Source organism: Spinacia oleracea, chromosome 1, assembly GCF_020520425.1.
Source record: "Spinacia oleracea cultivar Varoflay chromosome 1, BTI_SOV_V1, whole genome shotgun sequence".
NCBI classification, from domain to species: domain Eukaryota; kingdom Viridiplantae; phylum Streptophyta; class Magnoliopsida; order Caryophyllales; family Amaranthaceae; genus Spinacia; species Spinacia oleracea.
In genome coordinates, this window is record NC_079487.1 from 52,572,545 (window position 1) to 52,644,633 (window position 72,089).

General features: G+C 39.8%; 1 protein-coding gene across 1 annotated transcript; it reads right to left on the reverse strand.

The window, feature by feature from the left end:
- Positions 1–33,158: 33,158 nt before the first annotated feature.
- Positions 33,159–38,062, reverse strand: LOC110776649 (AUGMIN subunit 4). The gene is made up of 13 exons (XM_021981200.2): positions 37,741–38,062; positions 37,595–37,642; positions 37,383–37,496; positions 36,789–37,115; positions 36,580–36,679; positions 35,509–35,554; positions 35,108–35,201; positions 34,906–34,977; positions 34,739–34,797; positions 34,071–34,139; positions 33,940–33,991; positions 33,532–33,609; positions 33,159–33,454 (listed from the first exon to the last, which is right to left on the reverse strand). Exons 1-13 carry the CDS (start codon positions 37,867–37,869, stop codon positions 33,377–33,379), a joined length of 1,266 nt encoding a protein of 421 aa, XP_021836892.1. The 5' UTR covers positions 37,870–38,062; the 3' UTR covers positions 33,159–33,376.
- Between the last annotated feature and the right edge of the window lie 34,027 nt (positions 38,063–72,089).

Here is a 72,089-nt window from a genome sequence, read left to right on the forward strand (position 1 = left end):
CACTAGGTAAAGGGCTTTATTGTGAGCACCCCCCTCTTTGGGTAAGTCTTTATCAGTGAAAACTATGGCCTTTTCTACGGCGTCTCTCGTGACATGGCTAACCAATGAGTCAGGTGTGATATCTGTAGGTACTGAGATGAGGTCAAGTGAGCGAATAAGCTTTTCGCGATGTTCCTTTGAAGTACACATAAGATCCCAGATGGTAATCTCAGCCTTGGTTCTTTTTAGTTGTTTCAGGAGAGGATTTTCAATGACTTCCGCGACGGTGGCGTGCCGTTCATTCTCAAGAGTTTGCCTAACCGGGACGTTGTCCATGGGAGGTGGGTGAATGTCCGGTTGGTATATTCTTCCGGATTGAGTGAGGTTGTCGACCTCGGGCTTCTGAGGGGTAGTGTCAATGAGAGCATACCCGGGCCAAGTTTCAGTGAAGAAGTCCTGGCCCGAGACTTGAGATAGGTAAATATCTTCAGCATCATCATTCCACACACCGCACACTTTCCTCTCGATTCGATCCATAGGGACCACAGCGAGTGGTGCACCTTGAGGTGTAATATACACCGTGGGGTCGAAATTCTCTGGTTGGTCGAGAGAGATGTGACAAGAGCCGAGTGGGCTCTTGTTGTTGTTGGATTTTCCAACGTTAGGGAGATGTATTACTTCATCCTCTATCATGTCCTGGATCGAATGTTTTAGAGTCCAGCAGTTTTCAGTGTCATGCCCATTTCCTTGATGGAATTTGCAGTAAGTACCTTCGACCCAATATTTGTTTTTGACAGGAGGGTCACGGGTGGGGCCTATAGGTCTCAACTTTCCTTGATTGGTTAGTCTTTCAAAGGCTTGTACAAAAGTTGACCTGAGTGGGGCAAACTTTCGGTCTCGGACCCATCTTACAGGGTTTCTTCGGGCGGGAGCCTCTTCTACAGCATGGACTTCTTGGGCTTGGGATGTGTTACCCCGATTATAGGTGTTGGTCTTATATGTGGGTTTGCTCTGTATGGTTTTGGTGAGGTCGTCCTCGATCTTTATTCCCACATCATAAACTCTTTTGAAAGTGTCGAGTCCCAGGTACCTAAGGTGTTGTCTGTAAGCCGGGTCCAGGTTGTCAATGAATTTTTGGACCAATTCTGTTTCGGGAGGCCTATTGATTAGCCTGGGCCGCCTGGTCCCTCCATCTAGCAAAGTAGGTTGTGAAACCCTCATTTTTCTTTTGGAAGAGAACTTCCAGCTCGCGCATGGTGACTTGGAAATCCATGTTCGACGAGTATTGCTTGATGAAGACATTGTCAAAGTCTTCCCAAGTGGGGAAGAGCTTAGGGTCCTGGTGATAGTACCATTTGAGCGGCACAGGTTCCAAGGACAAGGGAAAGGCAGGTAAGTACATTGACTTATCCACGCCTTTCAAGTTCATGGTACTCACAAAGCTCAGTAGATGATCACGGGGGTTGTCCGTGGCCTTGAACTTTGGTAAGTCAGATGAACTGAACTTTTCTGGTAATTTTCCAGGAAAAGGTTCGGGATCGAGGGAGAAGTATTTGCTCCCCATGGTTTGCTGTAGGACCATTTTTTCAATCCTCTTCTCGTTTTCGAGGTCATTTTTGGCTTGCGCAGCCGCTAAAGCTTCATTTTCCATTTTCAGTTGGCCCATAAGTTGGGTCATTTGGACCATCTGGTCTCGCAAATCTTCGATGGACATGTTTGAAGGTGCGAATCGAGGTTGGGGAAGCGGAGATCCTTGAAATGAGGGACGACGGACGGAGCTTGGGGCTACTAAACTTGGTGTTGGTGATGTATCTTCGAGACGCACTAACCGTTGATTCCCTGATCGGCACCACGTGGCAGGACCAGTCCTAGGCATAAGATAAGCTAAAGTTTAGGTTCCCAAAGTTTCAAGCATTACTTAGTCTAGACTTCGACTCTCTAAGTTGGTTTTTCACTTTTTCTTTTGTCGGTACACTTTTTGGGTTTTTTTTTTGATTTTGGTCATTCTTTGGATTTTCGAAACACTTGCCCGTGTGACATTCATAGTTGTTAGCATGTTCGGTTTTGGTGCCGAGCATTGCCGTCGTAGGAGGCCTAACAACGACACAAAGAGTTATTAATTTTTCACGAGTCGCCTTTTTTTGAAACCGAGTGCTTTTCTTACGCCCTCGTAGCAATTCTTTTGATGAACATTTTTTTTTGTGCTACGTATTTTCCTTTCGCTCGGGCACCGAGGCTGCTGCGCCTGACCAGAAGGCCAAGCAGCAACTTCAGCGCCCAGCTAGGGGCGTGAGAAATTCTGGCGCCCAGCCAGGGGCGTTGAAAATGCGTCCCTGACTGGTTCTCGTTTTTCTGTCTTATGTTTATGCGACTTCGATTTGCGTGCTTGCCTAATAACGTCCTTTACGCGTAGCAGCGTTTGTGGGATTCGTTACAGGCCATCCCGAGTGTCGCTTATTTCGTGAAGATCATTCGGGTTTGCGGAACACGTGTTTCGGTATAACTCTTTGGCAAATTAGTCTATGAATGTTTGGGCAATTTTTAAGGTCGTTGTTTTTCTAGGATAGTTTGTCACACACAATCACATATTTCGCTACACATAACTACATTACAAACATGGATTTGAAAATTAAATATGCCACGTAGTTTATGATAGGCTTCTATGGGTAGTTTATTTGCGCCTGGCTTGGTACCGCTTCTATCGTAGATCCAACACATGCCCCGGTCGAGGTAGTGTCTTCAACAGACGAATTTCGCTCAAGAGGCCAACCCGCAAGTGCAAGCCAAGGGGGCATGCAGGCGAGAGGGACCTAATGGGCGAGCGATTAGGTTCGGGATAGGTGTATTACCTGCACAAGTACCGAGTGGGAAACATGCGCGGCGTATGCACCCCCCTATTGGCGAAAAAAGGTATCCTTAGTCCCAACTCCTGAGGGAGCCGAGATTCGTTATGATGTTCTGTCCGTTCACATTAATATGCTGATTTTCAGGTCGTCCCAACTTGATGGGGAAATAAACGCGGGGTAGGATCGTTTCACCCTTCGGCTATTTTGATTACCTACAAGCACGAATATTTCCTTCACTATCCCCAGTGGAGTCGCCACTGTGAGGGGGTCGAAAAAGCGCGAGTCTAATGCGTGACTTGTCCCTCGTGGGTGTGACGATTCTTTTTATTCAATCAAGTGTAATTGGATTTCCTGCGAGTATACACCCAATTGACTAGTAATATAGGAGTCGCCATTCAGTTTTTAACGACAATGAGAAAAACTGACAAAACCCGGTTATCGTGACATAAAGGGAGTGCAATTATGTTTGACCACGACGGCCGTAGGTTCCCTTGTGATCCCTGGTGTGGGGATCTCTCAATATACACCCGCAAGGTAGAGATTGAGGGTTCGGGGGACTGTAACTACCGAGAGGAGTACTTCGTTCGTCGATAACTCCAGAGGCAAGATATCCTTACTAGCTCAGCATGAATAATTGAAGGGATATGCGTTAACTATTAAACTAATCTGAGTTGATTTTAGCAATATGCAACATATAATACTAATTCGATTGTGATTATATGATTTAAATAGCATTAAGGGACCTAGCATGATAATCCGATTTCCCAAAAATATCATATTTGTTAGGCGTGATAGAACAATCAGATTAGGTTAGTTTAACAGTTCATAAAAAGGGCGAGGAAAGCAGTTAAATCATCGAAAAGGGACACATTACGACGCACCCTTGAGAGGCGCGTCACGGTTCTCAGAAAACTAACCACTTTGACTTTGCTATTTCTCCTTTTTATTTAACGAATCTCAATATGGGACAGGATACGTTCTGTTCAATTTATGGATCGATTGCGACAGAACGCGTGAACAGTTTCGCAGCGAGAGGCTTAGGCTAAGGGTTGGAGTCAATACTCAGAATATAATTGTGTGTTGTTGTGTGTCCTTTCACGTCGAATTTAGGGGCCTATTTATAGGGAAGAGTTCGTGGAAAGATAGAATTGCAGAGTTCTAATCCACAAAGAATTAGGAAAAAGCACGTACCCAGGTATTTTCAGCGCCCAGGCCTGGGCGCCGAAGATTTCGGCGCCCAGAGCCAGGCGTTGAAAATAGGGTCTGGGCTGTTTTCTTTAGTCAGATTCGGATTCCTGAAATCCGTAGAGTTTGAGATTAATTTGAGTCTTTTAGCGCGTATCAATTTTATGACGGAATTCGTCTGGGCCCGTTACGAACTCTAGGCTCGTTAGGATTTTAATTAATACGTAACTCTTATTTCCGAATCCTATTAGGAATAGGATTCTCGCGGTTTTCTATCTCATTTAGGATTTATGTTGGAGTGCAACACCTAATTCTGACAGGTTTCTATCCTTTATGATTTGCCACTTTTAGAAGCTACCTTTTACGGCAATTACTATTTTTAGCAGGTTTCCATAAATAGCAGGTTTCGGGTGAAATGAAATGGGGAATCGAGATTCGTTTATTTTATAGGAGACGCGTTGTCAAGTGGAGTTTTTATGCTTTCATCATTGAACCTTTCCCTTGCGGGAACGGGGACAAAAGTAGGTGTCTACACAGGCCATCCCGAGCGTCGCTTATTTTTGAGGCGATTGTTCGGGTTTGCGGAACACGTATTTCGGTATAACTCTTTGGCAAATTAGTCTATGGATGTTTGGGCAATTTTTAAGGTCGTTGGTTTTCTAGGATAGTTTGTCACACACAATCACATATTTCGCTACACATAACTAACATTCTTCATGAGGCGATAATAACATGTCATGTAGTTTATGATAGGCTTCTATGGGTAGTTATTTGCGCCTGGCTTGGTACCGCTTCTATCGTAGATCCAACACATGCCCCGGTCGAGGTAGTGTCTTCAACAGACGAATTTCGCTCAAGAGGCCAACCCGCAAGTTCAAGCCAAGGGGGCATGCAGGCGAGAGGGACCTAATGAGCGAGCGATTGGGTTCGGGATAGGTGTACTACCTGCACAAGTACCGAGTGGGCAACTTGCGCGGTGTATGCACCCCCCTATTAGCGAAAAAAGGTATCCTTAGTCCCAACTCCCGAGGGAGCCGAGATTCATTATGCTGTTCTGCCCGTTCACATTAATATGCTGATTTTCAGGTCGTCCCAACTTGATTGGGAAATAAACGCGGGGTAGGATCGTTTCACCCTTCGGCTATTTTGATTACCTACAAGCACGAGTATTTCCTTCACTATCCCCAGTGGAGTCGCCACTGTGCGGGGGTGGAAAAAGCACGAGGCTAATGCGTGACCTCGTCCCTCGTGGGTGTGACGATTATTTTTATTCAATCAAGTGTAATTGGATTTCCTGTGAGTTTACACCCAATTGACTAATAATATAGGAGTCGCCATTCAGTTTTTAACGACAATGAGAAAAACTGACAAAACCCGGTTATCGTGACATAAAGGGAGTGCAATTATGTTTGACCACGACGGTCGTAGGTTCCCTTGTGATCCCTGGTGTGGGGATCTCTCAACATACACCCGCAAGGTAGAGATTGAGGGTTCGGGGGACTGTAACTACCGAGAGGAGTACTTCGCTCGTCAATAACTCCAGAGGCAGGATATCCTTACTAGCTCAGCATAAATAATTGAAGGGACATGCGTTAACTATTAAACTAATCTGAGTTGATTTTAGCAATATGCAACATATAATACTAGATCGATCGCGGTTATCTGATTTAAATAGCATTAAGGGACCTAGCATGATAATCCAATTTCCCAAAAATATTATATTTGTTAGGCTTGGTAGAACAATCAGATTTAGTTAGTTTAACAGTTCATAAAAAGGGCGAGGAAAGCAATTAAATCATCGAAAAGGGACACATTACGACGCACCCTTGAGAGGTGCGTCACGGTTCTCAGAAAACTAACCACTTTGACTTTGCTATTTCTCCTTTTTATTTAACGAATCTCAAATTATGGGACAGGATACGTTCTGTTCGATTTATGGATCGATTGCGACAGAACGCGTGAACAATTTCGCAGCGAGAGGCTTAGGCTGAGGGTTGGATTCAATACTCAGAATATGAATTGTGTGTTGTGTTCCTTTCACGTCGAATTTGGGGCTGTATTTATAGGGAAGAGTTTGTGGAAAGATAGAATTGCAGAGTTCTAATCCACAAAGAATTAGGTAAAAACACGTACCCAGGTATTTTCAGCGCCCAGGCCTGGGCGCCGAAGATTTCGGCGCCCAGAGCCAGGCGTTGAAAATAGGGTCTGGGCTGTTTTTCTTAGTCAGATTCGGATTCCTGAAATCCGTAGTGTTTGAGACTTAATCGAGTCTTTTAGTGCGTATCAATTTCATGACGGAATGCGTCTGGGCCCGTTACGAACTCTAGGCTCGTTAGGATTTTAATTAATACGTAACTCTTATTTCCGAATCATATTAGGAATAGGATTCTCGCAGTTTTCTATCTCATTTAGGATTTATGTTGGAGTGCAACACCTAATTCTGACAGGTTTCTATCTTTTATGACTTGCCACTTTTAGAAGCTACCCTTTACGACAGTTACTATTTTAGCAGGTTTCTATAAATAGCAGGTTTCGGGTGAAATGAAAAGGGGAATTGAGATTCGTTATTTTATAGGAGATGCGTTGTCAAGTGGAGATTTACGCTTTCATCATCGAACCTTTCCCTTTCGGGAATGGGGACAAAAGTAGGTGTCTACAGATGCATGATTTTTCTACTAACTTTCTATGTGGGTCATTCATTGATAAATGAATGGATGAATGAATGGTATATTGTAAATGTACTGTTTTGCAGGTTATGGAAAGCTACTAGTATGACCCAAATAGGATAGTAAATATGGTCTGCGTACCATTAATTTGAATGTAAAATTGGTCTTATGCACCAAAGTTTTTACGGTTTTCTCATGAAATGCCCCTGAGGTTTGCAATAATGCACCAAATACCCCTGCGCGTTTCAAAATTCATAGAATACCCCTATTTTTTCAAACTGGTTCACCAAATACCCCTATTATGACTTTCCGTTAGTCCTCCGTTAAGTCATGTTTATAATTCACCAAATACACATATTTATAAACTTTTTGCATAATATACACCTATTTATAAAGTTTTTTGTACCAAATACCCAAACAACTTATACCATTAATAATTGAATTTGAAGCCCAAAATTGAAGAACACATGTGAAAATTGAAGAACAAAACCCATAATATTGAAGAAGAGAATATTAAATTTTGAGAGTTTAATTCCTAAAATCGAAAATCTAAACTACAAATTCGAATTCTAGTGTCTATATATAATCTCTCTCTAATAATCTCTCTCTAATCTGCCTAAATTCTGCTGTTTTTACAACGTAGATCCCAAATCATATGGAAAAATTGACAATATTGGAAATCATATCCGCGGAAATCATATTCGCCGCCAACCTTCAACCTTCAATGAATTGTTTTACATTTACAACATAGATCCAAAATCATATTGTCAACCTCTGTACCAACAGTTTCATGTTGGATTGTGCGAGGTCCCATAATAGCATCCACAGCCTTGTGCGCTACGACACTTCCAGTTCCAAAAGCAACACCTTGAGCTATAGTGGCTTGTAAAGCATGAATTGGAGACATCCCCATCTAACTCACCAAATGGAGAAATAAATTGAAATAAATTGGTGTCCCTAAATTGAAATGGAAAATGAGTAAAAACAATTGAAATCATCAATTGGAAAATAATCGCCCACAAATTGGACTGAGATTGGAGATACAACAAAGGAGAACACATAGGAGAACATACGAGAAGGTAGATTGGAGAAACTCGCGTTTATCGCCCTCCTCCGACTCACCGCATTATCCATCTTTAAAATTCCAAACCTCAAACAAATCAAATTGGGTGAAAAATTGAAAATTGCAAACCCAAACTTTTGTCCGGTTCCGCCACCGTCGCGAACGCCTGACATGCCGCGGTGAGATCCACTCTCATTGGCGACCAACATGGGCTGACCGGAGGCGATATCATGTCGGATAGGTCGCCGCTTGAACTGAGATTGGAGAAACAAGAAGGGCGAAACCAAAGAAGAGGGTTTAAGGTTGAATTCAGATTGGAATACGGATACGAATTCGCGTTGGGTTAGGCTAATCAATGGGCAAGAAATATTTTTTTGTTTTGTGAAGAGATAGGAGAGAGAAGATAGGAGAGAGAAGAAGAAGATGAACAGAGACAAGATGTCAAAGATGGGTCGAGCAACATAGAGGAGAGGAGAGAGAATAAGAAGAAGAAAGGAATTTTTTTATTTTTTTTAAAAAAAAAGTTAAATGTAGAATATTGGGTGAGTAAGGGCATAAAGGTAAAATAACGTTAACGGAATACTAACGGCCGTTAAGTCAAGGGGTATTTGGTGCACTCTAAGTTCAAATAGGGGTATACTATGTATTTTGAAACACGCAGGGGTATTTGGTGAATTTCGTGAAACCTCAGGGGCATTTCATGAAAAAACCGAAGTTTTTATTTAAATATGGTCTGCGTACCATCAAATAGTTGTAATTATTTTTAATTATAGAATATCTTATTTGAAGAAAATGACGCCTCCCATGGTGAAATTCAAGACGGAGTTTCCAATCCATTTTAAAGACGGAGTTTGAAGTTGAAGCTTCAAGATGAAGTCGGGCCATACTAGATCACATTTATATCTTATGTATGTTTTAAGTTATTTATTGCTTTAAATATGTCTTAATAATGCATGAGATTATGCCTTGATTACGTTGCAAGATTAAGGATTTTTGTTCACTTAACATCTAACCAACATAGTAAGAGCCTTAAGTTCCAAACTTTAAAAATTGAGTTAAAATGTGCCATTCCAAAATAACGCTTACTTGGATAACCTTTACATCAATCTAAGTAATAGTTTTCCGCCATAGCGAGGTGTTACTTGTTGATTCTAAAGGGGTAGGGTACACATATAATTGTGAGTACATGTTAGTTTTGGTGAAACTCAACGATATAAGTAAGAAGTCCTTTTATGTCGTGGCAAATGGGATAGGTTTACCTAATAATTAAGTTCTTAGACGTACCTATCAACCAAGAGTAGTTTCTAGACTATTAGCAAAGGATTTGCTTACCAAAATATTTTAGAATTGAGTCAGAATTTATAATGTGCTTAATTCTTCAATGATTTAAGGATCTTGGAATCATTTTATTCACACCTGTCGGAACACAAAAACCTGAATAAAATGCTTAATAAATATTGAATTATGCATGTATGCTCGAATTTAAGTTTATTAAGAAAAAATATGAATGGTTATTTATTTGTTTATTCTTTTCAATTGTAGTTTTAATTGTGGCAAACAACAATTCATTCAACATCCGATCAATTCTCGAAAAGGAGAAGTTGAGCGGGAAAAACTTTCTTGACTGGCAAAGGAATTTGCAAAGAGTTCTTATGCAGGAAGAAAAGGAGTATGTCCTGGAAGAGGCGATGCCCCAAAGCCGCAGGCGAAAGGGGTCATCAGGCAGCCCTCAATTGTTGGATTGATGCCAACAAGGATGTAAAATGTCTAATGCTTGCAACAATGAGTACAGATCTACAGAAAACGTTCATCAACTCAAATGCTTTCACAATCATCAGTGAGTTAAAGAACATGTTCCAAGATCTAGCTCAAGTCGAAAGATTCGAGACTCATAGGCAAATTACTGACACCAAGCTCAAGAAAGGCGAGCCCGTAAGTCCACATGTTCTCAAGATGATTGGATTAATTGAGAATATGAGTCGGCTGGATTAGCAGCTCTCACAAGAAATGGTTGTAAACACCATCCTCCAATCTCTTCATAGCGGGTATGATCAGTTCAAGCTGAACTACAACATGAATAGTCTGGAAAAAATGCTCACTAAGCTTCACGGTATGCTGAAGACCGCTGAAAAGACGCTCAAAAGTGATAAGCAAGATGTGCTTATGGTGCGTGGGGGCAAGTTCAAGAAATCCGGCAAGAAGAAGAATGCTAATAAAGGTGGCAAGAAGGCCAGCCCAACTAAGCAAACTGGTGGCACCAAGTCTGAAAAGAAGAAGGTGAGCCAACCCACTTCTGAGTCTGAATGCTTCTACTGTAAGAATAAGGGGCATTAGAAGAGATATTGCTTGAAGCTAAAGGAAGATCAGAAGAACGGAACTGTCGTTCCATCTTCAGGAATTTTCGTTATAGACTGTATACTTGCAAATTAAACTTCTTGGGTATTAGATATAGGTTGTGGCTCACACTTATGTTCCAATTCACAGGGACTAAGAAGAAGTAGAAGATTAAGCAAGGGTGAAGTCGACCTACGAGTGGGAAATAGAGCAAGCATTGCTACATTAGCTGTAGGAACTTATTATTTGTCTTTGCCCTCTAGGATAGTTTTGGAACTGGAAGAGTGTTTCCATGTTCCAAGTCTTACTAAAAACATCATTTCTATTTCTTTCTTAGATGTTAAGGGATTTAGCCTTTTAATAAAATACCATAGTTGCTCGTTTTATTTTAAAGAGATGTTTTATGGATCTGCTAAATTAGTCAATGGACTTTATGTCCTAGATCACGACAAACAAGTTTATAACATAAATACCAAAAAGGCCAAAAAGAATGATTCAGATCTCACCTATCTGTGGCATTGTCGATTAGGCCATATTAACTTGAAACACATAGAAAAACTTCAAAAGGAAGGAATTCTAGAACCATTTGACTTGGAGGATTATGGTAAATGCGAATCATGCTTACTTGGAAAAATGACAAAGCAACCTTTCTCTAAAGTTGGAGAAAGAGCAACTGATCTATTGGGTTTAATCCATACAGGTGTATGTGGACCAATGAGTTCAAATGCTAGAGGTGGTTTCAGCTACTTTATCACTTTCACTGATGACTTTAGTAGATATGGCTATGTCTACCTAATAAAGCATAAGTCTGAATCCTTTGACAAATTCAAGGAATTTCAGAGTGAAGTAGAGATTCAATTAGGCAAGAAGATTAAGGCACTGCGGTCCGATAGAGGCAGTGAATATCTGAGCTATGAATTTGATGACCATCTGAAAGAATGTGGAATCTTGTCAGAATTGACTCCTCCCAGTACACCTCAATGGAACGGTGTATCAGAATGGAGGAACAGGACCTTGCTAGACATATATGGTTCAATCAATGATGGGTCAGGCCGAAATTCCAATAGAATTTTGGGGACATGCACTAAACACAGCTGCACTCACACTAAACAGAGCTCCTTCTAAAGCTGTCGAAAAGACTCCATATGAGTTACGGTTTGGAAAGCCTCCAAATGTGTAACGCCCCGACTTCTAAACACCATTAATTAGGTTAATTATCTTTAATTAGCAGCGGAAACCTTAATTTAGTCGGAGCGTCACATGCCGTATCTCCCTCGTGGGAAATACAAGGCGACATAACCTTTTTAAATTACTAATTAAACTTTAATAATAAATACTTCTAGCATTGATTAAACATTAATATTAAAATCTAACTCAATACTTGAAATTAAATTTAGAGTTTAGTTAATACATCCATTATTACTAGTGAGACATAGTTATCTTTACTTAAACATCGATCGTGAATTTGATGGTTGAATCCTCACTCTAAGGCTTCCCATGATCTTCTTTGTACCTAAAATAAAAGCAACATCGTGAGCCGAGGCCCAGTAACATACTACCCTAACAACGTAAATTCATTTCAATTCATTTTATTCACTTTGCAATCAGAGAGAATAGAATATAGTAAGTCACTTTCATAAAATCATTATAATAAAACATCATTTATAACTTGAAACTTTAATAGTTCCCATTGTCTTTCATAAAATCTTCATTTTACTTGGTAACTGACAAGTTAGCCTTGCGGGACGTCTCCCACCTTGCGATAGTCCTCAAGGAGCACTCTCCCTTGTTGGACATACGCCCGTACCTAAATAGTTTTTTTTTTCTTTTTTTTAGCTTGCGGTAACCCTCAAGGAGCACTCTCCCTTGTTGGGTGTCCCGCGGTACGGCGGTACGTGCACGACCTAGAAATAGTAACCCCACTAACTGCCAGAACCTGTTACACTTTTATTTATCATGTTTCGTATATTATTCATAACTCATAAACATCATTCTTATAAAATCATTCATAAACACATTTAAATATCATCATTCATAAAACACACTTTATAAATACATTTCATGTCCCACAATCCAATAAAAACATATCATTATAAACATATTTCATAATCTCATAAAACACATTTCATAAAGGGATTGCGGGTGTTAGCAATAGATGTTACCTCAACAATTGATTATACTTGCCGTTTGATGGACCGTTCTTCCCGAGCACCAAGCACTATTTGTACATTTTATACTTGTAATTTGAACGCATATTTTATTAATTAGTAATGATAGAAAATAGTATTCTATCTAATTATAAAACATTTTCTAGCTACTTGAAAATAGTTATGCACTTATGCGTATGAAACCAATTAAAGAGAAAACAAAAATTTTTAAATATTCTTACCCAAATTACTTTATGTAGGATAGTGGAGTTGACTTTTAAAAGTTGGGAATAAATGACCAATTTTTGGTCCTTCACTAAGGGAGCACGCAGCAGGGAAGCACGAAGAAGAAAGAGCGAATGACAAGAGGAGACGGTCAGGGGTTTCGTGAGTCAAATTTTATTTTAGAAAGTATTATGGAAAATATTTTCCATAATACTTTCTAAAATAAAATTTGACGGTTTTAAGCTAATAATAATAATTTAGTATTAATAAAATATGTTATGAAAATGTAGGGTGTTACATCCTTACCCCCTTAGAAAAAGTTTCGTCCTCGACACTTGAAAATAAAACGAGTAACCAAATAATAGTTGAAAATTGTAATTGTATGTTTAAAACCAATATCTCACAATTCTTTTTATTTCCGACAATGTCCAGCCTACATTCCGCCGTCATTTTTTATGAGTTCGCTACTACTCAATTCCTATAATTGAGGAGTAGAGAATACAAAAGGGGCAAAATAGTACATTGAACCTTAATCGTCATTAAGGTCAACTACATTTCGCCGTCGTCTTTTGCATCTCCACTTTATCTCACCAACTAGGATCAAGGAGCAAAGAACTTGAAAAGGGGCAAACTTGTTGGCATTGGACCAGGCTCCCACTTTACTTTGTGAAATCTTGTTTGAAAATATTTTCCACCAAAAATAGTAATTTTTTTTTAATACAAAATTATAATTCTGAAGATATATATATAATGAAAATAAATATTTATCTAACAATTATACTAGCCAAGTAATCTGTAAAAAAAATCATTTATTATAACAATCTCGTACTCTGAGCTCAGGAGAACTTCCATCGAAAACGGCTTCCTTGTATAACAATTAGATCATCAATAAAATCATATCAACATAAACATAATCCACAAAGCATATCATAAAGACATAATTCATAAATTGAAAATTTCACATTCAACATAAGCATAACATTCATATCATAATCATTTGATCTAACACACGAGCGTGGTTGATTCATAACACGTTTACATAAAATTTCGCGATTCGTACATTATATCATTCTTAGGCGACTAATTGGAGATATTGCGTTTTCGTTTGTTCTTGAGCTTCTTTGCTGTAGTAATCTTGTCGTTGACTTTCTTTATTCGATTCGTTTTGATTTTGATCTCCGATCTTTTCTTCTACGTTGAATAACTTCGTTGACTACGTTCGTTGCAGGGGTTTGAGTCAATCACGTGACAGAAAATACATCGTTGGACATACGACTTCGTTACTTATCCTTAATATTTTAAGTCAGTAAATTTCGTATTTCGGAGATAATGCTAAGCCATCAAGCGTGCCTAGCTCCTAGAGAACTTAGTTCAGACTACCTGGTTCCATAGTCATGTCATTTTTTTCGACTTTATATTCTCAATCCCATTGCATTTCTCAATCATTCATAATTCTCTTCGATTCCATAACATTCATTGATATCATCAACCTAATAGACAAACTAATTCTCAATAACTTAATTTGGTAAGTTCCTCAAAACTTTATATGCAAACCCACTTTCATATTTTCACCATAAATCATGCTCGATTTCGCATAATATTCTTGCATAACCTTTAAAATTTCTAGCTTAGCTTCCTTAACAGAGGCATATCAATCATCATTTAGATAGTAGACTTTTGTACTTATAACCACCAAAATATTCATCATGAATAACACAGGAAGATAACCCTAAAATCAATTTCATTCTTAACTTGAACACTTTAAACCTAAAATAACCTTTACTTAATTAATGATCCACCACTCGTGAAATACAACCTTATGCTCGTTTGGTACTTAAACATTTATACTATCCTTAAAGATTTCATAACCATAAAAGTTCATATCCACAAATTTTTTGAGTTTGCATCGTGTTTAACTTCTTCCAAGAAAATAGTAATGCTTAAACTTTGCGTAGTCTGTCCAGGGTAGGAAACTCGATAAACATGAAATCAAGGGAAGTTCGGTTCCAGAGTGAGAGAGATAAATTAAAATAATATCAGCATTGGCGTCATCTTCGTCTTTCATCATGTAAGCTCTTACGTATGTTGGTGGTCGTGATGGATTATGATTAACCTTAGCATCGTTGCTCCGTCCGTTATCGGTCGAGGTTGCTCCTCCTGTATTCGTCAAAGGTAGTTTAGGACAGTCTCTGGCGAAATGATCTTTCCTCCACATCGATAACACTTATTCGTTTCTGCACGACACTTGCTTCCTATTCGTCGGGCATTGCAAAGTTTTGAATAGTTGATCTATGTGGTTGATCCATTTTTCAAGTTCCATCGAATCGGGCTTGTCGTCATAGATTGGTGGATTCGAGGGTGAATTTTTTTTTTTTCCGTATGGTGAAGCATTTTCGTTCGCTTTAGTGTCTTTCGTTTGCCGAGAATCCTTGACTAATTCATCGTACTTGTCGTTCCTAATCGTTCCATCATCTCTTGTGGTCTTCTATAGGTTGGTCGTCATAAATATCATCATGGAAAACATTATTGTGGACGACGTCATCGTGAATGTTGCGCTTGTGAGCTTCGTTCGTGGCATCGTTTAGTAACCTCGATAGTCGATATTTCGCATAACATATTTAATCAAGAAAACATAAATAACAAAAGAATTAAATCCCTTTTATCCCGTGTGTTCCTACGCTCTCACTCATTTCATTTTAACTTGACTTGATTTTAACATATTCTTTTTAACTTATTCCTTAAAATTTCTGCTTAAAGCCTAATGAGATTTATTTCGTGCAAAACCCGTAAGGTTTAGCACTTATGGTCGCAGAACCTTGGCTCTTATACCAAACTGTAACGCCCCGACTTCTAAACACCATTAATTAGGTTAATTATCTTTAATTAGCAGCGGAAACCCTAATTTAGTCGGAGCGTCACATGCCGTATCTCCCTCGTGCGAAATACAAGGCGACATAACCTTTTTAAATTACTAATTAAACTTTAATAATAAATACTTCTAGCATTGATTAAACATTAATATTAAAATCTAACTCAATACTTGAAATTAAACTTAGAGTTTAGTTAATACATCCATTATTACTAGTGAGACATAGTTATCTTTACTTAAACATCGATCGTGAATTTGATGGTTGCATCCTCACTCTAAGGCATCCCATGATCTTCTTTGTACCTAAAACAAAAGCAACATCGTGAGCCGAGGCCCAGTAACATACTACCCTAACAACGTAAATTCATTTCAATTCATTTTATTCACTTTGCAATCAAAGAGAATAGAACATAGTAAGTCACTTTCATAAAATCATTATAATAAAACATCATTTATAACTTGAAACTTTAATAGTTCCCATTATCTTTCATAAAATCTTCATTTTACTTGGTAACTGACAAGTTAGCCTTGCGGGACGTCTCCAACCTTGCGATAGTCCTCAAGGAGCACTCTCCCTTGTTGGACATACGCCCGTACCTAAATAGTTTCTTTTTTTTTTTAGCTTGCGGTAACCCTCAAGGAGCACTCTCCCTTGTTGGGTGTCCTGCGGTACGGCGGTACGTGCACGACCTAGAAATAGTAACCCCACTAACTGCCAGAACCTGTTACACTTTTATTTATCATGTTTCGTATATTATTCATAACTCATAAACATCATTCTTATAAAATCATTCATAAACACATTTAAATATCATCATTCATAAAACACACTACACTTTATAAATACATTTCATATCCCACAATCCAATAAAAACATATCATTATAAACATATTTCATAATCTCATAAAACACACTTCATAAAGGGATTGCGGGTGTTAGCAATAGATGTTACCTCAACAATTGATTATACTTGTCGTTTGATGGACCGTTCTTCCCGAGCACCAAGCACTATTTGTACATTTTATACTTGTAATTTGAACGCATATTTTATTAATTAGTAACGATAGAAAATAGTATTCTATCTAATTATAAAACATTTTCTAGCTACTTGAAAATAGTTATGCACTTATGCGTATGAAACCAATTAAAGAGAAAACAAAATTATTTAAATATTCTTACCCAAATTGCTTTATGTAGGATAGTGGAGTTGACTTTTAAAAGTTGGAAATAAATGACCAATTTTTGGTCCTTCACTAAGGGAGCACGCAGCAAGGAAGCACGAAGAAGAAGGAGCGAATGACAAGAGGAGACGGTCAGGGGTTTCGTGAGGCGGCACAAGGGTGGCTTCCAGGGTGGTTGAACTAACTTTCGGAGCTTCTAGGCGGCAGTGGTGGCGGTGGTATGCACCAATGAGGAGAGAGAGAGAGAGAGAGAGAGAGAGAGAGAGAGAGAGAGAGAGAGAGAGAGAGAGAGAGAGAGAGAGAGAGAGGGGTAATGCATCGTGAGTTCGGATTTCGGTTTCGACAACGAGATGCTACAATTCAAGGTTGATGTTGGAGGTGAGTGGTCTTACATGGTGGTAGTGAGTGAAAGGAGGTCATTTTAAGGTGGTAGCAGTAGGCGGCAGAGGCGGTGGAGCCGCGGTGTTTTGCGGTGGTGCGTGCAAAAACAGGGGATGTTTTGGAGGATTTTCATAGCTAATTTCATGTGTATTCTTTGTTGTGAGTTCTTGCTTGCTATGGAGAGTTATGACAGAATACCTGGGTACTTATAGGAGATGGAAAAGAGAACAAAACGTAAGCAGTGAGCTCACCTCTAATGGTTTTCTAAAACAATCAAATTTAATACCATGGGAGCTTTAGAGAGGAAAAAATAAAACCAGGAACTTTGAACTTGCTGAGTAAGGTTGAGAGGGTGAGTAAGCTAATTTGGGAGTGACATTTGGGAGAGAGTTTTCGTGGCTCATGGAGCTGCTTCCACGGCAGAGAATTGAAGAAGAAGAAGTGGACTTTGGCTTTCTTTGGTTGACTTAGGGGCAAAATCATAATTTCATTAACTTGGACAATTTCTGATTTTGGGTATAAGTAATTGGGCTAATTGGGCTTAAACTTTGAACTTGACATACTACGTTACTACTATAGTCCCAATATTAGTTTTTGAAATCATAAATCGATCAAAAAATATATATATTTTTTTCCATAAAATAGTAAAATTATTCTACATATAATACTTTCTAAAATAAAATTTGATGGTTTTAAGCTAATAATAATAATTTAGTATTAATAAAATATGTTATGAAAATGTAGGGTGTTACAAAATGTGTCTTTTCTTAAGATTTGAGGTTGTGAAGTATACGTCAAACGATTAATTTCAGATAAACTTCAATCAAAATCTAACAAATGTATCCTTGTGGGCTACCCAAAGGAAACAAAGGGGTATTACTTCTACAATACATCTGAGAACAAGGTTTTTGTTGCTCGAGATGATATCTTTTTGGAAAGAGATCACATTTCCAAAATGACAAGTGGGAGAAAAGTAGACCTCGAAGAAATTTGAGTCGAACAACAAACTCTGGAGAATGCTCAAGATGACATTCAGGTTGAAACTTAGAGATCTTTAGAAGTATCTGGTGAGAATCAAGAACCAACTAGAAATGTAACCCCGCGTAGATCGCATAGATACAGGTCTCAACCAGAAAGATACATAGGTATTTTGACGATTGAGAGCCATTAAATTATATTGCTGGAAAGCGATGAACCTACGACTTACAAACAAGCTATGATTAGCCCTAGCTCCAAGCAGTGGCAAGAAGTCATACAATCTGAATTGGACTCCATGTCTAAAACCCAAGTTACGAATTTGGTCGATTTGCCAGATGGCTACCAAGCCATAGGAAGCAAATGGGTTTTCAAACTGAAAAAGGACAAGGATGGGAAACTATAAGTTTTCATAGCTAGATTGGTTGCAAAAGGATATAGGCAAGTCCACGGTGTGGATTATGATGAAACCTTTTCACCAGTTGCAATGCTAAAGTCTATTCGGATAATGTTAGCAATCGCTTCATATTACGAGTACGAAATATGGTAGATGGATGTCAAAACCGCTTTCTTATACGACATTTTAACAGAAACTGTGTTTATGACACAACCTGAGGGTTTAGAGGATCCAAAGAATGCTAAAACGGTATGCAAGCTTAAGAAATCCATTTATGGATTGAAGCAAGCATCAAGGAGCTGGAATATATGTTTTGATGAAGCAGTCAGTGACTTTGGCTTCGTCAAGAACGCACACGAATCTTGTGTATACAAGAAAGTCAGTGGGAGCAAAACTGCTTTTCTAGTAGTATATGTCGTCGACATATTACTTATCGGAAATGCCATTCCTATGTTGAACTCTGTCAAGATTTGGATTGGGAAATATTTTTCGATGAAGGATCTAGGAGAAGCACAGTACATACTGGGCATCAAGATCTACAGGAATATATGTAAAAGGATGATTTGACTTAGTCAAAGCACTTATATCAATAAGGTGCTTGAAAGGTTCAACATGGCTGACTCCAAGCGAGGCTACCTACCCATGTCTCATGGAATGAATCTAAGCAAGACTCAGTGCCCAAAAACACTGGATGAGCGTAGACGAATGAGTGGGATTCCATATGCATCATTGATTAGTTCAATAATGTATTCTATGATATGTACACGCCCGGATGTTGCGTACGCACTCAGTGCTACGAGCATATACCAGTCAGACCCAGAAGAGGCACATTGGACTGCTGCCAAGAATATTCTGAAGTACCTGAAAAGGCACAAAGATGATTTCCTGGTATATGGTGGAGATGATGAATTAATTGTTAAAGGCTATACGGACGCAGGTTTCCACACAGACAAAGATGATTTCAGTTCACAGTCTGGGTTTGTCTTCTACCTCAACGGAGGTGCAGTAAGCTGGAAAAGTGCTAAACAGAGCACCACTGCGGATTCTACAACTGAAGCGGAGCACATTGCTGCACATGAAGCAGCAAAGGAAGTTATTTGGCTAAGGAAGTTCATAGGTGAACTTGGTTTAGTCCCCTCCATTAAAGGACCAATAGCTCTATATTGTGACAATAATGGAGCTATTGCACAGGCAAAGGAGCCTAGACACCACCAGAGAGTCAAGCATGTGCTTCGTACATTTCACCTTCTATGAGAGTTCGTGGAAAGAAAAGAAGTCGAGATAAGCAAGATTAGAACTGAGGACAACATCTCAGATCCATTAACTAAACCTCTGCTGCAAGCGAAGCACAACTCGCACACTGCAGCTATGGGAATCAAGCATGTTGGAGAATGGCTTTGATATCCTTAATAAATGTTTTAAAGTTTTAGAGTTTAATAATTTGTAAAACATTTTGGTTAACCATTCATATAAATGAATAGAAATTTATTTTTCCATTTAATTTTGTGGTTTATTAAATGATGAGTCCTTTCAATTTGACAATATATTCAAGATAGACTGTCAGGACAAGTCCTGTGACTAAGAAATGTCTATCAAGTGAACTTGAATGTCAAAAGTTGAAAATGGTCCCTGGTCGGAAGTTTTCTATAAAGGTGGAGGCATAGAAAACGCTAGACGACTAGAATGAAAGATGACTAGTAGTTCTGTTTCTTGAACTATGTGGACATGGCAATGTCGCAATCATTTGCATAGATACTTACTTGAAAAGATTAGTATCGGACAGACCTATGAAACTTTATTGTAAGAGATGAAAATCTGTCATAAGTAAATTTCATTACATCATTAGACAATAATCCTCAATACCTGGGTGATTTGAGATTATTTGTTTGAGAACTGGTTACTTTGCGTTGTCAAGCGTCGCACTGTAAAAGGAGACTATAACGGCAACGCTCAGGTAATCAACTATAAAACGAAGTCTAACCTCAAGATCACAAGATTGGGATTGTCCTCCCATAAATCGGGATGAGATGCCGAAAGTTGTATAAGGCCACTCGGAGAGCTGGAAACTGAAAAATGCATGGTCGTGCTCAGATGAATCATAGGCTATGGTTATCTTTTTATTTGATCAGTTGAACTCTGAAACCGAGAAATACCTCTAGACATAATAAGGATGACTACTCTTACCTTATGTTCACGAGCAGGCATCAAGCGACAAAGGAATTAGGAAATGCACACTTGTCCCTAAGGACAAGTGGGAGACTGAAGGAAATAATGCCATTGGTCCAAGTATGCATTTAATGCTAAGTCTAATAAATGCGGTTCAGTGTTAATTAACAAGTTAATAATTCAGTGAGATCAAGTGAAATGAATGCCTAGCTAGAGGCCTCTTCAGTTCAAGTGGAATTAATAATATAAATCCACAACTTACTCTTGACTGAACCCGTAGGGTCACACAAATAGTACGTGAACGGATAAAATATTTAAGTGGATATATTATTCATTAAGTACTCCATTTATGAACATTCGGAAACGACGAATCTCGGTTCCAGTGGGAGCTGAAATCGTCAAAAGGCAAAATAAAGAATACTCCGGAAATGATGATATTGCCGGAAACAAAAATATGGTTCATGAAGGAAATATAACTATTATCCAAGTCGTAGATGTTACCGCAAACGGAAACATGGTTCGTGTCGAAAAATATTATAGGAAATAGAAATATTTGCCGGAATCGAAAATATTGCCGGAAATGGAAATATTACCGGAATCGGAAATATTGTCGGAAAAGGAAGTTATTTCCGGAATCGGAAATATTAACGGAAACGTAAATATTTGTTCGAAACGGAAATGGATTCCGGAATCGGAAAACGAATCGGGAGCTCGGCGAGCGACAAACCGGTAAGCGAGCCGACCCATCACTCAACAAGCAAGCGAGCAAAGGCAGCAGCGCCAATGGGCCGCGCAAAGTAAGAGAGCAAGGAAGCAGCCATGGGCCTCACCGAGCAAGCGAGCAAGGCAGCAGCCATGGGCCGCGCCAAGCAAGCGGGCAAGGCAGGAGCTCATGGGCTGCGCCCAGCCAACAAGCAATACACTGCAGGCCCGCCGAGGCAAGGCTACAGCGCGCTGGGCCTTCAGCCAGCTGCGTCTGTGGCTGGGCCGAGGCAGCACGCACACCAACGTGGCCCGTTGTGGCTGCGTTGGGTTGTTTCGTCTTGGGCTCCAAGAAAGGTCTGATTGCTTATAATTCCCAAGTAACCTTGGATTAAGTATTCCTAGTCCTACTAGAATTGGTTTAATTAAGAGTTTAATTAATGTTTTAATTCTAATTGAATAAGAATTTCAATCCTAGTAGGGTTGGTAATTCTATTCCTAGTAAGACTCGGATTCCTTATTTCCTACCCTATAAATATGAGGCTAGGCCCTAATAATTATATACATCAATTGAATTGAAAATCATATTATTTATTCCCATTGTGTTCAAGGGAGAACATAATACAAGCCTAACCCCGAATACATAAAACCTTAAGTAAAATCCTAGTTGGTTGAACCTAAGGCGGATCCGAACGTGTTGTGGACTTTCTACGAAGGGGCAACGTTTGTGGCTCTAAAGACTTGTTCTTGTTCGGTTCGGATCAGCTAGGGAAGGCACGCATCACATTGTATGTCACCTAAATTATGCTAATTGACTATGTGGCAATTAATTTGAATTTCGGATTTATGGTTTTTCCGCATGAATTATATTATTGTATTATTCATAACCTAACAAGAGCTTTTTCGGTTCGTTCTCTTATGCGTTGCTCCTCAGCAATAGCAACTACATCGCCTCGTCGACCTCGGTTCCGTCGTTGTCCTGGTTGAAGCATTTCTGGGGTTTTAATGTTCTTCCATGGTTCAAGATGTTCTTCTGGAAGTTGTTGCGTAATTCTTTGCCTCTGGCTTCTTCCTTTTGTCAATGGAGTATGCCCGTTGACCCTATGTGTTCCTTTTGTCATCAGGATCTGGAAGTGAGCTCTCACCTGTTCCGGGATTGTCCTCTCCTTCTTAATGTCTGGACCTGGGGTACGCTTCGCATTTTTTATCCTTCAGCCTCTTCGGAGTCCTTTAGTAATTGGTGTCACGGGTTTCTCAGTAATCTCTCTCATGTTCCTCTGGGTCTTTTTTATCATTTCTTCTATATGTTATGGACTATTTTGACTCTCTGTAACCATGCCCGTTTCCGGGATGTAGTTTGGGATCTGGGTGCGTTCCCTACATCGGCGGTAAGGTATTCATCATCGTCGTTTGAGGTCTTCTTTGGCTCCCATTCCCATTTTGGAAGATTTTTCTTTGTTATTTATTGCTTGTCCTTCTAATTGGTACATTTTTCTTGTATGTGACGGTGCTTAGTCTACTTCTACGAACGAGGCAGGGATTGGTTGGATTCTTTAAAACCCATCCACGTTACTGCATGTATGTGGGAGGCGGGGCGCAAGCTTGTGTGTTGGGCTCTGCCCTCGAGGCTGAACTTACTGCTTGTTATGGGTGTCTGGATGGCGGTCCGTTGTGGCTATTTCCGTATTCTGTTGTATATTGACTCCACTTCGGTGGTTAGTTTGCTGACTAGGTCTCACACAGGTCCAATTCATGTTCTCAGGTTAGTTCAACAACTTCAAGATATCCCCCATGCCTTGTGTTGGGTTTTTGTTCGCAAGTTTTCTCGTTCGTCTGTTCAGCATGCAGGCTCATGTTTTGGCCACTTCAGCTCGTCGTCGCCATTTTCTGTGCCATCAATATTAGTTTCTTTTAGTTGTTTAGTTGTTTTATTTTTGAGTGTTTAGTTTGTTTGGTTAGTCCTCTTGTCAACAAAATAAAAGATTTTGGCCCTGTTTGGTAACTAGAGTTTAGAGTTTAGTTTTTTTTTTTTGGCAGATAAAAATACTTTTTTTCCAAAATAGGAGTTACAACTAGCCAACAGGACAACAAAGAAACAAGCTAAGAAAAACTCCCTCAACCAATAAGAGGAGGAAGAAACAAAGCTAGCTAAGAAGCTAAGATCTTATTACATCAAGATTCCTACAAGCAGTATTAAAGAAAATTCCATTCACTAAAGAATTAACTGGATCAATCCTATTAGTAAAGATCTTTAAATTCCTCTGCAGCCAGATGTTGTAAAAAGTTTCAGTGAAAAAATCATGTTGTAGGTATGAGCTTCTACTTCTTGCGACTGCAATTCTGAGCTGCCCTTCCAATCTCTTTTGTAAATGTGCCAATCCTGCTAGTCTGCCCTACTCTCTGTAGGACAGAACCCCAGATTTCACTAGAGCACTTACAACTCAAGAACAAGTGGTCAACTGTTTCAGGAGCTTGTTAACAGATACTACAATTACCATCAATAGCAATGTTCCATTTCATAATTCTATCTTTAGTGGCCAACCTATTGTGTATAGCTAGCCACAGAATAAACACACTTTTAGGGTTGGCCTTATTGTTGCAGATCAGTCTCTTCCAATCAACATTCTCATGTCACCTCTCAGGTGTTTGTACATATTTCTGATGCTAAACTTGCCATTATGCACAAACCATTGGTTCCCCCCAGCAGCAGTAAACATATCTCTACCACTCCAAATTTTCCTGAGGAACCAGGTTAGTCCAGAAGGAACTTCCATAGTCCAGAAATTTCTATTCTTCACATAATACATGTGGATCCACTTGATCCATAATCTGTCATGTTTCATGGAAAGGGCCAAACAATGCTTCAGTACAGCATCCTTGTTTCAGATGTTAAGTCTTTCAAATTCCATCCCCCACACCTTTTAGGGAGGGACATATACTCCCAAGAGATAGGAGCTTTCTTGGATCCAACATCACCATCAGTCCACAAGAAGGTTCTACAGATGCCATTTCCCTCGTCACTTTTTTTGGCATAACAAAGATTTGGCACCAATAAAGTTGCATACCAAACAGGACTGATCTCACTAGTTGAAGCTTCCCTGCATAAGAAAGCATCTTAGCAGACCATGATCTCACCCTAATAATAGTTTTATCAATTAAAGGCCTGCAATCAGTGTACTTCAGTTTCCTAGTGGCGAGGGGCACCCCTGGATATTTAAAGGGAAAAGAACCCTTGCTAATACCTAGATCACTTCTAATACTATGTTCCTCAGTATCTGAAACTCCTGTTATGTAAAAATTTCTCTTCTCTAATTTACCAGCTAAACCAGATGCTGAAGAAAACTTTGCAAAAGCACCAAAAATGGTCTTGACTGAATGGTGATCAGCCCTAGCAAACAACAACAAATCATCAGCAAACATCATATGGGTGATTTTCATCTTTTTACATCTAGGGTGGAAGTTAAACCCAGGTTTACTAGTTTCATTTTGTAAGCATCTGGGTAAGTATTCCATTCCTAATACAAAAAGGAAAGGGGACATGGGATCCCCTTGCCTTTGCCCTTTCTTTGTTGGGATTGGTTTAGTGGGGTAACCATTAAGAAGAATGGAGTAGGAAACAATATGGAGGCATTCCATAATCCAACCAACAAACCTACTGGGGAAGCCCAATTCATGAAGCATAGTTTTAAGGAAAGGCCATTCAATAGAATTGTAGGCTTTCCTTAAATCAATCTTGATCATGCACCTTGGAGAGATATGTTTTCCTACTGTACCCTTTTATCAGCTTAGAAGCCAAAAGTATGTTATCAGCAATGGATCTACCAGGTATGAAGTGAGCCTGTGAGTCATTAATGATATTACCCATGACTGGTTGCATCCTAGTAGTGAGCATCTTTGCAATAAGCTTATACACAAGAGTGCAACAGGCAATGGGTCTGAAGTCAGTGATTCTTGAGGCATTCAGAACTTTAATAACCAAAGTCACCACAGTGTTATTTATGTTAGGTTATGAATAATACAATAATATAATTCATGCGGAAAAACCATAAATCCAGAATTAAAATTAATTGCCACATAATCAATTAGCATAATTTAGGTTACATACAATGTGATGCGTGCCTTCCCTAGCTACTCCCGAACCGAACAAGAACAAGTCTTTAGAGCCCCAAATGTTGCCCCTCCGTAGAAAGTCCACAACACGTTCAGATCCACCTTAGGTTCAACCAACTAGGATTTTACTTAAGGTTTTATGCATTCGAGCTAGGCTATTTTATGTTCTCCCTTGAACACAAAGTAAGTATAGAATATGATTTTCAATCTTTATGTGTCTATAATTATGAGGGCCTAGCCTCATATTTATAGGGTAGGAAATAAGGAGTTTGAGTCTTACTAGAAAAGGAATTACCAACCCTACTAGGATTGAAATACTTATCCAATTAGAATTGTAATATTAATTAAACTCTTAATCAAACCAATTCTAGTAGGACTAGAAATACTTAATCCCAACGTTACTTGGCAACTAAGTAATCGGACTTTTCTTGGAGCCCAAGACGAAGCAACCAACGCACCCACGATGGGCCATGCTGGTGTGCGTGCCTGCCTAGGCCCAGCCGCAGCCGCAGCTGGCCAAAGGCCCAACGCGCTGCAGCCTTGCCTTGGCGGGCTTGCTTGCTTGGCGGGCTGCATTGTTGCCATTGCCTTGCTTGCTTGGCGGGCTGCTATGCTGCTGCCGCCTTGCTTGCTTGGCGCGGCCCACTGTGCTTCCAGGCCCATCGGCTGGGTGCTGGTGATGGGCTTCGTGCTCAGCTATGCGCTCGGCCTTTGCTTGTCGAGCGATGGGCCGGCTCGCTTGCCGGCTTGTCGCTCGTCGAGCTTCCAATTCGTTTTCCGATTCCGGAATCCATTTCTTTTTCGAACAATTATTTACGTTTTCGTTAATATTTCCGATTCCGGAAATAATTTCCTTTTCCGGCAATGTTTCCGATTCCGGTAATAATTCCGTTTCCTGCAATATTTCAGATTCCGGCAATATTTCTATTTCCGATAATATTTTCCGATACGATCCATGTTTCCGTATCCGACAACATCTACGACTTGGATAATATTTATATTTCCGTCATGAACCATATTTCCGTTTCCGGCAATATCTTCATTTCCGGAATATTTTCTTTACTTTTGCCTTTTGGCGATTTCAGCTCCCACTGGAACTGAGATCCGTCATTTCTGAATGATCATAAATGGAGTAATTAATGAATAACATATTCACTTAAATACTTGATCCGTACACGTACTATTTGTGTGACCCTACGGGTTCAGTCAAGAGTAAGTTGTGGATTAATAACATTAATTCCACTTGAGTTGAAGCAGCCTCTAGCTAGGCATTCAGTTCACTTGATCTCACTGAATTATTAACTTGTTAATTAATACTGAACCGCATTTATTAGACTTAGAATTAAATGCATACTTGGACCAAGGGCATTATTTCCTTCATTTTACGTGTCTCAATAATTTCCTAGATGTAAAGAACTCCATAACTACTTGTTGAACATATGTCTTGATTATAGGCCATGATTTTTTAAAGAAACAACTATTCATCCCATCTATTCCAGGGGCTTTAGAGATATCAATATTATTAAGAGCATTCTAAATCTCCTGTGTAGTAACAGGTTGAATCAAACTCTGAGCTTCATCATTAGTAACGGTAGGACCAGTTCTTACTATAGAGAGATCAACCCCCTGTAAGTTAGGGGCAGCAGAGCCCACTAAGGCTAGATAGAATTGCCTGATATCATTGGCAATAGAAGCAGCAGTAGTCAACCTGTTACCAGCAGTGTCTACTAACATGTCAATGTTGTTTCTACTGTACCTTTCTTTCATAGCAGTGAAGAAGAACTTTGTGTTGGAGTCTCCAAGTTTCAACTAGTGAATCCTGGCTTTCTGCTTGTAAGCACTCTCTTGGATTTCCATAAACTTCCTCAAAGAACCCATATAACTTCTTTTTCTTTGTGTTGCAGACTGATATCAGTAGCTCTACTAACCAATTGCTCCCGAACCCCCTCTAATTCAATTCTGAGATGATCTATTCTTTCATCTAACTTTGCAAATTATTTGTTGTGAAGTTTCTTCAACTCAATCTTGACTTGTTTGAGTTTCCCTCAAATTTTATGCATGTCATACCCTTGCACTATGGTATCCCACCCCTCCTTAATTACTCTTTCAAAACCTTTGTGATCTGCCATATGGTTAAAAAAACTTGAAGGGTCTACCTCCCTATCTAACCTCAATGTCACATCTAATTACCATAGGTGAGTTATCTGAAAGGCATGGAGTCATGTATTCTACACAGGCAGAAGTATAAAGAGAATTCCATTTGGAGTTGCCTAAGCACCTGTCAATTCTAGATTCAATTCTCCTGTCACCCTCCCCCTTGTTACTCCATGAGAAGTAAGATCATGAGCCACTGGATTTAAGCTCTATAAGATCAGTGAAGTCTAGCAGATGTTCAAAATCTTTGGTTTCTCCTACAATAATACTGTTACCATTGATTCTATCTCCAGCGCACAGGACTTCATTGAAATCCCCAATCACACACCAAGATTCAGTCATAGAGTTTGCAAGATTCTCCAGAAAACTCCACATTGGCCTCCTGTTCTCAACTATGTGTAAGCCATACACCACAATGAGATAAGTTGTAAAATTTCCTTTTTTAGCTTGGACAAAAAAATGAATCAGATACTTAGTAGTATTAATTAACTGAATACTATTGTCATGGTGATGCCACCCCAGCCATATTCTCCCCCTAGAGTTAGTGTAGTTGTTAACCCAATACCATTGAGTGCCAAATTTCTTCATTACTTTACTACTATTTTGTTGTTTCACTTTAGTTTCCAGTAAGCCTCACCTCCGTCACCTTAGAGGGATCATTTAACCCCCTCATGTTCCAGCTACAGATATTCATTTGGCATTGTTAAGAGGCTCATTTCCCTCCCCATCTTCTACATGTCTCCCATCTCCATTTGTCTCCTGGTTGGTCACTTGAGCAAGCCCTGTAGGTTGCTGTAAAACAATGGCTACAGAGGTAGTTAGTGGTCTAGAAGTCTTCCTTCGAGTGACCACTCTCCATCCATTTATCCCTGCCCCCTCCTCAGTTTGCTGTTGGACAGTAGGTTCCTTAGACACCTGATGATTCACTTGAGTTGGAGGTTGTTGAACTTGTTTAGGGACTCATTTCTTCACATTCTTATTTGCTGTTGGTTGGAATCTGGTAGTGGCTACCTGAGTACTCTTCGCACAATCATGTCCCACTACCTTGCACTTCTTACAGAAGGGAGGTAGCCAATCAAACACTATCTTCTGCTTCACAACTGTGCCACTGGGATCTTGGATCATCACTGAAGTAAGTATCTTTTTTGTTACATCAACCTCAACTAGGATCCTAACAAAGGACACCCTTAGTTGCTTTGAAGTGCATTCATCAGCACAAACAGGGACCCCTATCAGGCTTCCGATTCTGCTTAAAGAGTCAGCACCCCAGCAATTCGAGGGTAGGTTGGGTAGCTTAACCCATAAGGGAACTATGCGCATGATTTCTTTGTGAAAATTGAAATCAGCTGCCCATGATTTTACAACCATAGGCCTTCCATTGAAGGAGTGAGGACCAGCAGCCAAGATGCAATTTTTATCATCTTTTGAAGTAAACTTGATAATGAAAAACCCTTTATCATGAAGGTATACCTGAGGTTTTGCAACTTGATGCCACTCTCTATCAATAAATCGCATAACATCACCGCATAACATCACCGCATAACATCACCTATTGAAGGAAGGTCACCCACAACATACATAACAATGTCATTTTCCCAAACAACAGACACTTTAAGAATTTCTAGTTTATCAAGCTGAGCAATAACTTTACCATCATTCACCATAGGAGCAATAAAGGCAAGAGAGCTACCTTTTGCAGTGAGATGATTACCTCGAACAACATTAGCCCACGAATTCCCTCCTTGTACCTCCGTGTTTGATTTTCCATGTTCTGAGTTTCCTACGTTCACTCTGGATTGCTCTATTTCCTTCCTCGTCAATGAAAGAGATGCACCAACAGGGGAGGAAGGTGACCGCGACATCTCATTGATGCCCCTCATAATAGTGCGAACTCTCTCCTGGGTAGTACCCCAGAGCCCCCCAACTCAATTGTATTTTTGATGAGAGACACCATTGAAGGTGTTTGTGGTAAAACCTAGTTGTTCCCACGAGTAAGTGGCTGAATCAGAGCACTATGATATTGCCCCATAACCTCCAATAGTTCCGGCCACGATGGCCCAGCACTCAGATGTGGGGGTGCAGGTGTTGCCGCAGCCAGTGAAAGCGGTTCATTATCGACGTAGCGGGGTTACTGATTTCTCTTTTGGTGTTGGTTCATCGGTCGTGTGGGTTGGTCAGAATGTCGAGGAGGAGAACCTCCATGAGATCCTCCATGATCGGGTTGTTGCGTCTTCTTCTTTCTAGCCATGGTGCAAAGTTGGCCCAGGTTAGGAGCAGACCATAACGTGCGCTCAAATCGCCATTTCTAGAGAGAATTTCCTCTACACAAAAAAAAAATTCATAGTTTAGAGTTTAGTTGTTTACTGCTTACACTATTAGTTAGCTGATTATACCTTTTTGTTTAGCAGATTTGACTGCAGATTTGACTAGCGGTTCATATAAACGTGCTTGGTAACACTTATCTGATTGTTAAAAGATGATAATTGTTATATTGTGTAAAATGACATTTGGAGACATTTATTTTTGTAACATTACTTTTTTTTCCCTTACTGGTTAGGATATAAATGGCGAGTTTCTGATTTGCAAATATAACTTTTGAGAAGTTTTACAAATTTATGTGGTAATAGATTATTGAATAACTACATAAAAATGGCAGCCATTACAACTTATCGAACCTCAACCCTTTATTATAGTTGACTAATCTCATTCATTCATTTAATTAACTACATATACAAATAAATAATTAAGTTTACAATGAAAACCCGAATTTAAATCTCTCCACTTCATCCATAATCATCTGCTACTCTCTCTCCCTTTTATCCCATTAACTTTCCTTAATTTGGAAAAGTGCCGGCAAAAATATGTTTCAAGATTTTCCAAGAAGGTTTTAAATTGACTACTATGTTTCCAGGAATGTTTTTGGAATGGATACTATGTTTTTATTTTTCCTGCTTTAATTTTACTTAAAGATTTTGCATAATTTCCAGAATTGTTTGAAGAACTCAACATGTTCTCCCCTAATCCAGAGAACACTTGATTCATAATTTTAGAAATTACTAGCAGACCTAACTAGTGAGATTTAGGCTTTTAGGGGAGAGAAAAAGATATGAAGTGCCAGAATTGAAAGATGCGCATTGTGGGATTATACCGGGGAATTTTTATTTTATTCTTATGTAAAACTATTTTTTTTTTGGTAACTATCTTTTAATATTGTTTAAATCAACTAAATTGATGGATAGGATCGGTCTTATATTTTGTATGGTTGAGATTCAATCAATTATATTAGCTACCATTTTAATGTAGCTATTGCAAAATCATCCTTTTGATTATATAATATGATATGTACTCCGTAGCTGTAAACTACCCTATAGATATTTTCATTTTGTATACACTATAATGTACAACTAAAAAGTTGATTTAATCTTACTGTTACGGTGAGTTTATCCCCAGACTCACCTCCAATCTTCAGACTCTGCCACATTAGCTTTTCACTAACTTTTTCAATATCCAGACTCACACAAAACTCACCCTATTTTTACACATTATTCCAAGACTCACCTCAGACTCACCTAACTCTTAAAATAATAATAATATTTTATGTATATATATCTTTTTTTGGTACATTTTCTAAATAATATTGAAACTATGTTTTCTTATATACATACAAAGTAGACCTGATCAAAAGGCGCGTCGGATCTGGCCGATGAAATAAAAATTTGTCCATTATGTCGGGGCGGGGAGGGCAAAGCTTCGGGTCAATTTTGTATGCCCAAAACCCGCTATTTCGGGCTAAAATTAGCGGGCTTTCCGGGCCGGGCCAATTTTATAACTAAAATTGTTGTTTTGCGTTGTCCAAAGCCCGTAATTTTTTAAAAAAAATCGGGCCGGGGCGGGCCTTCTGCCCAAAAATCGGTAATTTTCGTATCGTGTCAGCGGGTCGGGCCCATGTTGATCAGCTCTAAAACAAAGTAATTTATAAATCGAGAAAAAAAAATGAAAAAAAAAACAGAAAATGTTAATTTCGAAATTGACATATATTCCGTACAAATTAGAAACAATAATACAACATATTAAATTCAAAAGATGTAGAACATAAATTTAAGGGCAAATGAAACAAAATAATATATAAACCATCAATAATTTAGTTGGGTGAAATAAGATAAATTAAGTTTGATGATGTGGCATGATTTGATTGAAGAAATAAAAAAGTGAAGTCTTAAGTGAGTCTTGGATTTTCAAACTCACTTCAAGACTTGATGTAGTCTTTTACCACATTATCCCAAAATTTAGGTTTGAAACTCACTTCGAGACTCCCTTCAAGACTAGGGATAAACTCACCCTTATCTCTCCAAACAAAAAATGAAATTAAAATGAAAGAAAAGAAAAAGGAAAAACAAAGGATAGAAGCTCTAGAAATATCCAAAAGGACCAAAACAGCCCTCCTCCTGTAATCCTCCATTCCTCCTCCATACTTAATGCGCTGAACAATAGATTTGAAGAAAATAACTAGAATATCGAGCAAAGAATAATGAATAATCTACAATAATTTTACTTTGTTATTGTTGATAAATTGGGGAGTACGAAAGAGAAAAGCAAACAAGAAACTATAAATAAAAATTAAACAAACAACCAGATTGCAGGAGATCCTTCTTTAAATTTTAAGATATGATGAGGAGGCAACTGATTATTATGGGCATAAATCTATTTTACAAATTTGTGTTTCAAACCTCCAACAAAAACGTTGCTCTTACCTTCATAAGTGGAGGGCCTTCAAAAGCGGAGGTTTCACCTCAAACCTACTTCTCAAACCTCTTGTAACCAAACATACATTCAGAGATTTCAAAAGTCAAACCTCTGAAAATAGTCAAAAACTCTAAATTTGCTCAAAAATTCTATCTACCAAACAGGGCCATTATCATTTTAATTTTGTCTTCGAAAATCTTTTTAATTTTTGGTTAGGGATATGTTTGATAACACAAGGTTTATTTTGTGAAAATTATTTGTTGTTACATTACAATTATCAGTTTTATCACTGCAATATAGTATCCTTTCCAATTTGTTATGAGAATACGTAGGTAACGTAGGAAACATCCATGATTAAAAGTTTAATCCTAATACTTATAAAACTTCATACTTTGATTACTATTCACCTAATAGTGCATTTACGTGCATGCCCCTCATTTCCTTCTTTGTTTTATTTTGTCTTATTCTTAATAATAGAGCATTTACGGTTTCACCCTTCCATTGCTATACAAAATGTATTGTTTTCTTTGGGTATAATTTTCTATATATTGTACCTTCGAACTATCAATTAAAACGCATATGGTTTCTATTTCCTGTTACATGTAAATCCAACATCTAACTTTAACATATCATTTCTAGCATTTACCATAAATTGTAAGTTCCTAGCTTTTAAGGACTCCATCTATCCCTTAATACTCGCACCGTTTCGACGGGACACGCTTGCCAATGCACAACTTTGACCACCAATATCTTTAACTACATATTATAAAAACTTATAAAATTATTAATATTTTGAAAATATATATTAAGATGAAGCCAACAATATATTATATACTAACATTTGTTTTTATATGCTAGAAATAAAATAGGGTCAAAGTGAATTATTTGAATAGTGCAAAAAGTCAAAACGGTGCGAGTATTAAGAGACAGAGGGAGTAACATTTTTACAAAAATAATTTTCTATACCTTGGGGGATCGTGCGCGCTAGCGTACGATCCAACAACTAGTATATACAAAGTAATGAAGTATGTGCATCAACAAGAGAGATAACTATGTCAAAAGAAAAATAAAAAATAACAAGAATAACTTCTGGTCGTACTTGATTTCTTAACTTATACTAATATGCAATGTGTGTCACCTCTGGTTTTCTTACCACCCTTGAGTTTTAAAAACTACGCCGTACAAGAGAGAACTTCACTACAAAAGAATTATACATACATATGTTTACATAAAAAACATTCAAAACAACTTTCTATGTGCTCGAGTGATCTGGTAAATACTTCAAGTCCATTTCAACCTGGTGAATTGTCCATTGCATATTTTCTAGTTTCTGCACAACGGAATTCCATTCAGAACACAGAATTTTAAAGACACTGCACAAGAAACTTCAGAAAAATGGAAACTAACTTTAACAATGTCATGGTATTGCCTTGCTATTGTGTCAAAGTGCGGATCAACTCCTTGGTACTCACGAAGCCGCGTCACCTAAAAGAAATTTCAACAAAGAGCTCAGTTTGCAGGCTAAAAATTGGAAGTAAATTGGGGTGGGGTGGGTGGTGGTGGAGGGTGGGGGGGGGGGGGGGGGGGGGTTAGTAGAAATGATTATAGGCGGATGTAAGAAGGGAAACCAAAAACACTTTGAACGAAGTTAGTGATAGGATGTAAAATGTCAAGTTCTCAGGACAAACGATCTAAGAGATCTTATTGTCATCAATTTGTCACAGTTGATGAGCAACATCAAATAAATGAACAAACAGAAAATGTATAAATGACATCAACGTCAGAACATCACGAGAATGGTGTCAGCAAACATACTGCTTTGTTATATGCGGTTGAAGCCTCCTCTGTTGCTTCAACAAGGTAATTCCTGAGCAGAGAGGATCAAAATTAACTATTTAAGTCCAGAAAGAGAATCTCAATCGCATATTTGTATCTTGATATATCACCTGATCTTGTGGAGAGCTGGTATTGTTTCTTGAGTATAGGTTGCAACAAGGAGAATATGATCCAATACCCTGGCATGATAATGCACACAAGATCTTAGATCATTAGCATCATACACTCTCCTACTACGAGTAAAATTAACAGAGTCTAAGACGTGCTTCTTTGATGACAACAAACTAGTGCTGATTGCTAAATGAATAAACCCCTTTTATAAGTTAGAACTTAGAAGCCCTACTTTGAAGCACATTAAAGAGCCAAAGACACCCTGAAAATCATGAGCCGGGGTTCAACACTGTCATTTTAAAACAAGATTGACACATGATTCAATCATCAAACATCACTGATTACATAATTGAAACCCACAATTCTGCAACAGTTGCATCTGTCATATACTGCTGGTTCATAAATTGTAATTATATAGAAACAACCCTTCGACAACTACATCCATTCCACTCCCAAGAATTAAGAGCTCCCCGACTATCAAAGGTGCTTGTTTGAATTAAAATTTTATACCATAAAGTTAGTTTGGAACTGTCATAGAAAAACTAATTCATGAAACTATGAGATAAGTTTTGCCTTTTTGGTCTTCTATGTGAGATTTGTATGACTTGAGTTTGTTACAACTGTACAAAATTAATGCAGGAACAAGAGCCAGCAATGGTTGGCTTACCTCAGCTTAGCACCCATCGCCTCATGTCTCTTGATTTGCCAAGTTTTCTGCAGTTCATCCTACAGAAATTTGAACATAATCAGTTGCCTCACTGTCCAAATACTTCGTATAATTTGAGGTCAGCATATTAAAAGTAACCATCAGCCTCAGCAACATGGAAAACTCACATATTTATGTTGATTTTGCAACTTCAAATCTTTGACAAGCTTAATAAGCACACCAAGTATTTGCTCTAAAACCTGACGAGCAGAGTGTAATTAATTGGATATATAATTTAATTTCGTGGAAGATAAAGATAAAATTAAGGTATATCACAGATTTAAACGGATACGATAAATACCAATGATGTTCATTTTATTGCTTACACACATTATAGTATTCTGCAAATTTTCTATCAGCAGAGTAGAGATCCTCTTTCAAAGCTTCTTCGTCCCTTTCAATCTCTTCAATAATTATCTTTACCCTGATAAACAGAAAGTGGTGTAAGACTCTGAGTGCAGTTACAAAGAGCATCTTGCTGTCTCTTGTAATAATAACAAACCAGATGAGTGTAATGAGTAGGCAGTCAAATACCCACTAAACAGGAGAGAAAATTCAAAGAGGGCAGAAGGGGCTAGTAAAAATAGTGCGCATTAATCTCTTTAGACCTGGGGCATGATATACAATCTCTGCAGGGGAAGAGTTCTCCCATTCCTAGGTCTCTTACATTATCAAATGTTTATAATATGCCAAACTAGAGAGGAATGCTAAAACAGAGAGAGCCCACAGACCTTTCTGGAAGTCGTGAACTAACATTCTGATATCCAGATGAACCGTCTGCACAAATGAAAGAAAAAAGGAGCATCATAAACTGTTTAAGTCCATGCTTACAATGATGTCTATGATTTTATGCTGCAGTTTAAGTTTATAAACTCGCTGGACGTTATTAGTCCACCTTGGTGATGTTAACATTGCATGATCATTGAGTATCAATAAATCTGGTAATCATGTCTTATTATTTGTGTCAAGATAAACAAACCGAGAAAAGGAAATTTAACCATACAGCACCATACGGCTGTGCTTCCGCAAGAATTCTAAAGAAAGCAAAATTCTATGAGAATTCATGTTACTGAATATATAACTTCCCAGGAAATATATAAAGGTGTTCTGTAATTTTGGAAAGTCAAAAAAACTATTTTCACAAACGAGTTTGAACTTCCAAACAACTCAAATTTTCATGAGAATGCTCTATTTACATGTTGATTGGCTACATGGATTTCCATATTGGCTATCAATTTAAACAAACACAAAATCAATTGATTACACAGGTTAAATACGAGTTCACGTAAATAAATAGAGCTGGTCACATTCAAGCTAAAATGTCACCTTATCACTAATCTAAACCATTTTATTGAATGGACAAAATGTGGGAGTCCATTAATTAAAATGTTTCAAAGTGCTAGATATTTCATGTAAAGTACATGGTTGCCTTCACATGTTCCATTTCAATGAAGGCAAAAAATAGAGCACACCTATGCCAAATGATGATGCAGTAGATACTATGTATGGAGGAAAAAATAAAGCAAATAAAGACATAAAAATCTGGTGATAAGAACCACCCATAATTGAATACAAGAGTCATTTTACGCACCTATGCCAAATGATGATGCAGTAGATAAATAATAGCTAGGTTACGAACATGGAGATGTAGGTAAATTCCATGAAGTCAGACAATGCATTTAAATCAAGTATTCTAGTGAAACAAAATCATGCATAGACCTCCTTGATATTCCACCGCTTCCTTGTGTATCACATAGGTCAAAGTGAAAAAGAAAATCTCAAGGAAAGAGTCAGACACTCACCAACATCGTCCATTACAAAAGCATCTGCCAATTGATCACATTTTACTCTCAAACGAGCCTCAATCTCACGGAAGAGTGACATCTGATATTCTGCCGTACCCTACAATTGCAACGAGAGTAGAACACAATAAAGAATAAGTAAAAGAGCATTTAACAGTGGGCAAAATCAACAATGTGATCAATGTCCAACATCCCCCAGACAATGAAACCTGATGTAGCTGAGTCTGCCATAAATAAGTTGAAGTGATTCCTAAATAACGATTTGGAACTCCACCGATCCCAGGATCGCTCATATCAGTCGAATTAGAAGGGGTGACATTTGCTACTGTACTTGGGGTACTAGTACCATAATTTGTTGAATTAGTGCTTGAGCTCATTGTCAAATTTGTGCTGGTACTATCAAGAGAGCTTCTTGACATGATACTCCACTTCTCAATATCCTCTTCATGAATCTCACCATCTTTGGAGATAAGTGGAAGTCTCAACTTTTGGGCCGCCTCAGCAACAACAAGGCGGTGCTCTAGTGTCTCGTAAACCTGATATTAACTAAACATCTCAAAATCTATACGCAATTCTATTTTCTAAATACTCAATAGAACAAAAGCTGCACATATTTCTCGATTAACTGCGGAAAGAACAGGACACACATGGCTCTCACACTCGCTGGACAACAATATTTACCTTTCTCACATTATCATCCTCGGAACATAAAATTTCTTACAGAAAATAAAATTGGCATGAAATTATGAAAATGCAATAACATAAGATGTCACAGATTAATGCCGAAAAATCCAAAATCGAACCTGAGGAGAATTCTTCGAACCGAGCTGCGGGTATAAACCCTGAACATCACGATTAGCAACAGATAGAGCCTGCTGATATTCTTCAACCATTGCAATTGCTTCACAATAAATTGCCTACAAAAATTACAAAAAATTAACATCAAATTCAACCACATTCATTGAAAACCCACTACTTTTTAGAAATTTCTAAAATTTCCCCCAAACAAAGGTACCATCGCTTCCAAATACCGCAATCTCTCCCTGCACATCTCCTCCCTTGCCTGCAAAAATATCAATAAAAATTCCAACAACAATTAGATTTAGCGAAATGAACAGAAATTAACTGAAAGATGATAAAAAGAATTAGAGAAAAAATTACGAGTTGAAGGTCGTAATAAGCAGATTTAGAGACAAAGGAGCCATCGGAAGCTAAGCAATGTCTCTCTAATTGGTCGACGAGTTGAGTTACATCGGCTGGGAGATTTTGTTGTTGTAATCCTTTCACCATTTTTCTTCAACAAAAAACAATCTGATTGAGTTTTTGTCGCTCCCGTTTTCTTTTAACTGTTGAATTGAAGTAGAAGTTCGTCAATCGTCAGTGGGTCACTTCGATATTTGTAAAGGGGTTGTTCTGGATTTTGAAAATCGTTGATGACGTTGGCATAGAACTGTCAAACTGATCGGGTGAGGTCGAGTTCATCGAATTATTTTTGCATCCAGTTTATTATCAGGTTCGATCGAAAAATGACTAAACCCAATTGTTTTCGCAAATTTGATGGTGCAGGCGTGGGCACCGTGTTCTAGGTGCACCTGAAACAAAACGACATAAAAAACACATAAAACGCGCGTGTTTCATTAAATCCCGGGAACAAAGAACATTTTCCTTGAACAAAAGAACATTTTCCTTGAACAAAAGAACAATACCCTAGAACAAATGAACATTAAAGGTTCTGTTCTTTTCAGCTCTGTTTTTCGCGATTTTTATTCGATTTGCTTTCTTCTTGCGATATATATTCTTCTAGATTTTATGTTTTGAACTCAAATTGTGAAGAGGAGAGAGAAAGTATGAACTAGGTTTTCTAAAATAGTTCTTAGAGAGAGAAAGTAGTGAAAATTCCCAAAAATTCGTTGATTTTTCTGCTTCAACATCAAATTAAATCGATTCTTCTTCTTCAAATCTGAATTCTGCAGCTGATAATCAGATTTTGGGAGGTAATTTTTCAATTTTGAAAAAATAAATTCTAGGTTTTGAAGATTTTGATTTTGTAATAATCGTGTGTTTGATGATTTTGATGATTTTGTTTTTGTAATAATCGAGTTTTGGTGGTTTTGATGATTTTAATGAATCAAATTATGTAACAACACGTTAATTTCATTGAAATCGCTGATTTTGAAGATTTGGATTATGTAATTACGATTTTTTTCCAGAAAAGAACAGTTTTACGTAATAAAGAACATATGCTCGTATTAAAAGAACAGTTTCTTTATGCTCGTATTAAAAGAACAGTTTCATTATAGTAGAAAAATAGACCATTTTCGTTTCATAATTTGTTCTTTCATTCTATTGTGTTCTTCTTTTTTATTATTTTCAATTTCATTTGTGTTTCATAACTTGTTCTTTTTATTTTATTGTGTTATTTTTCTTCTTACTTTTTATTTATCCTTTGTTCTTTTGGTTGCGTTCTTTTTCTTGGTTTTATACATGTTAACCTATTATTTTTTCAGATATTATGAATAATGTGCTTGATAATTCATAATAGAATGATGAAAATGATGATTCCGAATCATATATTATTGTTGAACAAGGTACTTGACTTGTTCTTTTAGTCTCTCTATTTGTTCTTTTAGTCTTTTCATTTGTTCTTTTTATAATATTCTGTTAAAAGAACAAAATAAAAACACGTGCATAGTTCTCATTATGCACTCTTTAAGAATTTTTTCTTTCTCCTTCTCTGTTATTCTTTGATTCTACTTCCTATTTTTTCATTTTCTATTTTTCAGCAACTATATATATAATAATTGTACTTATGGATCATAACCATTAGTCATTTTATAAATACATTTTAGAGACCGAAAGAGGAGAGGATTTATATTCTCTCAACATAAGAGAGATTTTTTGAGAGAGAAAGAGTGAGATGGTGAGTGAAAGAGTAAAAAATATATTTTCTCCTTATTCTCTCTCTAAAATTCCTTCTGAATGTTTCTCCTTTGTTGAAAAATGAGTGAATTAAGAAAAACATTAGTTCAATTTGGCTAGTTTTCGAAGCAAGAGAATATCTGGAGAGCGCGATATTTTTCGAGGATTGAGAACAGTTTTTTAAGATTTATTAAAAGATATTGCTGCTCCTGATAAATGTTGATCAAGTGTTTAAGGTACGTTTCCTTGTTCTTTCTCTAATGTTCTTTTCAAATTGTAATGTTCTTTTCACAACTTTACTTTTATTGTGGCATCAACATAGTTTGTTCTTTTAAATCAAAATAGTTTGTTCTTTTATATCAACGTACATATATTGTTAAAAAAAGAACATATAATGGTTTGAAAAGAACACATAACACTTAAAAAAGAACATAGTCTGATTAGTGGTAAAAGAACAAAAATACTTTTTTTAAAATATAGATTTAGTTTTAAGTGCATCAAAAAATCGTCGTTTCGTCTTTTTTTAATTAGAACATAAAATCGTTTGAATAGAACAAATAACACTTAATAAAAGAACATAGATCTGATTCGTTGGATAAGAACAAAAATACATTTAAATATAGATCTCGTTTTAAGTGCATCAAAATTTCGTCGTTTTTGTCTTTTTAATTAGAACACTAAGTGGTTTGGTTTGAAAAGAACAAATACAACTAATAAAAGAACATAGATTTGTTGTTCTTTTCGTCCCTTTCATTCTGTTCTTTTGTTTGATAAGGAAAAAGAAAATGTTGTTCTTTTTCATGTGTTTTGTTCTCTTGTTCTTTTTTTGTTGTCTTTTTCTTAAATTTTTTTGAGTTTTTGTTATTTTATTTTTCTTTTGATTTTGTTCTTTGTGTTTTCTAAAAAAGTTGTTGTTCTTTTTTTAATTATTTTGTGTTCTTTTTAACTTTTTTTACTGTTTTTTAATTTTTTATAATATTATCGATAATATTTTTTTTTTTTCTGTTGCATTTTTCACATGATGTTCTTTTTGTAAAATAGTTGTTCTTTTTATAGTGTATCAGAAGAGAGAATATGTTATTTTCAATTTTGTACATTTTCTTTAGTTTTTTGACATTAGTGTTCTTTTCAGCTTTTGGTTAATGTTCTTTTCGTTTACTCTATTATGTTCTTTCTGTTTAGTTTCTTAAGTTCTTTTTGTATTTTTTTTATTTTTTGCGTTTTGGTGCAGGTGCATGTAGATCTACGTGCAGGCCCCTGCACCATCCGCGCGTTGAATTGTTTTGGGTTTAAGTTAGAACCATGGCGTTAGGCTCTTTTCTTTAGAGATGAACTGAACTGAACTGAATTGAACTGAATGTTCCTGAACTGAACTGAACTGACGTGAACTGAATGTTCATGAACTGAATGTTCATGAACTGAAGTTAACAAAATATTACTGAAATAAATAATAAATAATAAATAATAAATACTAAATAATGGTTAATTATTTATAATAAATAATAATAAAAAAATTAATAATATAAAATTAATAATTAAATACTAATAATTAGTAAACTCTAGTTAATTAAAAAATAATAATAAAAATAACTAAATAATAAAAATTAATAACTAAAGAATAAATAATAAATACTCCCTCTGTTCCTTTATGTTCTTCCCATTTGGGAATTGGTGTGGGAATTAAGAAAATGGAATCTTGTAATGATTGGGTGTAAGAGTAATGATTGAATGTAATAGAAAGTAATAAAGTAGTAAAGGAAAGTAATAAAGAAATGAAGGAGAGAGAAAATATTTTTAATAAAGTAATAAAAAATCATAAAAGTGGGGTTGGGTGGGTGAATAGGGAAACGTGAATGAATTAAATAAGGGATGGTGGAGAAATTTATGGTAAAAGTAATGTACAAAAATAGAAATGGGAAGAACATATAGGAACGCCCGAAATAGAAACGGGAAAAACATTTAGGAACGGAGGGAGTAATAAATAATTAATAATTAATAATTAATAATTAATAATCAATCATTATTATAAATGGAAAATAATAAATTATAGTAATTAATAATAAATAATTAGTTATATAATAATAATAATAATAATAATATTATTATTTTGAATTAAATTTAACTTAACTGAACTGAATGCTCCTAAACTGAACTGAACTGAACTGAATGCTCCTGAACTGAACTGAACTGCGAAATAAGTCCTGAAACTGAAATTAAGCCAAAAATAATAGGGCCTTAATTGATATTTTTCTTGACGTGATTAATTGATATTGAAACACCTACTTCCTCTGTACCCGAAATATCACACCATTTGTTTTTTTACCACTATTCACACTACGACTTTGGACATTTGTTGTGATTCGTACGTAAGAAATTTTTAGTCATGTGAGGTCATGTGAAATTCGTATTAATATATATTATCTAAATATTATTTTTTTTATAATTTTTACTTGCACACGATTTGAGATATCAAAAGTCAGAGTAATGGTTGGATGAGTAAAAGTCAACCATGGTGCAATATTTCCGGAACGGGGGAAGTATTATATTCGTTTTTTCACAAAATACTTATGAGATTTGACTTTATTAACTAAATATCCTGGTAATTTCATTTATTCACCATATACCCCTGAAATTTCAATTTCGTGTACCATACTCCCTCCGCATTTAATTAAAGGATTCACTTTGACCGGCACGTAATTTTAAGATAGTGAATTGAATTTATTAAAATAAGATGAAAGTTGAAGTAGTAGGTGAATTATTTATTGTAGTAAAAATATGATGTGACTAAGTGTAGGGACCACATAGAAGGAAAGAAATATTAATATAATTGGAAGTGGAGACTGGTGTGGGATCTTTTACGGTGATGACGTGTCACACGTTCCTCGGAGGTATCAAGTATGCGCTAGCACGATCTTCTGGCAACCTGCAAAACAAGAATATTCCCGTAGGAATATTCCCTCCGATGCCTAAGTAAGTATAGGCTAGAGAGAGAAGTAATTTGTAGAAAGAAGACAGAGCAAAGATAGTTTTAGGTAGGTGGGAATGAATTGATTGCCCTTTTACCTAGGGATCTGCACTATTTATAGTGCTAGGGTTTCTTGGGAATTGATCCCTAAACCCTGGCTGCATGATTGGATGTTTTCTGAGATTGGGACATGTGTCCAATAGTAGGAGGTTTGATTAGACCTGTTGGACCTTTTGAATTTTGGGCTTGCCTGCAAGCTTTGGGCTTTAGTCAAGATTGATCAGGGATCTTACCAAGCAAATAGACCTCATGGGCCTAAATGATGGGTCTTGGACTTGGATGCGGGTATTGGCTCTGTATGGATTTGAGGTATGCATGTTGGAGGGTCTTTGGGCCTCCTCTTTGGGCTATCATAGTAAAGCTATGTGGCACTCTTTAGTTTAGGCCACATCATTTGTTCCTCAAGGAGGGTGCCCCTCGCCCATGTGGGGTAGTCTTCTTGACATAGTGAAGTGTCACGTGTGGTTGTTTTTCAGAGCCTGGTTTCTCCTTTAAAACCCCCAGAAATCGTTTATTTTCTCTCATTTTCCTTTTGTTATTTCAAAGAGATTTTTAGAGAGAGAAAGCGATTTCCCTTCGAAGATCTTCTTGTGTTTGCATTGGGTGTTCTTGAACTCTTCGTTCATTGTTCTTGGAGCTTGGACGATTTTGCCTGATAGTTTCAGCAGTTTGATCACTTATTGGTAAGCGTCCTTGTTAGTTTCCTGTTTCTCCAGTTATGCATGTATTTGAAAATTTTCTTTTGATGCTTCTATTTCTTGGGGAGACGTCCTTTCAGTTGTCGCTTCTCTTGTATCTGGACGACGTACCCGCTCTTTGCTTTTTCCTCTTTTCTTAAGTCGGATGTCCTGTTCCTTATGCAGGGCGGCATGGCACGTATTAAACAAACGACCAATGCGGGTGCATGGGCAGCACCACGAGAGAGGGACAGCAGGGCTCCTTTTTCGAACCCGTCCCATGGAAATAGGGGAGGAGTTAGTTCCTCACACCATTCAGGAGACGGGAGCTCCAGGGCGGCTCGTTCTTCAAGGAGAAGAAAGAGTGTGGCTTTCCGTCCTCGTATCCCACGTGAGGATTTCGAAGATGACTCTTCCAGTTCTTCGGACGAGGAGTTTGCCAAAAATCTTCCTCCCATGGTTCGTGGAAAAGAGGACGTGGACTTGTTTCCTTCTGACATCCTCCCAAGCAGAAAATGGTTGAGGTACCTAAAGGAGCAAGGACGTGACTTTGAGCGTTTCTTGCTCTTGCCTCGTGTTTTTAGTTTTAGGTGTCCTCGTCCTCATAGTACTGCAGATCGCCTTTCTCTAGGAGAGGTTGCTGTCTATACGGCCACCTTCCAATTGGGCCTTAGGTTTTCCTTACACCCTTTTGTAATGGACGTTTTGGATGGTTTTGACATTGGCCTGGCCCAGCTGACCCCTAATTCTTGGGCGAATGTTTTTGGCTATATTGCCCAATGTGCGTTGAGTGACGTAACCCCTTCCTTTTCTTCTTTTGTTAGACTTGTAGATATCGCTCCTTCTTCTCGTTCTCCCCATGGGTGGTTTACCCTGTATAGTCAGCGGGTTATAAGAATGTGGTGGGTAAGTCTTCTAGCTGGGTATGGTGGAGGACCAAGTGGTCTATTATCCGAATGAAGGACCTTCCCCTCTCAGAGCGTCTTTCTCCCTGGAATTACTAGCCTCGCTTCTTATCTAAAACTGACGCCTATCCTCGCCTTCTTTCAAAGGAATGGAGGCTCATAAAGCCTTTATTTCAGGCCAAAATGTATCAGCTGTCTGCAAAGAGTCACGCGTGGGTGCCTAATAATTGGCTTCCCCATGTGGGACAGTTCACCAACATGGTCTTTCTTGCGGCCGTTGGTCTCTGCCCTTATTTACATAGAGGTAGTATTGCGTTTTTTTTTAGCCTTGTTTTTCTTCTTCTTCACTAATCCCCTTGGCTTGTGTAGATTTTGCTATGAGTCGTCTGTCCCTTGAAGACAAGGGATTAGTGGAGATGCCTACCTGGTTGTCCCAGGTGTACACGGACGACGTCTTCAAAGCCGTGGAGGCCAAGAAGAAAGAGTCCTCGAAGAAGTCGGATGAGGCGGCTTCTGGTGACCCTCCCAAGGTACGTTTTATTCAGTTGGACGCGTTTCTAGAGTCTTTAAAGTCTTTGCCAGCTTTTCACCTTTTCATTTTCAGGGGCACACTTCATCGGTTACGGGGAAGCGTCATGCCCCGTCGTCAGTTACCCCTAAGCCCAAGCGGTCATTCTTCAAGAAGCTGAGAAGTGTTGATGCTGCGGTGAAGCCGTCAACAATAAAGCCATCAGCCGCTCTGGCTGGGGGAGAGGGAGCTTCTGTTCCACAAGTGGCAGACCTTCCTCCTGTACCAAAGGAGGCGTCTCCCCAAGTGGCAGATGAGGGTGGTTCAGCAGCCAAGGCGGCTGCTACTGGTGAGGCTGGTGCAACTGGCGCAGCTGCAGATGTTGGCCGTGCTGCTGCTTCCTTGTCTAGAGAGAGGAAGAGAAGGGAGTCCAGAGACCCTTCTCCCGCTGGGGACGCGTTGATGCCTCCGCCTGCTTCGTCAACTGGTAAGTTCCTTAATACTTAGGACGGCTTGACAACTTAGTAGTTTAGTATTTTGATTGATGTATGAATGTTGGCTCAGGTGATATCTTCAAGCGGATGAGGCGGGCCGAGGTGGCGCATATTCCCCCATCTGGCAGGTTTAGCTCGGAGGAAAAGGACATGATCCTTTCTACCGTCTATGATGCTATTCCCAAGGAGTATGTGAACTCTCTGCCTGGGATTGACCAGGGGTACTTTGGAGCCATGCAGTCCCTCGTGCTTGACGTGAGCATTTTCTTAATTGTCTTTTCACAAACTCTTTTTAGTTCCTCTCTTAATGTTTTGTAGTGAGTTAAACCTGTTTTGATTTTTGGAAGCTCTTTATCCGTTGCGCCGAGGGTAGACAGTACCGCTTTGACATGCATCAAGAGATGTTGAACCACAAGGACCAAATTGAGAATCATGAGCAGTACGCTGAGAAAAAGGCAAGAATGATCAATGAGGACGCGGATGTGGCCATCAGGTCGGAGACGGCTGCTGTGAAAAGGCTGAGGAAGATGCTCAGAATTATGAAAAGAAGCTGTTGGAGCATGAGGAGAAGCTGACTGCTCTTAGGACGGGGTATGTTGCCGTCTCAGAGCGGGTTACCAACTTCTCTTCCAAAGTGGACGTCCTGGAGAAGAAGCTCAAGGCCACCCAAGATGAGATTGAAACTATTCGGGGGGAAGCCGCTAGTTCCTTCAAGATTAGGGAGGAGGCCATTCTGGAGAGTGCCCGGCGGGTTTGGGATCAGTCGATGGATGGGAAAGACTTTTCCTGTTTTAGACGCCGAATTTCGTACCAGATGGACGCTCAACGCCTTGGACTTGATCCCCCCCGAGTTTTTAGTGAGGGGGAAGATGAGGACGCGGAGGAAGAGGAGGTAAACTCTCCCGAAGATCAAGACGTCCAGGACGGAAGCTCGACGGCCCCTCATCCGTAGACTGCTGTATTTTAGTGCTGGTTTCTGTGGCGCCGTAGGCGCTTGTAATAACATTGACGCCTTTGGGCATTATTTTATTTGGGTTTGTTGCGCCTTGTGCGCATGTATGAATATTTTGTGCCTTCTATGCACTTATGTTTTTTATTCCATCTCAGTTTCATACTGACTTTTCAGGAACATGCTTTTTTTCCCAATTGTGGACTGTTACCCCAATGTTTTAGGTGAGCAGCCTAATTTGGGGCGCTAATCTAGGCCACTCCTCAGGCCGTCAACCGATTAGTCTTTTATGACGCCATCAAAGGAGAGGGCGTCCATATTGAATGACTGCTTTGTTGAGTCTTTTTTGCGTTTTCATGTCTTTAATATTGCTAATTAATTTAGGCCACTTCTTAGGCCGTCGTTCAATTAGCCACTTGTGACGCCGCCAAGTTGGAGGTCGTCAATGTGGAGTGACTACTTTGATTGAGTCACTTTCTTGTGTTTGTTATATGATTTTGAGTTCTTCATTCGATGAGTAGCTTTATTGGGCCATAGGTTTATCAGAGTTTTGATAGGAGAAATGTTATCATAAAGTTAATATTTAGCTTAAGTAGCGAAAGTAGGTTGGCCGTTTTGTAGGCGCGCATTACAGGCCGTTTTGTTGGCTCTTACACAATTGCTAGGCCGTTTTGTAGGCTCATATTTCATAAAGTATTCTGACTAGTCTATTGACATTCTTACTCTTCAGCCACTTTTCTCTATTTTAACTGGGATACTCTCGCTGGCAGTTGGTGGTTCTTCTTCATATTTTCTTTTGCCTTTGGCCCCGGCCGGGTCTTTCCTCCATGCTGATGGGTTAAGAGTTGTGAGGTAGCAGTCTCTTGCTTGCTGTTGATCTCCGTGTATAGTCCCTATTGCCCCATCGTCACACACATACTTCAGGAGCATGAGATGGGTGACGACCACTGCCTTAATCTTGTTCAAGGTGGGACGTCCCAAAATGACATTGTACGCAGTCAAATATTTGACGATTAGGAAATCCACCCCCATCTTTCGTCCCTTTCCGCCCTCCAATCCGAACTGGCAAGTTGATGACGCCTACTGGATGTATGATGCTTCCTCCAAAGCCAATGATAGGGTAGTGGATGCTCTCTATGGTTTTAGGGTCGTGAGCTAGGCGGCTTAGGCACTCCATGCTCATTATATCAGACGAACTTCTTGTATCTATCAAGATGCGATTTACCCTCATGTTAGAGTTTTTGATCTCGACCACTAGAGGGTCGTCATGCGGGGTGGCTACACGTCCACCGTCCCATTCATAATGAATTAAAAAGTGATACCGCAAGTGCACGGTGTCTGTTGTTAGCAGATACTTAGCAAATACGGGTCGATCCCACAAGGAGACAAGTTCTATTAGTTTTTGCCCAATTAAATAAACTATTTTAGTAAACGAAAGTTGATTTTGAATATTATTAACTAATGAAGCTAAAGCAATAATGTAAATGCGAATTTATCTATGAATTAAAGGTCTAGCGCGTCTGTTCGGTTCACCATGCTTATACCAATCCAAGAACAAAAATCAATCCAAAAATGAATAAACTAAGCCGAGTAATTAAAGTACATGTTAATCCTACGATCAGGTCTTAACACTTTCAACCCAACATATGCAGTACGGTCGCTAGCATAATCAGAATTGCCAATTGCACGAAGCCTCTAAGAATATTATCTTTCAATTCTAATTCCTATTAGCTAAATAATCAATCCATGATATTGGCCAAATACACGAATCAACAATTAAAACAAATCAATTGGAATACTCAAGCAATACTTTATAAATTAACAAAATTTAGTGCATAACAATCATGATATAAACATGGCTTCCCTTACTTAGCCCTAGAATACGACTACTCGCTCATAATTGAATTAACAAGCATGAAATAAATAGTAAAAACGAGATTCATAATCAAAGGACGAATTAATCTAAGAAACGAAAATAATAAGAAAGAATTAAAGCAAAAGAAATTATAAAAAATACCTTTGATTGATGAATTGAATTGTTGAAAAGCTAGGGTTCAACAATGGTAAAGGGGAGAATAGAAAATAACATGAAAAAATGAGTTCTAGGAATTCTAAGGGAATTAAAACATTAGGAAAATAAAAGCATAAGGGAAAATAAATTAATTCCCTTGAAGTATTTATATGCTTCCTAAATTCTAAACAAAATAGGAAATAATAATAATTACTTAAGTTATCATTTAATTGAACGATCACGAGAAGCGACGCAACGAACCCGCGTGGAAGCCAGTAGGGCGGAGAAACCAGCGGCCCCGCTGGTTGGTCGCTGGTTTTCGCGCCCAAGGAGAAGAGTTGGGCCATCGTCGTGGGCTGTGGGGGAATCGGATAGTCGAGCCACCTTGTTTATGTCATAACTCTTGTTTTACAATGCCTATAGAGACGTGTGACCTGTCGTTGGAAAGCTCTTGAAGCCTACTTTCTAGATCAATCAAAATCGTCTCATTACGACATGTGGAACTTGAGATATCATTAAAAGAGTGAACGTTTGTCCGCTTTGATGCTTAGAAAAATAGCGTTTAGCTTCGTTGTTGACTCAAAATTATCCCTAGAGACACGTAATGATCCTCAAGTCAACATTCCATCTGTTCATCATCCAAATCAACTCATAACACTCCGAAAGCATCCAAATGACCGTGAAATCACCTGAAACATTAAAGAAAACAAAAACGGGGCATAATAGAGTACGACAACGATAAGTTATGCAAATGTGACCCTAAATGCAACTGAAATGATATAAATGCCTAATAATGCAACCTAAATGTGCCTAAAATACCTTATACAAATATGACTCATCAAATTCCTCCAAGATAGACTATTGCTTGTCCCCAAGCAACACTAAACCAAAGATATAGAAACAAGACGCACATGACTTTCATAAAACCATGGTAAGACCAACCTAACTCTTGAGCAAACAATCAAAAAGAGTTATTGAGACAAAAATCTAGCTCGGATACAAATAGAACCACAAAGCATTATGATCCACAATTGAAACAACCAAGCTTAGCCACAAACTATTCTCAATCAAGCTAGTCGTCGCCGCATGCCTTGTAGAATATAAATATATGATGCAACATGGGGTAAGATGACAATAGCAAGAAACAATTTTCATTCAATCATAAAACAAACACGCCGATCAAGAGGTCTGTATAATAAGCTTGTAATGGGGCTAGGTAAAAAGAAAGGGTAGGGTATAATTTGAGAAAAAGTGAGAGTAAGGTCCAACTTGGGGAGTAAAGGTGAACTATATGCGTCGGCGTGATAATACCGAAAATCCAACTCCATCGAACCATGAAACCCGAACAATCAACCAAGTTATAACCAAGGGGAAAAACATAATATAATGTCAATGATCTTTCTCCATCCCCCTTTCCCTGCTTTCAAACTACATACAAAAACGAAAAACATATTTTTTGATTTTTCTTTGATTTTTCTCCTTTTTTTTTCTTCTTTTTTTTTTTTGAAACAAAATAATGAAATCGAAAGTACATAAATAAATCTAATGCTAACTATTACAAGCTTGGGTGGCAACAATAATATGCACCATCTCTAAACCACATATCCAACCATAGCCTCGAACCACGAACTATTGGCTTAGTGTTCCAATCAATCAACATCAATGAAACCATTACGAACACCGAAGCTCCCCCAAACTAGACTCGGGACAAGTAACCAACAGGGCTAATAGGGCTCAATTTTGTGGAGTCAAAAGAATAAAAGGACAAGGCTATAACATGGGTATGAAAGGCAGGAACTGATGTTTCTAAATTCGTCTGAAGGCTTCCTAAGATAATGGCCTCTGTCATACGTGGCATGCGTGAGTTTCAACTAAACTACTAATGAATCTCAAGCCAAAATCATACGATAACAAGTCACATCAATCACACAAACACATAGTTGTAGGGGGTTTTTTGTGTCAAAACTTGTTTCCCGTTGTACAAGAGGGGCGGTTCTTTAGAAAACCGTAGAATTTTTGTACCTCGAAGGAGTCGCCACCAAAAATTGTTTAAAGTCTCGTTTAGAAAGACCGCTGTAGACGCCTACTTTTGTCCCCATTCCCGAAAGGGAAGGTTCGATGATGAGAACATAAATCTCCAGTTGGCAACGCATCTCCTATAAAATAACGGATCTCAATCACCCTTTCATTTCAGCCAAATCTGCTATTTATAGAAACCTGCTAAGAATAGTAACTGCCGTAAAAGGTAGTTGTTAAAAGTGGCAACGTCAAATGTTATCACTTGGGGGCTCGTGAGACCCTCGCAAAACAGGTCACATACACCATGGCTTGTGTGACGCACTCCGTCTAATACTTTGACCATCGTCTTACTCCAAGACTCAGTCAAAGTGGGGGCTAACTGTAGACACCTACTTTTGTCCCCATTCCCGAAAGGGAAAGGTTCGATGATGAAAGCATAAATCTCCACTTGACAACGCATCTCCTATAAAATAAACGAATCTCAATTCCCCTTTTCATTTCACCCGAAACCTGATATTTATAGAAAACTGCTATTTATGGAAACCTGCTAAAAATAGTAACTGCCGTAAAAGGTAGCTTCTAAAAGTGGCAAATCATAAAGGATAGAAACCTGTCAGAATTAGGTGTTGCACTCCAACATAAATCCTAAAAGAGATAGAATTTGCATTCCTGGTATAATTCGAAAATAAGAGTTACGTATTAATTAAATTCCTAATGAACCTAGAGTTCGTAACGGGACCAGACGCATTCCGTCATAAGTTAATACGCACTAAAAGACTCGGATAAATCTCAAAAGCTCCGTGTTCTAAGAGTCCAAATCTGACAAAGAACTCGGCCCAGATCCCATTTTCAACGCCTGGATCTGGGCGCCGAAATCTTCGGCGCCCAGCCCTGGGCGCTGAAAGTGCCTGGGGCCGTTTTATCTCCGGATTCTTTTTGGATTCGTATCTTAAAATCTATCTTTCCACACACTCTTTTCCTATAAATACAACCTAAAACCGATGTGAAAACAACACACACAATTCCATAATCTGAGTATTGAATCTAGCCTTAAGCCTAAGCCTCACGCTGCGAAATTGATCCGACGTTCTGTCGCAATCGATCCAAAAGTCGAACAGAACGCATCCTGCCCCTTGTAGCTTGATGAATTAAGCCTAAATACTGGAACATTTCTTGGAAACCCGAGATTCGTTAAATAAAAGTAGAAATAGCAAAGCCAAGTGGTTAGTTTTCTGAGAACCACAACGCACCTCTCAAGGGTGCGTTGTAATGTGTCCCTCATATGATTTAATCGCTTTCATCACCCTTTTATAAAATTGTCAAACTATTAATTTGATTGATCTATCACGCCTAATAAGATAATACCCTGGACAATTGAATTATCATGCTAGGTACCTTAAATCAATCTAAATAAGATAATCACGATCGATTTAGTATTATGTGTTGCATATTGCTAAAATCAATTCAGAATAGTTTAATAGTTTAACGCATGTCCCTTCAATTATTTATGCTGAGCTAGTAAGGATAACCTGCCTCTGGAGTATTATCGATGAGCACTCCTCTCGGTAGTTACAGTCCCCCGAACTCTCAATCTCTGCCCTGCGGGTGTACGTTGAGCGATCCCCACACCAGGGATCACAAGGGAACCTATGGCCGTCGTGGTCGAACATAATGGAACTCCCTTTATGTCACGATAACCGGGTTTTGTCAGTTTTTCTCATTGTCGTTAAAAACTGAATGGCGACTCCTACATTACTAGTCGATTGGGTGTAAACTCACAGGAAATCCAATTACACTTGATCTGACAACGTCACGCCCACGAGGGACGAGGTCACGCATTAGCCTCGTGCTTTTTTGACCCCCTCAAAACCGCAAGTGAATCTATTTTGGATAAGGCCTTGAATCCTTGAAACGGATGGGTGAGATCCGGGCACGGGAACAAAAATGCTTATTCCGCGAGCTTTAGAAATATTCAAGTACGTTGGCACAACATGTTTTCAAAAATATACCCTAGATTAGACTATGTGGGTTTGAATTTAGAGCAAATTGAATCTCTAATTGTATGGTGGTCACTTTGCTTTAAAGATTGATTTAAGGAACCTAAGACCGGTTTGTCCAAAAATATCTTTGTTAAGCGTGATGTAACCTTTGCATTTTGTTGTATTTAGCATGTTGGTGATGAAAGCAATAAAGCAAATAAAGCAACATCACAATACTAAATAAAGTGCGGAATTAGTAAATACATGACCCCCCTGGAAAAGGACTAGGGAGTAGGTCCACATTGCCTAGAAATGGACTAGGCAAGTAAAGATGCGGAATTGAAAGTGCGGAATTGAAATTGCGGTATTGAAATTGCGGTATTGAAATTGCGGTATTGAAAGTGCGATATTGAAATTGCGGTATTGAAAGGTGCGATATTGAAATTGCAATATTGAAAGGTGCATAATTGAAATTTGTACTTGGGCACATGAGATTCGAACGCCAAGCGGCTCCTTAAAAATAAGTGCGCCCGACACGAATTCAAAGCCAAAAATCTCAACTTGGGAGAGGTTGCTCAACCCAAATATCCTAGATTTTGCATGTTAAACTTGAACTTGAAAGCTTGAATATTGAAGTTTTGAACTTGGAATAATTGAAATTTGAACTTGAAATGATTGAAATTTGAACTTGAAATGATCCTAGTTTAGGGAAATAACCATGAACAACCCTAAACATGGTGGGATCTTGAAAATTGAAAACTTGAACTTGTATATTGAAAATGGAGTTTTGAATCTCAAAAGACTAAACCTTTAAATGTTAAAAGGTGTCATCTTTGATTACCCCATGTTTGAAGGTGATTCTAGTCCAAGAGGTGATTGTAAACAACTTGGACATCCTCGAATCTTGAAAATTTGTATTTTGTATTTTGAAAAAGTTTGCATTTTTGGAAAACATGTATGATTGTTGCAAGTGGTGTTTTTTTAATGATTAAAAACACCAACTTGCTAATAATTTAGAAATCAAAGCAACATAGTTGATTAGAATGGGATTCGGATTTACCTAGTTAGGTTTAGGCAAGAGCTCCCAATTGCTTTTGAATTTAGGAATTTTGTATGTGTTTTTGAGGAGTTTTTGAGTTGTATTTTGAGGCGTAATGTCGAAATTACGACGTTGTATTGTTGTTCTCCTCCTCATTATGCTGAAAATGAGGGGTATTTATAGAAGGAATGGGTGCAAGGCGCCAGCACACGTCAGCGCAGGGCGCTGGTGACGTGGCTTGAATGCCGCCAAAGCAAGGACGGGGAATCCGTCCTTGTTTCGTCTTGTAGTGTTGTACCTGTTGTACGAATAGTACTAGGTTTGGCGTTTTGTATTTGCTTGGAGGTTAAGGCATCATTTAGCGTCTAAAAACAAGCCTTTCTCGGGTTTTGAATTCCGGTTTTACCGGACGGGGCCCGGCATGCTCGGTTTTGTGGGTCGGCGCCCGAATTTGACTTGCCTTATATGATTTTGAGTGGAAAAGTCCTAGTAAAACCAATGGGATGGTTGACTAGATGAGATTGTACTTGTATTTTGAAATTGAATTTGAAAAATTGTATTTTGTACCGAGAACCGAAAGGGGAACGGTCTTCGGGGGTTGGATTTTGGATCTTGAATTTTGGAAGCATTCTTAGAAATTGGGATTTCCGCCTGGAGTTATTCCAATCACCTAATAAGGATAATGGTATCGTCATCATCCCAAAGGGGAGACACAAATTAGGTGTCTACAGAAGCCCCCACTTTGACTGAGCGTTCGGTTAGGAAAGCGCAAGTCAAAGTATTTCGAAAGGGACGGGGAATGATCAAGATGTTCTGCAAAAGAGACCACTCTTTGTACGCCGGTACCTACATAAAACAGGCGTTAAAAAAAAGGATAGAGTCTACCTCGGTGCGGTTGGTGATGACTCCGGTTTGTACTTGTATTTTTCCGCCTTCAGTTCAGGACGGAGCTTGGCATCGAAAATTTCGAATCTTGAATTTTTGAATACTCGGAGTTAATCCGTTGGGGATGTGCTTTGCCGGGGTTAAGAGCTTTTTGCCGGCCCTTAAAATTTGGAATTTCGACTGACTTTCCCGGAGCTTGGGTCCGTTGGGAGTTGAACGCCTGAGTCGTTGTATTTTTTGGACTTTGTATTCTTGAAATATGCATCTGTTTGTACTTGGAGATACAGGTGTATACCCGTATTTTCGATGGATAGCTTGATGCGATGTTTGATGCTTGGTGCGGAAGACCGTAGCAGCAAAGGACGTGCTATCAGCACGGGAGACCGCGCGCTGAAGATTCGCGCATGCAGGGGGGCAGCGCTTGGCGCTGGGGCTGCGTGTGGCGCGGAACTGCACTATATAAGTTCCCCTTGCCGTGCCATTTTGAGGAGCAACATCTTGCTTTCTTGCTCTCTTTCTCTCTCAAAGGTCGAATTGTCTTCCCTTGGTCTTGTTCTTGCCTTGTCCATGTAAGTATTTCATGTTTTTGCTTATGAAATAACTCTAGGATTGCATGTAGTTTTGATTTTCTCGTACTTTGAAATGACGCTTGTATGCTTAAGCTTTTTGAATCTTGTAGAAGACTGTTTGATAGCCACTTGAACTTGAACTGTTGGAACTTGTAGTTTTGAATTCTTGAAAGTTTTCTTGAATATATTTTTTGTATCGGCTTTGGCATGGATAGCCTAGGCGTTGTTGTGGAATTTGTATACCTGCTTTGGCGTGGATAGACTAGGCGTTGGTGTTTGAACTTGTATACCTGCTTTGGCATGGGTTGCCTAGGCGTTGGTGTTGAACTTGTATACCTGCTTTGGCATGGATAGCCTAGGCGCTGGTGTTGAACTTGTACCTTGAACTAGGGGTCCACTGGGGATTCTTCTTGAATTTTTTGACTTTGTTTAGGCTAGTATAGGATAGCCCCCAATTTAGAATTTTGACACCTTGTACTCCACTTGATTTAGTACGCCTTGTCACACTCGGAGGAAGCTCGCCGAATCGTCGGTAGTTCAAGCTGCTGAGGAGGACGCTTCGGATGATGAAGCGGCTGAAATAAACGCGCCCAACGGGGGTATGGTTCCCCGGGATGCGCCTACTTTTAGTGGTACTGGTTGGAGCCCTTCCGACCTGGTGTTTCGGCCGGAGTGGCACTTGTCTCAGTGGCCTCGCGCTGGCATGGTGAGTCTTGTATTGTGCTTTGAATTTGTATCCTGTATTTGTATAGGTTTGGAGTTAACTCGTTCACCTGTAGGCCGATGGAAAGCCGTTTCGTACTTTCTGGTCCTTGGTGGAGGTTCAGAGGGCTTTTAAAGCTCTTCGTGCTGATGAGGAGGCCATGGAGATTTGGTCGCAGACGGGCCCGGCCGACTTCTGGCGTGCTATGGGAGGCTCTTCGAGGAGAACGAGGATCAAGCCCCGACTGTGGGCTTTGTTGGAGCGGTGGTGGGATACCACCAACACTTTCCACATGGCATGGGGGGAGATCACCATTACCCCCTTTGAGTTTGCTATGATCACGGGTCTTCCTTTTTCTGAGAGGAACGTGACCTTTGATCCGGAGCTGACATGGCGCTCTGCCGCTGCCAGGGACTTGCTTGGCCCTGTTGTTGACCTGTCAGATGATGATGCTCATGTTTCTATGACTGTGATCGTGGAGGCTATCTGCGGTGTGGGTGTGTCCGCGGAGCAGAGGGTTAGGCTCTTCCTCCTAGCCTTGGTGAGTAGAGTGATGGTCCCGAGTAGGAACAGTCGGGTGCACATCCGGTTCCTCTCCGTTCTGGGGGACTTGAGAGCTGTTTCGAGCTATAACTGGGGTGGCTTGGCATATAGCCACCTTTTGTATGAGATGAAGCGGGCTTCCCGGACTGCGGTGGGGAGTGACCCGAGCATGGCTGCTCCCGGACTGCCTCGGCTTCTCGTGCCCATTTCCTGTCTGGGCGGCGGGTTTTGCTTCCAGGTGTGTACCGCCATATGTGGTACCTAGGGGAGAGAGTGTCCCCTCAGCACAATTCGGGGGAGAGACTTATCTCCAAGGACCCACCAGGGTCCATGCTGGCGTTGGATGAAGAGTTGGCCCGACTCTATGTGGAGGCTAGGGGCGATGATGTTTGCCGCTCTTGGAGGGATTTTGTACACAGGAAGGGGAGCTATGACGACTTCCTGAGGAGGCTGGCTCCACCAGTACGCTTCGTACCCGGTGAGCTTTTGAACCTTGTATCTTGTATTCTTGTATTCTTGTATTGATTGGATGATTGTATGATTGTATGATTTTATATAGGAGGAGGAGGTTGATCCTGAGGATATTCCCCATGCTGATAGGATCCTCTGCTATGAGAACTCGGACGGGGAAGAGGTGGTGGAGACCATCCCTTTTGCTTCTCCTCCGCACCGGAAATCATATGATGCTGTACCTGAGCATTATGCCGCTGTAAGTACTGTTGCATTTTTTGAAACTGTTTGTAATCTTGTACTGGGAAATTGATCTTGGATTTTGTATGCAGGCGCCTCAAGCGAGAGTGCGTCGCTGGATGCTCTTGCTTGATTTTTGGAAGAGGCATTGTGCCAAGCTAACCCGGAAGCTTTCTGGCCGGGACAGAGAGGTGCCTTTCTTGATCTTGAAATTTGTATTATGGAAATTTGAACTTGGATGTTGATTGTATTTTGTATAGGAGCGCCGTCGAGACCGTAGAGGATCCGTTGACAGAGAACCCCAGGCGGAGATATCCTTGAGGCAGGAGGGGCCGAGCTTGGATCTGGGCAGGGGTCCGGTGCTAGTGCTCATCAGAGGCATTCTGATGCTGAGCGGGGAGCTTCCCCTTTTGTACATGTTGATCCCACCAGGCATTTGTTTGGAGGTGCAGGCGGTTCACGGCCCTTTGTTTCTTCCCCTGGTTACTATTTCGGAGGAAGTGGTCCTCAGCCCTGGGGCGCAGATTCCTAGGCTTACTATGCAGAGATGGAGAGGATGCGCCAGGCTCAGATGTTTGGGTCGTACCAGTATATGCCGATGTCGCCGCCGTATCAGTATTCCTCTCCTCAGTAGGGAGTTCATCCTACCACTGACACACTTCGTATCTCGGAGCAAGATCCTAGTACCCCTGGGACGGAGCTGGATCAAGAGCTGGAGTGCCTCAGGAGGCGGAGCAGGGGCAAGGCACCTGTGGTTGATATCACTGTTGGTGACGACTCGGACTGACCCTGCATGGTAGCGAGTTCTAGCTTGCCTGGGTTGATTTTGTATTGGCTGTATTGTATTGTATTTGTATGGATTGAAACTTGAATTTTTGTAAGGTTTGTATGGCTTTGAACTTGAATTGGTTTGCAAAATTTGAAGATTGGTTTTTTGTATGCTTGAATGTTTGGAATTGTATGCGTTGTGTGTGCCTTGAAATTTGTGGCTAGATGCATGCATGAGAAATTTGCCAAAAATTTTGAAAAATTTGCCCTATTTTTCGGGTGTATATACCCACTATAAGCCCCCACTTTGACTGAGGTTTTTTGGTTAGGAAAAGCGCAAGTCAAAGTATATTCAACTTTTGCTATGCATATGCAGACTCGACTTAGGACGCCGATCTAGGACTAGGATGCTTGAATTTTGAAATGACCCGAAATCTGCCCGAAGCGTTGATCCGGACTGCTTGAAGTTGCGCGGTTTGCGGCTTTGGAATCTTGAATAATGGAGGTTGTACTCTGCTGTCCGAAACACTAAAGAGTGTGTACTCGGAGTCATAAGAGAGGACGGTGGCCTTGTCCTTAAATGCAGGCCCCTGCGCCTGGCGCAGGCTTGGCGCCTGACGCTCGTGGGCTGTCGTGCAAGCCGACTCTTGTATAAATAGAGAGCTTGTTGGATCATTTCTTGCATCAATCCTTCCCTGCTATCATTGCATACTGCTTCCTCTCGAAAAGAAAATAAAATATGGCTGTGTCCTTTGAGAGTGCCTTGAACTCGTGGCTTGGTTCGCTAGGCAAATTGGAGAAAAGGGAGCTTGATGGCATGCATCTTGGGGTGCTCGTCTCTTTCCGGTTTGTAAAATTGGATTTGCACTTCATTCTTGCTGCTCTGGAGGCTTGGGACCCGAATCATCATGTCTTCCATTTTGGAAATAATGAGGTATGTCCCCTCCCTGAGGAATTTAGTACTATATTGGGGTGGCCCATCATGCTGGAGCCATGCATGCCCAGTGTTGAAGAACACTTTTTCTTGAGTTTTGAAAAGTATTTGGGCTTGAAGCCCCCACTTTTGAGTGCTGTTGTATATGGCAGAGGGGTGGATTTGTCCCTCTTTGTCACCTACTTTGCTGGGCTTGATGTTGTGAGGGGGTCGAAAAAGCACGAGGCTAATGCGTGACCTTGTCCCTCGTGGGTGTGACGTTTCTTTTTGTCAAATCAAGTGTAATTGGATTTCCTGTGAGTTTACACCCAATTGACTAGTAATATAGGAGTCGCCATTCAGTTTTTAACGACAATGAGAAAAACTGACAAAACCCGGTTATCGTGACATAAAGGGAGTGCAATTATGTTTGACCACGACGACCGTAGGTTCCCTTGTGATCCCTGGTGTGGGGATCTCTCAACATACACCCGCAAGGTAGAGATTGAGGGTTCGGGGGACCGTAACTACCGAGAGGAGTACTCGCTCTTCGATAACTCCAGAGGCAGGATATCCTTACTAGCTCAGCATAAATAATTGAAGGGACATGCGTTAACTATTAAACTAGTCTGAGTTAATTTTAACAATATGCAACATATAATACTAGATCGATCGCGATTATCTGATTTAGATTGTTTTAAGGGACATAGCATGATAATCCAATTTCCCAAAATATTATCTTTATTAGGCGTGATAGAACAATCAGATTTAATTAGTTTAACAGTTCATAAAAGGGCGAGGAAAGCAATTAAATCATGCGAAGGGGCACATTACGACGCACCCTTGAGAGGTGCATCACGGTTCTCAGAAAACTAACCACTTTGACTTTGCTATTTCTCCTTTTATTTAACGAATCTCAAATTACGGGACAGAATACGTTCTGTTCGATTTTTGGATCGATTGCGACAGAACGCGTGATTAATTTCGCAGCGTGAGGCTTAGGCTTAGGGGTTTAGAGTCAATACTCAGAATAATAATTGTGCGTTGTGTTCTTTTCACGTCGAACTTAGGGCCCTATTTATAGAAAAGAGTTCGTGGAAAGATAGAATTGTAGAACTCTAATCCACGAGGAATTAGGAAAGAACACGTCCCAGGTAATTTCAGCGCCCAGGGCTGGGCGCCGAAGATTTCGGCGCCCAGAGCCAGGCGTTGAAAATAGGATCTGGGCCGTTTCTTTGTCAGATTAGGATTCTTTTAATCTGGAGTGTATGAGACTTAATCGAGTCTTTTTGTGCGTATTAATTTTATGATTGCCCGTGCGGCACATGCTTTAGGCTTTACGCTCGCGCTAGCCTCCATTCAATTGAGGCAAAGCGATCTTTTGAGTCTTGGCTAAGTGCCTAGGAGTGTGAGTGCTCCTTCTGGCAAGGGTACGTGCCCTTATTATTTTTCGATGTGTGCTCGTTTTGGCATCTTAATGACTTGGATTCTTCCTTTTGACTTAAATTTTTCTTTCGACTTGGATTGCAAGTAATTAAATTTCAATAAGGGACTTTAATTTTATTCTTGTTATTCTATAGGCTTTAATATTTTTGCGAATTGGTTGGACCAAATCATGGATTGCCTACGTATCTGCCTTAAATAGGTTTAATTTGGAATCAGGTCTTGCGTAGTTCTTAGCCAGAAAATGGTTTCTTAGAATGCCGGTTTTAAACAAGTACGTTCGAGTGGAATCATAATGTTTGAAATAGGGTGAAATAAGTGAAGTAATTTGCCGCTTTGCCGTAAGCCAAAATTTTGTTTTATTTTTTAAGTACATGTATTTGCACAAAAATCTTTTCATGTGTTTTTTGGTACGTATATCTGAATACGTGTTGTACCCCTCCAAGTGTTCGTTATTTTTCCGTGCATGTGCGGATAAAATGAAGAGCAATTCTGGACAAAATTTGGCAAGCAGAGAGATTCAGCGCCCAGGCTGGGGCGCTAAAGATTTCGGCGTCCAGCTGTGGGCGCTGAAAATGATTTCTGGGCGGATCTTTTTTGGTGCGCTAAATGCTTTTTTTCTTTTTAGACGAACTTTTAAAGGCGCTTTGCAAAGTTTCTTTTTTATTATTCACATTTTTTTAATTTTTTTTCTTACGTTGAGCGTAGAATGTACTTTTCATTTGTCTCTTTTTTTATTTGCGACTCAAGACGGCTTGAAAGATGGGTTGAATGATATAGGATAATTTGTATAGGTACTGGTCAAGCATGAGGATTACATCTACTAGGACTCACAATTTGCAGCCTCAAGCTAGTGTCACGAGTTTACATCAACCAAGGCCAATGAGTAGCATGGGGACGGCTCAAGGGCATATCAACAGGATGTATCCACACAAGTTATATGGTCATTATGCTAATGGTGGTGTAAGAAAAGGTTTGGGCTTTGGAAATAATGGGTATGACGCACGTGTCAATGGCCGTACGTGGTTTGCAGTTGATAGCAAGTTCAAGAACAAGAGTCGAGGTAATGGTTTCTTGGCTTATGGCAATGAGAACATGGATGGGTTAAACGAGCTGAACAGGGGCCCTAGAGCGAAGGCGTCTAAGAACATAAGGATTAGAAAGGGTAGACATCGCAGAACTTTATATAGTTTTTTTGGCATGATTTGGATTGGTTGACTCAATTCTTTTCCTACGTTTACTTGGGTAAATTTCGCACTTTGGGCGGTGCGGGCTAAGTATTTCATGGCTTGCTCTCTTCGCTCTCCCTTTTCTCTTTCTATTTTCTCTTTTTGCTTGGAGTTTCTCCCCAACATAATTTTTTTTATTTGGGCTAAAAGGTAGATGGTTGTGGTCTTTGAGTCATGAGGCGAGACTGAGTGAGCCTCGTTTGGTAGGCCTATAGTGGACCTTTAACTTTAGTAGGCTAGGGTGGACCTTTAGCTTTAGTAGGCCTAGGGTGGACCTTTTAAATTGTCTTACTTTGCAAGCGTATTTTAGTCGTTTCTTAAAATGTGCAAATAGCGTAGATTCAAAATCTTGTTTTTACCTTGTTGAAATTTAACGAAAGAATTGCATCGAAAATAATTTTTTTGCTTCTTTTCAGATTCCAGTTTCTGGGATTTAATTGGAAGTTGTGATTTAGACTCGAACTTTCATTAATCTTTCTGATTATAACCCGTGTATGAATACAAGGAGGTGGCCTAGACTCAAAATAATGACGTGGCGTAAGCCTATAATACTTGACCAAGCAACTTTCAGACTTAGGGTAATTGGACCATAACTTTCGTTGGTTGACACTTTAGATTTTAACCCTTGGGTGTTCATTTGTCATGCGCCATTTTGCTTAATGTTGGGAAGGTAGTTAATTGGGGAGATCGAATTTTTATTTTTGCAAGTCTGGAATCATTAGTGCGGCTTCCCTCTTAGTGTATATTGCTTTACCCCAATGGTAGCCTTATGGTATGCCGATTTGGGTATTTTCATGGTTGGTCATGTTGCATTCATGGAAAATCTTTTAGTTCGTACTTAGGAGTATTTAAAGGAGCGAGTGGCTCGAGAGGACTATGATAGTCGTGACCCAATGTGATCATAAGCCTTGAGGCCATTAATTTTTTTATTGATGGTATTGACACCTTAGGTTCACTTTGGGGGTTGTGCGACTATGGGGAATGATTTTCAGAATGTGACTGTTTCCATTTTGCAAATACTATAACATATTCTTTTTATTGGTGAGAGAGAGCATTGAGGCCGTAGATTCTTAGCAAGGGATGACAATTACATATGGGTGCTTATTGATTTAAATGTTAGGAAGGGAGACTCAATGTGGTTTAACCTTTTAACTTGCAGAACGACACCAAGCATTAGGACCGATTCTATGGATAAGACAACTAAGACTTAGGATTTAGATTGTACTTTGGCATAGCCTAGTCTAGACTCGGATTTATTTTTTTCATTCGAACATTATTTTTCTTGAAAACTTCATTTGAACATTATTTTTTGAATACTTTGCCCATGTGACATTCAAGGTTATTTCAATTAGCGTGCTCGGTTTTGGAGCCGAACATTGCCGTCGTAGGAGGCCTATCAACGACACAAAGAGTTATTTTTTTTAGTCGCTTTAAGAATCGAGTGCTTTTCATACGCCCTTGCAACAATTTTTTACGAATGGTTTTTTTTGCTACATATTTTTTGCGCAGGCACCGAGGCTGCTGCGCCTGACCAAAAGTCCAGGCAGCAACTTCAGCGCCCAGCGTAGGGCGTGAGAAATTATTGCGCCCAGCCAGGGGCGTTGAAAATGCGTCCTTGGCTGGTTCTCGTTTTCTGTTTACGTCTACTTTTGTTTTTGCGACTTTAATTTTGCGTGCTTGCCTTATAACGTCTTTACGCGTTGTGCAGCGTTTGTGAGATTCATTACAGGCCATCCCGAGCGTCGCTTATTTTTGTGGCGATTATTCGGGTTTGCGGAACACGTATTTCGGTATAATTCTTTGGCCAATTGGTTTATGAATGTTTGGGCAATTTTTAAGGTCGTTGGTTTTCTAATATTGTTTGTCACACACAATCACATACTTCGCTACACATAACTAACATTACATCATGAGGCAATAATAATATGTCATGTAGTTTATGATAGGCTTCTATAGGTAGTATTTGCGCCTGGCTTGGTACCGCTTCTATCGCAGATCCAACACATGCCCCGGTCGAGGTAGTGCCTTCAACAGACAAATTTCGCCCAAGAGGCCAATCATGATGTAAGCCAAGGGGGCATGCACCAATGAGAGGGACCTAATGGGCGAGCGATTGGGTTTGGGACGGGTGTACTACTAGCGAAAGTGCCGAGTGGACAACATTCGAAGCGTATGCACCCCCCGGTTGGCGATGGGTATCCTTAGTCCTAACTCCCTGAGGGAGCCAAGATTCGTTATGCGGTTCTGTCCGTTCACATTAATATGCTAATTTTCAGGTCGTCCCAACTTGATGGGGAAATAAACGCGGGGTAGGATCGTTTCACCCTTCCGCTATTTTGATTACCTACGAGCACGAGTATTTCTTTCACTATCCCCAGAAGAGTCGCCATTGTGAGGGGGTCGAAAAAGCACGAGGCTAATGCGTGACCTTGTCCCTCGTGGGTGTGACGTTTCTTTTTGTCAAATCAAGTGTAATTGGATTTCCTGTGAGTTTACACCCAATTGACTAGTAATATAGGAGTCGCCATTCAGTTTTTAACGACAATGAGAAAAACTGACAAAACCCGGTTATCGTGACATAAAGGGAGTGCAATTATGTTTGACCACGACGGCCGTAGGTTCCCTTGTGATCCCAGGTGTGGGGATCTCTCAACATACACCCGCAAGGTAGAGATTGAGGGTTCGGGGGACTGTAACTACTGAGAGGAGTACTCGCTCTTCGATAACTCCAGAGGCAGGATATCCTTACTAGCTCAGCATAAATAATTGAAGGGACATGCGTTAACTATTAAACTAATCTGAGTTGATTTTAACAATATGCAACATATAATACTAGATCGATCGCGATTATCTGATTTAGATTGTTTTAAGGGACCTAGCATGATAATCCAATTTCCCAACATATTATCTTTATTAGGCGTGATAGAACAATCAGATTTAATTAGTTTAACAGTTCATAAAAGGGCGAGGAAAGTAATTAAATCATGCGAAGGGGCACATTACGACGCACCCTTGAGAGGTGCGTCACGGTTCTCAGAAAACTAACCACTTTGACTTTGCTATTTCTCTTTTTATTTAACGAATCTCAAATTATGGGACAGGATACGTTCTGTTCGATTTTTGGATCGATTGCGACAGAACGCGTGATTAATTTCGCAGCGTGAGGCTTAGGCTTAGGGGTTTAGAGTCAATACTCAGAATAATAATTGTGCGTTGTGTTCTTTTCACGTCGAACTTAGGGCCCTATTTATAGAAAAGAGTTCGTGGAAAGATAGAATGGTAGAACTCTAATCCACGAGGAATTAGGAAAGAACACGTCCCAGGTAATTTTAGCGCCCAGGGCTGGGCGCCGAAGATTTCGGCGCCCAGAGCCAGGCGTTGAAAATAGGATCTGGGCCGTTTCTTTGTCAGATTAGGATTCTTAGAATCCGGAGTGTATGAGACTTAATCGAGTCTTTTAGTGCGTATTAATTTTATGATGGAATGCATCTGGGCCCGTTACGAACTCTAGGCTCGTTAGGATTTTAATTAATATGTAACTCTTATTTTCGAATCGTATTAGGAATAGGATTCTCTCGCAATTTCTATCTCATTTAGGATTTATGTTGGAGTGCAACATCTAATTCTGACAGGTTTCTATTTTTATGACTTGCCAGTTTTAACAACTACCCGTTACAGCAGTTACTATTTTTAGCAGGTTTCCATAAATAGCAGGTTCCTATAAATAGCAGGTTTCGGGTGAAATGAAAAGGGGAATTGAGATTCGTTATTTTATAGGATATGCGTTGCCAAGTGGAGTTTTATGTTCTCATCATCGAACCTTCCCTTTCGGGAATTGGGACAAAAGTAGGTGTCTACAGATGTTCCCAAAGTATTCCGCCTGAAAGCCTTGAGTTTTTGTATGTTTGCTCGCTTTCTCTTTTCGAATCAGGGGTTTGGCAATGGTGATGCCTCCCTAATAGAAATTGTAGAGCAGTTTGGTAATGGTCTGGACCCAATGCCGCTTGTGATTGGCGAAACATTGACGGGCCTTGATATGCTGAAGTCGGACCCCTCTTCCTTGCCATCGGGAAGTCCGGTGTTACTCCAAGTAAGGATCTGGAGCTCTCTTGTATGTTGAATTTGTACTTGTAATTGAATTTTGAATGTTGAATTTTGAAATGCGCTTCTTGTATACTCCCCAAGGTTTGGCTTATGGTGAGGCTCATATTGGTGGCACCACCGGAGAACATGGCGCGCTATAATAGAAAGGGATTCACTGTGCGACCCACATTGTATGGCCGACTTTCATTGGATGAGTGGCGGTGTGCACTCTCTGGGATTGAATCTTGTATAAGGTGGGTAGTTCCTTGGTGGGGAATTGCTGCCATGAGACATGCCCCTGGCTCTACTTCTTTGAGGGTGCCAAGCCTCACAATGCTGGTCTTCTACTCGCCCGTTCGAGTGATGAGACAATATGGCTTGAAACAGGAGATCCCGGACTGTACTGAAGAGAACCCGAAGCCTGTTGTGCGGAATGCGAATCGACTTGATGTTTGGAGGCGGTATTAGGTTGCCAAACCGTTCTTGAGTATCCAGTTCCCACCTGAGTCAGTCACTCTGTCTGCGGGGTACATTGTATGGATGAGAGGCCTAAGCCAGAGGGACATTTCTTTCTCCGGACCAGCTAGAGTCCGAGGTTCTAGAGCTAGACGTCCTGCATCAACTGACTATGAGGAAGGTGACGGGAGTGTGGCCCATCCGGTGCTTGACCGTTCGAAATTCAAAGGAGGTTCGTCGTCCTCCCGTCTTGGAAAGCTTGCAAGTTCCTTCTCCCGCCGCTTGGGAAAAGGGAAGATTGATGATTGATTGCGGGAGGAGCCAGGGGATAGTACTCAAGGTTCCAAGACTCGAGAGCATAGTCGCCCGACCCTAGATCTTTGTAGGCTAAATGTGTTTGGAATGAACTGTGTTTGGAATGTGTTTGGAAGATGTGTTTAGGAAGTGAAAAGGCTTTTGAACTTTGCTTCACTTGATCCTGACTTTGTATTTGAATTAGCTTTGAAGGCCTTAGGGCCAGATAAAGAGTTATTGTGTTAAATTCCGCTTGAACATGCTTTGCTTTGAATTGGCACATTTGGAATAAAGACAACAACAATTGGATTTTGAATTTTGATTTTGATTTTTAGGATTCCCTCAATTGAGGAAATTTTGAATTTTTTTGTATTAAAGTGGTCGGGCCTCGAAATGAGGTTGCCTACGTGTCCTGTTAAGGAATCAGGCCGAACGTAGTTCTATCCTTACAGGACTTTTGGAATTGGATTTTGAATTTGAACATAAAACTTAGACATGGAACTTCTTGTGTTGATCGAGGTTTGTAAGGGATCGGAATTCTGTTCCATCGACATCTGTTAATTCGACTGCTCTCCCGGAGAGGATTTTCTTGACAATGTATGAGCCTTCCCAGTTGGGTTTGAATTTCCCCTTGGCTCCATGGTGCTTTTGCGAAGGGCTTTCAGGACAAGCTCGCCTTCCTTGATGTTTCGGGTTCTGACCCTTTTGTTGAAATGTCTGGCCACTCGGCGCTGATAGACTTGTACATGGTGAGCGGCTTGAAGCCGTCACTCATCGAGCATGACTAGTTCGTCATATCTGGCTTGTACCCATGCAGCTTCTGGGATTTTGCTTTCGAGGACTATCCTTAGAGAAGGTATCTCTAGCTCGATAGGTTGTACTGCTTCCATTCCATAGACCAATGAGAACGGAGTTGCACCAGTTGAAGTGCGAATTGAAGTTCGATATCCCCACAATGCGAAATGCAGCTTTTGGGGCCAGTCCTTGTAATTGGTAGTCATTTTCATAATGATGGTCTTGACATTCTTGTTGGCTGCTTCGACTGCCCCATTGGTTTGTGGGCGATAAGGTGAAGAGCGATGATGTTGAATCTTGTACTCGGTGAATAGGTCTTCACACTCTCCTTGAAAATGGGTTCCCTGGTCACTGATGAACTCGTGAGGAACGCCGTATCTGCATATGATGTTTTCTTGTATGAACTGGGCCACTTGCTTGGAACCCAATACTTTGAATGACTTGGCCTCGACCCATTTGGTGAAATAGTCGATGGCGACCAGTATGAACTCATGACCCCCGGTACCTGTTGGAGTGACTTTGCCGATGACGTCGATACCCCAGGGTGAGAACGGCCACGGTGATGCTTGAGAGTATAGTAGTGATGGAGGAATGTGCTTCAGATTCGCACACTTATGACATGTAGGACATTTCTTGACAAAGAAGTAGCAGTCCCGTTCTAGGGTAGTCCAATAGTATCGTGCCCTTATGATCTTGAGGGCTAGCATTTTCCCATTCATGTGGGTGCCACAGACTCCATCATGTATGTTGTCCATGACTCTTTGAGCTTCGTGCTTGTCAACACATCGGAGGTTAGGACCGCCAAGGGACCTTTTGTATAGAATGCCGCCTTCCATGACGAAATTGGCTGCTTGTAATCGTAGAGCCCTTTGATTTTTGCTTAAAAAGTGTGGGGGATACTCTGAATTTTGTAGATACCTTTGAATGTCTGTAAACCAAGGCTCATCTTCGCCTTGCTCGACGTTGTCAATAGCATGGACATATGCTGCTTCTTGACGTGTTTCAATTGTAAGTGGCATTTCAACCATGCTGCTTGGAATTTTGATCATTGAAGCCAGTTTTGCCAGTGCATCGGCGAATTGATTCTCCTCTCTCGGGAGGTATGTATAGCGAAGCTCTTCTATTTGTTCAGACAGCTGTTCGAGATAGGACTGGTATGGAGCTAAGCTCTCGCTTCTTACTTTCCATTTGCCGGAAATTTGATTGATGATTAGGGAGGAATCCCCGTACACTCGAAGTTTCTGGACGCCCAGTGCTAAGGCGGCTTCCAGGACCATGATGCATGCTTCATATTCTGCCGCATTATTTGTGACGTTGAATTGTAGTTTTGCTGATATCGGAATGTGTGTGCCGTCTAGAGCTACTAGGATTACTCTATCACCACATCCGTTCTGGTTGGAAGCACCGTTAAAATGCATTGACCAACTGTCATCACTAGTCATTAAGATTTGCTCGTCGGGTAAGTCGTAATCCTCCTCTTCTGCCTCGACAGGACAGTCGGCTAGGAAATCTGAGACTGCTGAACGCTTGATAGATTTCTGTGGAATGTATTTGAGGTCGAATTCTGCTAGCATGACCAACCATCTGGACAACCGCCCGTTGAGTGCTGGTTTTTCGAATAGATACTTGAGAGGATCCGCTTTGCTTATCACATGTATTGTATGGGAGAGCATGTAGTGCCGTAGTTTCTTTGTGGCCCAAACCAAGGCGATGATGAGTTTCTCGAGCTGAGTGTATTTGGTCTCGTACTCGATCAGCTTTTTGCTTATGTAGTATACGACGTTCTCCTTGCCTTCAATTTTCTAGGCAAGCATAGCCCCCACTGCTGAATCAGTTGTTGTGAGGTAGAGCCTGAGGGGAATCCCTGGCATGGCTAGCTTTAGTACTGGTGGGTTGGAAAGGTAGCTCTTGATTGTTTCGAATGCATGCTGACAGTCGTCATCCCACACCTTGGGCTCGCTTTTTCGGAGCTTTCGAAATACTGGTTCACAGTTCATTGTGAGTCTTGAAATGAACCTGCTGATATATTGTAGTCTGCCGAGAAAACCCCGAATTTCCTTTTCATTCGTTGGTGGTTGCATCTCGAGAATTGCTTTGATTTTTGAAGGGTCAGCCGCTATGCCTCGAGAGTTGATAACATATCCGAGTAACTTGCCTGACGTTACCCCGAATGCGCACTTTTGAGGATTGAGCCTCATGTTGTATTGTCTGAGCCTGTTGAAAAACTTTCGAAGTACCGTGGTATGCTCGTGCCGTTCTTTGGATTTTACAATCATGTCGTCGACATATACCTCGATTTCCCTGTGAATCATATTGCTCATGATGGCTGTGGTTGTTCTTTGATAAGTTGCTCCTGCGTTCTTTAGTCCGAACGGCATAACTGTATAGCAATATGTACCCCACTGAGTGATGAAGGTTGTCTTCTCCATGTCTTCCTCTGCCATGGGAATCTGATTGTAGCCTGCATACCCGTCCATAAAAGAGAGTAAGGCGTGATTTGCGGTGTTGTCGACCAAGATGTCGATGTGAGGCAATGGAAAACCGTCTTTAGGGCCGGTGACAGGCTAAAGTCGTATCACCTAATAAAAAATAACCTAAATCCACTAGCTAGGTAGCAAGGGAAGTCAGGATCGAATCCACAGGGAAGCAGGCGTTCTTTCTACTATCAATTAATTAATCTAGACTATTGTGAACAAGAGTTGGTTGATGATTTGTATGCTAGACTACGAACGATAATTAAACGAGTATGAATCAAATATATTAGGGAATCTAGGGCATAGGTTCACCAACAAATAACAATCCAGGACAACGAACAATCACGATAATCAACAAGGTAATTAATTAGACTAGCATGCTCTCTCGAATCGATACTAATCATAGACTTAGAATTAACGGGCTTTCGCTACATATTAACCCTAATTCTACCTATTGACACAAGCCTAAACATCAAATTGCATCTCTTGAATCTTAATTTGACATTGCATAACTACCACAATTAAACCTGCGCAAATCTAATTGTATAGTGAAATAAACCAATCAATAGGAATCAATTACAATGCCAACAATCACAATTATTCAATGTCCCTTCATATTAATCATGGATCCCAAAACCCTAGAAATTAGATTACTCAAGCATATTAATGATAAACAAAGCAATTAGCATGATTGAAAACATAATTAAGGCAAAACAAACGATTGAAATAAAGAACAATACCTAATTGAAGAACAATGGTAAAGGAAAGCTTGAATTTTTGATTGAAAATAAACTAAGTGTTTGCAACAAATTAGAGAGAAAAACTAAGTGTGTAATACTAGAATATGAGATAATAAGATGTTTAACTAAATTAACTAAGGGCTATATTTATAGTTATGCCCAAAAAGCATTAAGAAAAACCGGAAAAACTAAGTAAACCGCGCACAAGTAGCCCCAGGTTGTCGTCGCCCGGTCGGGCGGCTTTCAGCCCGTCGGGCGACCAGCTCGTATCCCGCCCGTCGGGCGTAGGCCTGCCCGCCAGGCGGAAGGAGACACTTCGAATCCATCTGCACGCGCCAGGTCTGGCGGTTCTCGAAGAGAGAAAATGCGTTGCTGCAGCTTCGATGGGCGCCCGATGGGCACCGGGCGAGACTCCGCCCGTCGGGCGCCTTCTAACGTCCTAATTAATTCTCTGCTTGCTCGCCCGATGGGCGAGGGGAGATCAACCGGGCGGGAAGCTCTTCGTCCACAACACCGAGTCTAACTTCCGGGGCTCAATCATGAACATCCAAGGCTCCCGTAAGTCGACAAAAGTCGTCCCGAACTCCCTCGGGATCATGTAGTGGCCTAAAACATCAAGAAACGGGCCTAAAAAGACCAATTTCTCACTAAGTATTCCTGAAACTCAAGGCACACTAAAATACACAGATTAGTACTAAAATGGCTCCTAAGAGCTCATTTGACGCATAAAAGTACTAAGGGACGGGGGTGAAAACACTATATAAAACGCACATATCAAACCTCCCCAAGCTAGATCCTTGCTTGTCCCTAAGCACGGAAATCATCGATGAACACAAGACCAACTTCACCCCCAACATATTTCAAAATGAAAACATAATCCAAGGTAAAATCCAACAAGCATGCATCAATGTCAACCAATCAAATCCATTCAATCGCTAATCCACCTTAACAATCGTCACGCAAAGCGAACCACAAATGCACAATGGAATTCAACACTAGTGCTCACACACTCGTCACTCATTTATGTGGCGGATAAAAGATGTACCCGTTCGCTCCCCTCCCAACATATAAGTGAACAATGCCCTCCCAAACTCACAACACTCGTGTGTCTAGAAAAACATACACTCAACCTAGTAGTCGACTCGGAATGTGCCATGTCATAACTTGCATTGATAAACAACTACTTTCATATTAGTACGACTCTATGCACAAAGGTCGGAAGGTCTTCAAAGCTTGTAATGTTAGGCTTAGGTAAGGGTGCGGTAAATTTGGGTATAATGTGAGCTTTAAAGCCTTGGCTTTGGGGAGCATGAATCCTAAATAACCATGATCAACCACAAGATGATGACCACAAACCTCCCACTCAACACATGATGAAACAACAAACACAAACACCATACTTTCTTGCCTTTTTCACAACTAAAACCAATCACTCCTAGGAATAATGAACTTACGAAACATGAGTGAAACAATACTTTGAAATTTTCGAGAGTAACAAATTTTTTGTTTCTTCATTTTTTTTTCAATCTCTCTTTTTTTTTCTGCTCTTTTCTTTTAGAAACCTTCACATTTACTTTGTTCTTTCATCTCTTTCATTTTCAACTCATTTTGAACAACAACCACGATGAGACGAACTCCTTTTTCCACATTCAATATGCTCAAAAATACACCACACTACAACTCCGTCACCTCACTACTATAAGCTCCCCCAAGCTAGGCTTGGGACTAGTAACCAACGGGGAATTCACGGGTTTGTAATGTGGTCAGTCACCGAATAAAGGGCACAAGCACAACATGGGTAGAAAAAGAGGGAACAAATGTATCTACATTCATCTGAAGGCTACCTAAATAGAAAAAATGCCTTCGTCCTCCTCAATGTGCATGTATATGAGTCATAAAACATTACTAACAGTCGCAAATCAATACTCAAAATCAATGAAACACCAGGAAGCTATCACACATCCTAACCAAGTCAACTAGTCAAGCACCAAGTCCACAAGTAGTTAGTCAGAGTTGACTCATGTTAAGGTATCACAACAATCGAATATCAAATCATGGCTGACACATTTACATTGCCCATCATCAAATACCAAGAATCAAAAACAATTTTCGTTCAAGGGGCACAGGGAAGTATGATATTGTATTCATCGGAACGTATTTTTGTATTTTTTTTCAAAGCAATAAACTACCCTAGAAAGCAATAAACACACCAAAATAACACACAAAAATGCTGAAATAAAAGGAAAACATACCTAATATGTACAGGCAATGTGAAACCCCCCCCCAAACCAAATCAGACAATGTCCTCATTGGCTCAAGGGGTACTGAACCATCATCATCATCAACAGCATCACTGATGGCCTTGGCCATCATCACCATCGCCACCTTGGCCACCATAGC

What these genes read in the sequence shown, in the direction of transcription:
- LOC110776649 (XM_021981200.2), bottom strand. Translation starts at nt 37,869, where the DNA reads ATGGTGAAAGGATTACAACAACAAAATCTCCCAGCCGATGTAACTCAA. An exon ending in AATTTGCAGAATACTATAAT is followed by an intron (nt 34,978 to 35,107) that starts GTGTGTAAGCAA and finishes TCTGCTCGTCAG; the next exon opens with GTTTTAGAGCAAATACTTGG. An exon ending in AATACCATGACATTGTTAAA is followed by an intron (nt 33,455 to 33,531) that starts GTTAGTTTCCAT and finishes TCCGTTGTGCAG; the next exon opens with AAACTAGAAAATATGCAATG.